Source organism: Rana temporaria, chromosome 9 (genome assembly GCF_905171775.1).
Source record: "Rana temporaria chromosome 9, aRanTem1.1, whole genome shotgun sequence".
NCBI classification, from domain to species: Eukaryota; Metazoa; Chordata; class Amphibia; order Anura; family Ranidae; genus Rana; species Rana temporaria.
In genome coordinates, this window is record NC_053497.1 from 39,255,783 (window position 1) to 39,316,730 (window position 60,948).

At 43.8% G+C, this 60,948-nt stretch overlaps 1 protein-coding gene across 2 annotated transcripts; it reads right to left on the bottom strand.

Moving 5' to 3' along the window:
• Nucleotides 1-10,372: 10,372 nt before the first annotated feature.
• Nucleotides 10,373-60,488, bottom strand: LOC120913360 (cytochrome P450 2C8-like). Of its 2 annotated transcripts, XM_040323239.1 has the most exons (9): nucleotides 60,219-60,488; nucleotides 59,747-59,909; nucleotides 52,508-52,657; nucleotides 51,084-51,244; nucleotides 46,922-47,098; nucleotides 41,923-42,064; nucleotides 25,724-25,911; nucleotides 13,004-13,145; nucleotides 10,373-10,752 (listed from the first exon to the last, which is right to left on the bottom strand). In XM_040323239.1, the coding sequence occupies exons 1-9, from the start codon at nucleotides 60,396-60,398 to the stop codon at nucleotides 10,571-10,573; spliced, it is 1,485 nt and encodes a 494-aa protein (XP_040179173.1). In that variant the 5' UTR covers nucleotides 60,399-60,488; the 3' UTR covers nucleotides 10,373-10,570. The 2 variants fall into 2 exon arrangements, with proteins under 2 accessions (XP_040179173.1, XP_040179174.1); XM_040323240.1 differs by lacking the exons at nucleotides 59,747-59,909; nucleotides 60,219-60,488 and adding an exon at nucleotides 56,466-56,537.
• Nucleotides 60,489-60,948: the final 460 nt, after the last annotated feature.

Consider the following 60,948-nt stretch of genomic DNA (forward strand, 5'->3'; position numbering starts at 1 on the left):
AACAGTAAGATGCTGGACTCTTGGGGGCTGGGGGTGGGTACTACAGGCACCGGTGTAATGGTGGTACTACTGTGAGTCGGGACCGACGACTCAGTGGCACTGCTGTGCCCCATGTAGTCCACCACTACTTCAGCCTGAGATGGCAATATCGGGCGGCTGCCCGATGGGAAGAACTCCCGGATCAGGCGTACTCCCCTTGCACCAGATCCTCTACCACTAGTAGGGGCACGAGAGGTACCCCGTGCTGGCAGCGATCCAGCACTGGGAGTAACTCCCCTACCCCTGCTGCCACGGCCACGGATGCCGCTCATTATTGCTGATATGTGTGTGGGGGGGTAAACTTTATTGGGGGGGGGGGGGAATGTGAACAAAATGTGTTTTTGTGTTTTTTTTACAAGACAGGCACGCAGACAAAGACGTACACAGACAGCTACTAAACTATAAGAAAAGTAGTACACCAAAGACAAGGACTACAAAATTAAAGAAAAAAAAAAGCACTAAACAAACACTAACTTTTTTTTTTTTTTTTTTTAAACACAAAACACAGACACTAAACACACACTAAGCTAAGCTAGATGAAATAAATGTACACTAACAGTGTGTACACTTACTACACAAAATTTAACTAAACTGAACACAAAACTTAGCTTTTAGAAAAGCTCTTTAGGGAAAACTAAACAAAATGTGCACTGTAAAGGCCTAGCAAATATCACTGAACAGCGAACCTGCAAGATCTAACAGTAACACAAGATGAACAAAACTTAGCTTTTAGAAAAGCTCTTTTAGAAAGCTCAGCAAAATGTGCACTGAAATCTCTAGCAAATATCACTGAACAGCGAAGATGCAGGATCAAACAGTAACACAAATGAACAAAACAGCACAAAACAGCACAAAACGTAGCTTTGAAAAAAGCTCTTGGGTCTATTGCTTTGAAAAAAGCAGTTGATATACTGGAAAAGATCCACTGGAATCACTAAATAGCAATGCTGGTGATGATATAAATCAATCAGGAACAAAGACACAGGAAAACAGGAACACAGAAACAGCCTCCACACTCTCTAGCCAGCTTCTGAATCTGCAATGAAATGGTGCTGGGAGTGAGCTTATATAATGTCCATGCAGGCAGGTTCCTATTGGTTGCTAACCTCTGACGAGTGTGGAAGGAGAACTCTGATTGGCTCTGATGCAAAAGGGCGGAGCAAATAATCGCGCAATATTCCTATTGCCGAATATTCGCATTGCGAATATTCGGCAATATAAAATGATCGCTTCAGCTACTCGGCCCAAGGTCTCTAATCATACCAGCAATGCTTTTAGACGTCTATGGAGATCACTAGGATGTGATCTGTTTTAAAAATGAAACTGTAAAAATCGCTCTGATGCGGAAGATAGGGGCGAAGAAAATAATCGCGCGATATTGCGTTTGCCGAATAATCGCATTGCGATCTTTCTGGAAAATTCAATGAACGCTTCAGCTACTCGGCCCAGGGTCTCTAATGATACCAGCAATGCTTTTAGACGTCGATGGAGATATCTAGGATGTGATCTGTTTTAAAAAAAAAAATGTAAAAAATCGAATATTCGGAATTGCGAATATTCACCGCGAATTTCGAAATATAGCGCGATTTCTCGAATATGCTATATTCGAGTCGAATATTCGCAATGCGAATATTCGTGAGCAACACTATTAAGGAGCGGGGCCGGGAAGTCAGCCCTGGAGTCCTTAATAACGGATGAGTCATCGGCTATCAGAGGACTTCCCCTTTGACAGCTGAATTTAAAAAAACATTGCCGAATTTGCCAGCAATGCAAAAAAAATTGAGTGAGGCCCTTTGGGTCTGGTATGGATTTTAGGGGAACCCCATGCCAAAATAAAAAAAAACTGTGTGGGGTCCCCCTCAAAATCCATACCAAACCCTTGTTGATGGGGATAAGGGCCTCTTCCTGATAACCCTAGGCAGTGGTTGTGGGGGTCTGCAGGCAGGTGGCTTATCAGAATCTGGAAGCACCCTTAAACAAGGGGTCTTTATTTTTTACTTTTTTGGTGAATGAGTAGGGGTACAATGTACTCCATACTCATTCACATAGGGAGCAGGGGGAAGGGATATGGAGGCCCCCTTGTTAAGGGGGCTTCCAGATTCTGATAAGCCCCCTGCCCACAGACCCCCACAACCACTGGCCAGTGATATAAGGAAGAGGGCCTTGTCCCCATCAACATGGGGACAAGGTGCTTTGGCCCAATGCATCTCCCCATGTTGAGGGCATATGGCCTGGTATGGTTCAGAAGGGGTGTTCGCTCATCCCCTTTTCCTAGCCCGAATGCTCGGATAAGAGCCTGGTATGGATTTTGGGACCCCACGCCAATTATATTTTTTAGATTTGGCGTGGGGTTCCCCTTCAGTCCATAACAGACCCAAAGGCCTGGTATGCATGGGGGGGAGAGGGGCTCCATGCCGGTTTTGCCATTTTTTTTATTGCAGACAATAACTTGAAACCGCAAGTAAATTTAAATGTCATTTAGTTTTCTTTATAAATGTTAGTTTTTCTGCAGCAGGTTCTATACATGATACAGATGCCCTACTTTACAGGCACTCTAAAGGGACCCCCAGGCACTATATTTCAAATCATTTTTCATTTTTATTGTTTCACTTTAAGCATCATCAAAATTTCTGCTGCTTTAAAATTGATTAAAAAAAAAATGTCATTAATACATGTCCTCCACGGCAGTACCTTGGCCCCCATACTCTTTTTATGGCCAATAACTTACATATAAGCCTTCAAAATGGGGACTTTTGATTTTCATGTTCGGATCCCATAGCCTTTAATAGAGTTTGCGGCTTGGGTTCTACCTTTTTCTCTGTTTGGGAATTGTGGTGCGAACTGAACCGGGGGGTGTTCGGCCTATCAGTATTTCACAATAAAACCTGGAAGCTGATTGGTTTCTATGCAAAAGTAAGCCTGGTTTTGCACTCTTCAGCTTTAGTAAATAAATCCCAGTGTGACACCATAATTGACATTGCATGATGAGTATTTCACCGAGGGACAGCAAACATCTTATATTTTCGAGCTCTTGAAGCATTGGTGTTGGGTTCTGGTGTTATCTCGAGGTCCTTCCTGTCCACTGTAGGTTTTAAAGTGAATCTTTGTAGTGTAGTAGTAAAAAACAAGAAGAATTCCATACGAGCCAGCCCTTCTCTTGCACAAATGCGTTTACCTAGAGAAGGGACCAAAAAAAAAAAATCGCCATTTCAATGCCTTACAACACAACCTGCAGTGCAAAATCATGTTTGTCAGCAACCTAGTGCCCAGGAACACTTGATTCTAGGCTTGTGATGCTGATGGCCAGTGCTTTACAACACTATTCATCAGAGTTTCTTTGCAAACAAAGTAGGTACATATTTTTGTTACATTCATTTTTTTTAACATTTTGTACAATTTTGTAACTTAAAACCCAACTTGAAGATAAATGTAAACCCATGATCTGACCCCTCTGCAGCCTTCTGGTTGTAGGGCACCCATGATCTGATCCCACTGCAGCCTTCTGGTTGTAGGGCACCCATGATCTGACCCCAATGCAGCCTTCTGATTTTAGGGCACCCATGATCTGGCCCCACTGCAGCCTTCTGGTCGTAGGGCACCCATGATCTGACCCCAATGCAACCTTCTGGTTGTAGGACACCCATGATCCAACCCCACTGCAGTCTTCTGGTTGTAGGGCAGCTACACAACAAAAATGATTGCCATGAGACTACAGAGAGTTTCTCATATCATGGCACAGTTGAACTGAAGAGGAAGATTTAAAAACAATCTAAGCAAATGAATAAGTGCGATAGTAAATGATGTCCCTGTGGGATTAATTTTGATACATATTTATATTTTTACTCTTTACATTCATATGTATATTACTGTACATTTTAACATCCATACCATACCATGATGGAGAGGACATGTTGTTGAGGCCCGGATTTAATTTTATTGATTAGAGCCACTGTGTAATAAGAAATCACACACACAGGTTAAATGGGATGGACATTTGTATTTTTTCAACGTTATAAATTATGGTATATAACTATGTATGAGTCCTAGATTGGTATTCATAAAATGGATTGCCGCTTTAATCATTACAAAGTTCTCTGGTACCTGCAGAAAATGGCATGAAGGCATCATTCTTCTTGAAGGCCCCATTCCCATCAAGAAAGTGCTCTGGGTCAAACTGAGTTGGGTTCTTAAACCATTTAGGGTCTTTCAAAACCGATGTTAGTACAGGAGACACCATAATGTTCTGAAATGAAAATAAGAACCAAATTAATGTCTTTGATTTTTCTTTAGAATTATTTTAAATTGGGTTTGTTTTTGAAATACCTCTAAAATTCTTTTTTTTGTTTTGATTAACTAATTGAGGTTATGCCCAAGCTATGCTATGTTCTTCATATAGTTAGATTACTGAAACTGCTTTAGTAGTCTGCAAATTTCTTGAATTGTTTCTATTTATTTTTTTATACTAGTAATGGCGGTGATCAGAAATTTGACACTAACTGACACTTTGTGGGAACTGCCAATGACCTCTCCAGTGACACTAATACAGTGATCAGCACAAATAATATACACTAATTCAGTAATAATGACACTGGCTGGGAAGGGGTTACCAACTAGGGCAACTGTGTGTACTGCACTTTGTGGTGCCCATTCTAATAGCTATAGCAGGTATTGAAGGGCAGTTATAAGGCTTTAAAAACACTGCCTAAATGCTGCTTAAATTGGTTGTAAACACTTTACAACCACTTTAACCTACAGGCTTACATGTAGGTGCTTGAAATATCTCCCAGACCTGCACGGTCTAGGAGATATTTGCAAATCGGCGTATGGCGATTTCTTCTGTGCATGCGCCGGAGTTAGAAAGGGCACGCTGTGCCCTTTCTAACTCGGGTAATGCCGTGACTGGAGGCTCCTGCGCATGCGTGGGAGTGACATCACGTGACTCCGGGCACTCACAGAGCCAGAGTTCACGGCCCTGGAAGGTAAAGGGGTGAAGAACGGATGCTTGCTACTCGCAAGAAAGATGGGGACATAGCGGGCTTCTCCTTCAGGTAAGTGTCACATAATGGGCTACTATTCGATGCATAGTAGCCCATTATGCTTTACCTTTGCAGGGAAACAAAGAGGAAGTAACACCCATCAGGGTTTACTTCCTCTTTAAACAAAGGGCTCTCGTGAGGTGTAAACAAGCTCAAAGGGGAACCCCACACCAAAATTGAAAAATAAAACGGCATGGGGTCCCCCCCAAAATCATACCAGACCCTTATCTGAGCATGCAGCCTAGAAGGTCAGGTAAGGGAGTTGACAAGTGAGCGCCCCCCTGAACCATACCAGGCCACATGCCCTCAACATGGGGGGGTGATTTGGGGCAGGGGGGACCCCAAGTTGTGTTTTTTTTACCGGCAACTATTTTATTTTTACTCAGCTGTAAGCGGGGAAGCCCATTGACCACTGATGACAGCTTCCCGGCCTTGTTCCTTAACAACCAGATTATTCTGCATGCTGATTGGGCAAAGCTTTGCACTTTTGAATTTGAACGTTCGAGTCCCATATACGTCAATCGGGTTCTAAATGTTCGCGCGAACGGTCGGTCCGTTCGGAGGTTCTGGTGCGAACCGAATGGGGGGGTGTTCGGCTCATCCCTAGATGACACCATATCATAAAAAAGGGTGGATAAGGTTGGGACTTTACATGAGGCATATGATAAAACTACCATAGGCCTCCATCCCTGTAAATGGATAGAAGGGGGGGGGGGGGTTTGGGACTTTAAATGAGATGCGTTTTTAGCAGTATGCAATTAAATATATATATGGAATATAGAAAATGTTTCCATAATAACCAGGCTCAAAGTTACCAACCAAAAAAGCAACAAACCAAATTAACCTGTCTAGCTGTATGCATTAAAAACAGAGGTTTAGTTGCATGTATTTGCAACTAAAAGGCAGCCTTCATCCACACGCTGGCTTGTATACATGGGCAATTTTTAGGCATTTTGCCAAGGCACCCCAGGTTTGAAAAAAGCTGTGCTACAAGACTTGAGCCATGTATACATTATATGCTCCATACCTATGGACTCATATATTTCAAAGTTATCTGTCAAAAAATAAAACAGCTGCAGGGGAAACTTCTAAACTGCCATAGATATTTTGTGGACTGGCGCAAGGGAGGCAGATGACAGAAACATGATGAGAGATCCATGGGAGAACCGAATGTAGCACTACCACCGGAGGAGATGCTGGTTATATTTTGGGTGGCACGTTACCTCTATATCCTCGCTGTCCAGGGTAAAAGGAGAGTCTGAAGAATTTCAATGTCCACACAATGCACTTCTTTTTCTTGGATTTATTTTGCAGAACTTCAGTAGAAAAGAAGGATGAGGGGTGGAGGGTAGGTAGGTTCAGGTGCACAATCACAAATAGGGAAACACTCCTGTTTCCAGCAAACAGTTCTCGTCGCCACTCTAGCCAGAGTGGGTATTGCTCAGCCGGATAGGTACCTCTCACTGGCCTAGCAGCTGGGATGGCGCACAAAGTAAAGTACAGTCTCTGCCACAGACCTTCCTTTATTGATGAGACACTTTGGTCCGGAATCCCCTGCCACATGATTCAACACCCAGATCTCTTTAGCTTTGCTTCTTTAGAACTTTAGATCCGACAGGCGACACTGTCAAGCCTCTCGGTGTACGGTCAGGCCTTCCACCCAAGGTACCAGCCTCTTGCATGGCCCTCCCCAGGATAGGTCCTCCCCTGGCTTCCTTCATCAAGTGGCCTCCTCCCGCAGAATGGACAGCACAGGATCACCTAGAATCCAGGACACGCACCTCAGGCCAGGTGGGCCACGAGGCGTGAACGGAAGGACCCCGCTCCAATGGCGTCTGTCCCTTAAGTACCCCTCCCCAGCATGCACAGCGGGAAACCACTCCCACTGATTTGCTGCCGAGGGGACACTCAATACACCTTGACCTTGCTGCTGCCACCCTTGGCCTGGGGTGGTAATGACACCCCCAGGCAAGCAATGGTGGGTACTATCAGCACAGCCATGGCTGGAACAGAGGCTAAATTGCCCTCAATCACTCTTGTCTGAGCCAAATAACAGCTCAGACCCCCACTAAATTTAAAGCAGCGCCTGTTCAACAGGAGCAGGGTTTAAAGTTTTAGTGGTTAGTCAGACAAGTAGGTGTTTAAAAACTAGAAAGTCAGCCAGAGACAAGACAAAGACTAAAAATAGATACATGAGTATGAGAATGGATGTGGTGCTTTTCATCAAATCTATTAATAGCCTTTAGCCTGCAGGGGTCACCTTTCCGAGCTCATTTTACCTATTAAACATGGAAACCCAGCCAAGCAAGGAAGCTAGGATCCACAAATGGAACACAGACTGTACTGGGCATATGAACAAGAGAAAAACATAAAGAAATGAGAGGTGATGGCTGGAATGTGCTGCTTGCTGCCAAAGTCTGTGTTGCTTTAGAGTGGGGATGTGCACTTGTTTAGAGGCTGCTGCTGTTTGAGAGACCCAGCAAGCTGGAGGAGAGGAGCATCACTAGCTTTATAGTAGATTGTCGCTACAGAGTGCCACGGGTTTCACAGGAAGCACACTTTGATCATTGAGGATTCCAAACAGCAGAGAACAGGATGAGCCTTGACAACAGACTCCAGAGTAGTAAGAGGCTGCTGGCCTCAACCTCATTATCTTTTTGAAAGGACAATGCCACCCTAACTTCGAACTTAGTTTGGCGACTTACCCCCCTTTACTGTGTGATTGGAAATCTTGAGCGGTGGGCCCCAACATTTAGTACCACACTGGCCAGTGGGATGAGTTTTAGGAGACTCTAGTACCCTTCAGCCGAGCATAACTCCCCCCAGATTTAGAATTCAGGTACCCCCAGAGGGCATCGGGTCCAGAAATACTCAGCTCTTGTATTGTCATTTTTTATATTGTACAATATTGTTTCACTTTGTGACTGTTTGTTTATTTCTGTTGTGTTGTTTTTTTGTTTTGTTTTTTGCCTCATTATGACGTTGGAGTTCATGCTTATATTACAATTTTAATGTTTATTTTTTTTTACTATTTTGGGACAGTTTTCCTTTGTTAATGAAAAAAAAAATCTATGAGATACCCAATACCATTTACCACCAAATGAAAGCCCAATTTGTCCTGAAAAAAAACAAGGTATAATCCACCTGGATGCACAACGTAGTTGTGATGATATGTACGGTTTTACTAACATGTCAAAGCTGCAAAATTGTGCTTAGACATTTAGATTTGTTTTATCCTTAGGCATGAAGGGGTTCAAATATGGAGCTTTAAACACAAAGTAAATGCAAGTTCCACCGAAAGAAGCAACACTATGAAGTTTTTCGGTTATAGATCCTTCACCTTTTCTATTTGATCCATTGCTTGATCTGTAAAGTCTCTGCAGGAATGCATGCACAGTATCTACTTTAGTTCTTGCAGATAAGAGATTCTGGGAATGTAATTTTTAAACTTGCTAATGAGGTTAACTCCTATGTGTACAGAACAAAGACACGTCACACCGGATGACTATATAACACACAGTAGACACGTGCAAAAAATGTGTTTAGTTTAGCTTCAATTTGTTATTTACATAAATTTGCTTAATTAAATTTGTTTAATTCGTTTTCGGAAATTGTTTTGTTTATTCAAATTGGAATCTATTCAAATTTGTCGAATTCCATTCAGATTTGAATCAAATTCCATTCGAATTGAATTCCATTCAAAATAAAATTGACTCTATTGAAAATTAGAATTTTGGAAGATTATAGGTTATATTCTTTCTATTCTATTATTTTTATTTTCTATTCTGTTCTTTTCTTTTCTATTATATTCTATTATTTTCTATTCTATTCAAATTTATTATTTTCAAAATTAGAATTTTGGAAAACAGTTATATTCTGTCTATTCTATTCTAATCTTTTCTATTGTTTATTCTATTCTATTATTTTCTATTATATTCCTTGCTATTATTTTCTTTTCTATTCTTTTATTTTCTATTCATAATTTTTATTTCAGAAGATGGTTACCGTATATACTTGAGTATAAGCTGACCCGAATATAAGCCGAGGCACCTAATTTTACCACAAAAAAATTGGGAAAACTTGTTGACTTGAGTATAAGCCTAGGGTGTCCATTAGGGATGAGCTTCGTATTCAAATCGAAATCGCCAAAACGTTAACGCCAAATTCGAGTTACGTTTCACAGACCATAATTCACTGCGGCATTGCTGGCTGATGATTGGCCAAGCATGCACTATGACCCGCATGCTTGGCCAATCACAGCTTGCAAAAAACGGAGAGCCATAATTGGCCAAAGCCAGGGTGGCTTTGGCCAATTATGGCTCAGGGGGTTTAGTACATGCCCCACACTATAAAAGGCCGCCTGCAGATCGGCCTTGTGTAGTGTGTTGCGGTGGTTAATAGAGGACAGAGAGAGTGTCATTTTTTGCAGGTAGATAGAGCAGGGAGGCAGGTAGGCAGGCAGGCTAGTCAGTTAATGTTACAGTGTGTAGAGGATATATATGCATCCCAGGTGTTGTACATATATTTATACACTGTATAGTTTAGCTAGATCAGTTCTTCCTAATTTACTGGCAGGCAGGTGATTGTGGTAGCTGCAGTATTCTAACGTGGTGTATTGCCTGTGTCCTCTGTAGTTTGCACCTAAAGCTACTTGGTGAGTACTGGCCGTGTACTCTGTAGTTTGCACCTAAAGCTACTTGGTGTGTACTGGCAGTGTGCTCTGTAGTTTGCACCTAAAGCTACTTGGTGTGTACTGGCCGTGTGCTCTGTAGTTTGCACCTAAAGATTTAGGAGCAGTGATTTTAATGATGCTTAAATAAAAAATAAAAATAAATGAAAAATTCCTTTAAATATTGTACCTTCTGGGTGTCTATAGTATGCCTGTGAAAACGTCTTTGAGAACCCGGGTCTTGCACGAGGGAACTTGTATCAATGGAAAAAAAGTTTTAAAAACTGTTGTTTTTTCAGGAGTCCTGAAAAAAACGACCGTTTTTAAAACTTTTTTTCCATTGATACATGTTCCCTGGGGCAGGACCCAGGTCCCCAAACACTTTTTAGGACTATAACTTGCATATTAGCCTTTAAAATTAGCACTTTAGATTTCAAATGTTCGAGTCCCATAGACTTTAATAGGGTTCTAAAGTTCACACAAACATTTGGTGTGTTCGCAAGTTCTGGTGCGAACCGAACAGGGGGGTGTTTGGCTCATCCCTACCAGACACACAAGTGTGAAACCAACATAAAAGTTTGATAGCTGACCATTCATTAAAATAAACTAAAAATGATATGCTGTATCCTTAGGGGTTGAGAAGCAGTGCTTTATGTATTTGCAGATTCTACATCCAGCTCAAAAATGATTTGATTGCACAATGACAGACTTATAATCAGTGTAACATGTTACAATTAAATATATACTACCAAAGAAAATATATAATTAAGGTTGGCAGTTGCTAGTTGCAGTATAATAACATCTTGGATGTTTTATGATAGGTGCTTCATCGAGGGACAGCAAACATCTTATATTCCCGAGATCTTGAAGAATTGCTGTTGGGCTCTGGGGTGATGTCTATGTCCTCCTTGTCCACTGTAGGCTTTAAAGTAAATCTTTGCAGTATAGTAGTGAAAAACAAGAAGAGCTCCATACGGGCCAGTCCTTCTCCTACACACATACGTTTTCCTAGATGGAATAAAGAGATGAAGAATCAGCTGTACACAAGACTTTCCAGAAGTGTCATCTCTGATTGATGTAACCTGGCATGTGTGCTGCAGGCAATAGCTTTACAAAACCATGTGTCATAGTTTCTCTACATACTCTATTAAATATTTCTGTCTCATTCCAACAATGCAAATCCTTAGGCCCCTTTCACATGAAAGGTCCGATCAAGTCCTCCTGTCAGTTTTTTACGCGGACCTGCAGTGGGCTGCAGCTGGGAGATGGGTGTAAGTATTCATCTGTGGGGGAGGGGGGGGGGGGCGTTTTATGGGAGGTAAGGATAAGAGCACTTTCGAAGTTTTCAAAGTAGGACTTTTTGTATAGTACAGTGTTATTTGTGTATTGGTTTTAATTGGTTGATCTCTAAATGATATAACCTGGATGGAGTGAAGCTGGCCATACCGTAAATGAATAAAAATTTGTCTGGTTCGGGAGGAACCATGTGGGGCCGCCCCCACTTAATTGAAGTCGATCTTTAGATAGACTTTTGTTGAACGAGAATGTTGGAAAACTTTTGTCAATCAGCAGCTGCAGCCACCGATCAGCATTTTGTGACAGCAGAGAGTGCCACTGTCAGAGTACATGAACATACCGGTAATTCAGAATTTTTAGGTAGGTGTCGGACGCGCCGCCACATCTGTGTTGTTAAACAAGTCAGTCAGCAGGTTTCGGCCAATGATTTTTGTCCAGGAGCTGCTGATTGGCTTAGCGACTGACAGTACAGAGCCTTGTGTTTACTACCAACACAGGGCTCTGTATACAGAGCAGTGACATGGCTGTTTTTTGTTCCCTGCAAAACAGGGAGAAAAAACAACCAAATTTTTAATTATTACAATTTTCAAAGCATACAAAAACACTTATACAGTTCTAAAGTGTTAACTACAAAGATAAGGCATAACAATATGTATAAATGCAATAGATGTAAGGTAATATAAGGAAACATAATGATTAAACATCATGGTAAAGGTGGTACGAATGTGAATATGAAATCAAGAGGGAATTGAACAGGAGGTATTTTATACAGACCAATGTGATGTGCACATAAGTTATAGTGTTAGGCCCCATACACACGACCGAACATGTCTGCTGAAATTGCTGACAATTGTCCGGCGGATCGGACAGTTTCCAGCGGACAAATGTTTCTTAGCATGCTAAGAAACATGTCCGCTGGAAGCCTGTCCGTCGGACATGTTCGGTCGTCTGTACAGACTCACCGGACATGTCCGACCGGCCGAGAGCCCTCGCATGCGTCAAAGTGATTCGACGCATGCGTGGAAGCATTGACCTTCCAGGGCTGCGCACGTCGCCGCATCATCGTCGCGGCGACGGCGCGGTCACGTCACCGCATATCGTGTCCGCGCGGGTTTCTGTCTGATGGTGTGTACAAGCATCAGACAGAAATCCGGCAGCGGACGCAGCGGACATGTCCGCTGAAAACGGTCCGGCGGACCGTTTTCAGCGGACAGATCCGCTGGTGTGTACGAGGCCTTATGGGACTGGAGGTTGCTTCTCAGTATTATATTCAGAAACATCCCATTTCCCCCAAATGTTGTCAAATCTTGTCAGGGAGTCATCTATCACAGCAGTCAGGCGCTCCATTCTGCGTATATTAGCTATGGTTGCATAAAAGTAGGAGGAGAAGTAGACAGCCATCATTGAGGTATGGCACATTTGGCCGCTAGTAAAATAAAATCCATCAATCTTCTAGTAGCTTTGGGTGTGAGGCCTAAAAGATGTGTGGGGTCAAGGGGATAGGTAAATCGAGGACCTAAGACTCCGTTCCCGAGGTTTGCCGAGGTCAGCCGAGCTGTCCTCGGGCCTTTCCAAGCATTTCCAAACAGCGCCGTTTGGCTCCGCCGCCCCCCACCTCAGGCTAAATTCCGTACTGCACACTGCTTTGGCCTGAATCCTGCTCGTTTAGCAAGACAACACTCGCAAACCGAGTTATGATTTTTATTCCGACAGCAAATGTCCGATGGAGCCTACACACGGTCGGATTTTCCGACAACAAGCTCACATGGAACATTTGTTGTTGGAACACGGCACACGGCATTATACATTTTGAAAGTGTACCATACCTTTAAATAAATCAGAAGGCTATAAATGGGAACCAGAAACATAAAATAGGTGTGAATGATGGTGTTATTATTTACTGCACATATAAATAAAGAAATTCCAATGGATTCTGTTTAGTTATTACACGGTTATCTGATACCTGCAGAAAATGGCATGAAGGCGTCACTCTTCTTAAAAGCCCCATTCTCATCAAGAAAATGCCCGGGGTCAAAGTCATTTGGGTTCTTGAAAAAATTAGGGTCTTTTAAAACAGATGTTATTGCGGGAGCCACCAAGGTGCCCTGGAAAAAAAAGAATCTAAAATGAAATTATTATCTTACAACTCTCTTTATGTGTTTGAGTTTAAAAAACTACATGCATTAATAAACCCAAAAGCCCAAATTGAATACTGTATATTGCAGCTTACCAATTCTTAACAATTTCTTTGTTTTTTTTATTTGTTTTCTATTTTAGGCTTTCTGTCTTTTATTTGCGGTAATCTGGCCTGTAAGGCCTTGTACTCACGACCGGATATGTGCGCTGAAAACTGTCTGCCGGACAGTTTCCGGCGTACAAGGCTGATTTTTGTTTGGTTCCGCTGGCTTGTACACACCAGCGGACCAAATTACCGTCGTACCGGAACGCGTGCACGTAAACTACGTACGACGTCACTATAAAGGGGAAGACCAAACTTAATGGCGCCGCCCTCTGTTCCTCTTTTGCTAGTTACGGGTTTGCTCGTGTTAGTGAAGGTTTGGTTAGAGCTGATTCGCGCTTCTCGGTCTCCAGGCTTTGACAGCGTGTATTCACGGGTTCAGTGCGTGTGCTTGCGGTAACGTAGTTGTCATTCGGCTATAGGCTAGCAGGTTGTTTCTGCTTTTGCAGTTGCATCCTGTGCGCTCGTATCTGTTTGTCACGCGTTCGTCACAGGTAGTGCTGGATTTGCGAGTGCTTTCTGTTTGAGTGTGTTCTTGACTGACCAGCCGGCCGGTTTGAAGCCATGATGGAGCAGCAGCGTCAATTTTCGCGAGTTGGTGCTGTTTATGGGATGGCTGCTGGATATGTTCATTATTCCAGTACTTTGGCCAGAAACAGGGGGCGGAGGCGTTTCTGGACCAAGAATTGGTTGCGCCAGCGTGACCAGTTCTCACATATGCCTCTGCTTAGGGAAATCCAGGAGAATAATCCTAATGACTTTAGGAATTTTCTCCGCATGACGGACCCCGTATTCAACAGTCTGCTGGATCTTCTGTCCCCCTATATCACGAGGCAGGACACTGTGATGCGCCAAGCCATCACGGCCGAACAGAGGCTTATTGCCACGTTGCGGTACCTGGCGACTGGGAGGAGCCTGCAGGACCTCAAGTTCTCGACAGGCATCTCTCCGCAGGCGCTTGGGGTCATCATACCGGACACGTGTGCTGCCATCATCAAAGTTCTGCATGAGGAGTATATTAAGGTAAGTTTCCTGGCTGTAATAATGTGGCCAACTAACTTTATTTTTAATTTCCCAGATATGCTGTGTGTTTAACTAACGTTCCCTTTTCTCCCTATGCATGTTGATATAAGCTTTACATGTTTTATTCTTGACCTACCTGCATATTTGTCCCTTACCCAATATTAACCTGTCCAGCATGCTATCCTAGGGACAAACCCACCTTGCCATTTTTTAAAACACGACTTTTTGGTTTTTGTGTCCCCCCCCCCCCCCTCCAAATTTTTTAAGTCCCCATCAGAGGGCTGTGGAGTCTCTTAATTAAGTGGCCCTATATATATTTCATTTCCCAAATTCTCCATGCACATTTTTCAAATGCAATTTTAATACTGTGAAGTTTCACAAGGATGCTTGTAGGATGTTTATGTGCCAAAGTACTAAATCTCTTTTTTTGTTTGTCCCCACAGCTACCCTCCACACCACAGGAATGGCAGTCTGTGGCTTCCCAATTTGCCCAGCGGTGGGATTTTCCAAACTGCGGTGGAGCAATAGATGGGAAACACGTCCGCATTGTGCCCCCACCCCACTCGGGGTCCTACTATTATAATTACAAGGGTTATCATAGTATTGTGTTGATGGCGGTGGTGTCGGCACAGTATGAGTTTCTATATGTGGACGTGGGGAAGAACGGCCGGATGTCTGATGGGGGAGTGTTCGCACGGACTGATTTCTATGATCGTCTCCAAGCTGGTGGTCTGGCATTGCCACCAGATGAAGAGAATGTGGAAGGACTTCCGTTTGTGTTTCGGGCTTGGTCCTCACCTCATGCGGCCTTTTCCCCAGAGGACCCTCACCTCAGAGAGGAGTGTGTTTAATTTTCGGTTGGCCAGGGCTCGGAGGGTAGTCGAGAATGCCTTTGGGATACTCACCAACCGGTTCCGCCTGTTCAGGACATCGATACATCTGGCGGAATATAAATTGGACACCGTTGTATTTGCCTGCTGCATTTTGCACAACTTTTTACGCAGGCACTCCCAGACGTACCTACCCGACATCGGTTCTGAGGCAAGACTACCCTCAGATCCCCTTCCCGGGCTGGACACTGGTCGCGCTGGCTTGGCCCCCCAATCAGCTCGTGAGGTACGCGACAAATATGTTGAGTACTTCATGGGTCGGGGGGCCATTGCTATGCCAGATCATATTTCTTTCTAATTCGGCCCCCAAAGAAAGGAATATTCTCACAAATAATAAATAATTAGACCATTGGACTTTATACAGTTGTTTGTCATTAATGCTTTTTCTCTTTTTATCTGTCTTCCTGGTTCTCTAACTAACTTCTGCAATTTTAGTGCATAATTGATTTCTCCACTTTTAGTAAATAACCACATTTTGCACAGTATTCACTCATCTACAAACAGGGTATTGAGTCTAGAAATAAGAAGCAACTCCATTAGAAAATTTTGAGGTCAAGTGTTTTAATTTTTGCTTGTTCATGACCACAAAAATGATTTTATATTTTTTTCATTACTCTCTGCTTTTGTACTTAGGAGTCTACAATATTTTTTGGACTTTGTGTATTTTTTTTTCAGGTAATTAAACAAAAAATATTATCAAGATTATACATTTTTTAACAAGTTCACAGTTTTGTTTATCAAATATAGTTCGATTTATTGTTTACATATATATATATATATATATATATATATATATATATAGAATATTTTTGGTGGGGTGTTTACCGCCTTTGTATTTTTTCTTCTCGGCATATTTTTTCGGCCCAAAAAAAATATATATTTTTTTTTTAATTTTTTTTTTTTCCATTTTTTTGTGTGTTTTTAAATACGAATATTTGTTGGGGAGATTTAGGAGTCAAATCTCGACTTCACTAAATTCAGTGATTAGAGAGATTTATAATTCTATATATATATATATATTTAATTTTTTTGGGTGTTTATTCTTTATGGTCTAAACTTTATAGTATCCAAAAATGTACAACATGGACAAAAAAAAGAACTTAAAACTTATAAAAATATAAAAATTCACAACAGCAGTCAGTCATGGTGTGCTTTCACACTGGAACACGCCAAAATTTGAAGATACACACATTCAGTGCAAACTCGCCAAATGTCATTGGTTCAACAGACAAATGGCCACATGTGCTATCTGACATCATGGGTGATCAATGTCTGTGTTTTGTGGGAGCAAACCCTTCCTCTCAACTACTTGAGGATGGAGGAGGGGGTTGGACCCACAAAGCACAAACACTAGATATTCTGTGATGGCAGATAGCACATGTTGGCACACTGTGTGTGTATCTTCAAATTTTGGCGTATTCATTATTAAAACAGTAAAAATGTTTGTGGGGGCGGGGGATGGGCGGGGGGTGTTTCAGTCTTTGACACGGCCCATCATGTCAATAATATTTTTAAAATTACATTCGATGACCATCATTCTTTGCCGCATATTGTCCATTTCCGTGCTGCATTCCAAAAGGACATTTGTTACATTCTGTTCCATGACAACCATCCTTTCACGCATATTGTGCATTTCAGTGCTGCACTCCATTACCTGTTGAATAATTATAGCAGCACTTGCACGTGAAAATATTGACACACCATCCTCCTCCCCTAAAAAAGAAAAAAATGGGCATTCAAAAATTTTTTATTTGATGAGGCCTATCTACATATGTTTTTTTAAATCAAGCTAGGGTGACACTGACCTGATGGGCTTCTCCTTTCCACCTCTTCGACATCTTCTATCACTCCTCCTTCTTCCACCACCTCCCCATCATCTTCTATCACTCCTCCTTCTTCCACCACTTCCCCATCATCTTCGACTCCTCCTTCATCCATCAATCCACCTTCTTTTAATTCGCCAAATTGTTCTTCCGCCACTTGCCCTTCATCTGCTATAAATTCTAAGTCCAAAATTACTTCTTCCTCCTCTCTTCCTTCCTCCTTTCTTCCTTCCTCCTCTCCTTCCACATCCTCTTCTCCTTCAACATCCTCTTCTCCTTCCACATCCTCTTCTCCTTCCACATCCTCTTCTCCTTCCACATCCTCCTCCTCCTCCACATGTCGAGATTGAAGATTTTGGCCTTGTCTGGCCCTCTCTTCCTCCTCCAAATGCTGGCGACTTCTTTCCCCTTAAATAACAACAAAAAAAATGTATACTCATCAGCACACAGATATTGGAGAGCATAAATCGCACACATTGCTTAGAAGAGGCTTTCATTTATTTACTTTTATCTTTCACCAAACCTACATTTTTGAATTACTTCTATGGCAAGCTCTGATCCTGCCCCTTTTTAGCAAAGTGACACACATGGATGTCCCCCCTAAACTGTATTTCTGGGAGACCCTACCAAAACCCATTTTTGATTTGGGGAGACACATTGCAGATGTGGAAATGGAAATAAGATCTCGCGCCAATAAAAATTAAATTAAATAAAGTGAAAAATTGTATAAATAAATAAAAATATAACCAAGCTGCGCTCTGTGAAATTACATGAATGCAATTTTAAACAGTGGAGTGAAATATAGAGGCGCTAGGTAGTAGTGTGAGAACACTAAGAAATATTATGCATAAATACCTAAATATAAATGAGTGAGTATGAAATAAGAATTATATAAATAAATAATAGTGACCACGTATAACAAAAATTAACCACAATAATTGTTAAAAACAATCAATAAGAAGATTTGCACAGTATAAAGTGAAAAATGTGATAAAAAATATATAGAAATAAAATAGAGTCCATATATGTATAAATGATGAATCTTCAATAATATAGACAGAAGATCTTCCACCTTCACCAAGATATAGAAAGACCACCAAAAGTGCTCATGGATGGCACCTTACCGCAAATAATGGACCACTTTAACTAAAAAGAGGTCAATTAGGCAGATTGGAGAAAATTTCCCAGGCTTAGATCCCTCAGTCTCACAGTCTTGATAGCGCAACACTCCACGCCACATGAGGTATTGAAACAAGAGAAGGAAAAATCGCCATAGAATAATATTGTTTTTATTGTATAAAACAGAAGAGCAAACGCCAAATGGCCTCTTACTTGATGGGGTGCCTAGCCCCGGCACTGAGGTTGAAGGCGTGAGTATTATGGGGAGATGAGATGGAGTCCTGTCACCGGCATAAACATGCAGAGCCGCAATCGCGTGGTTGGCGTGCGTTCCACCCTCCAAGATTGGAGAACCAGCAGGACCAGGAAGTGGGTGGGTCGAGCGTGACCTGTAAGCCTCGACGTACGTTTCGTGATGATGTCACGTCGTCAGGAAGCATGCTTCCTTTCTATATCTTGGTGAAGGTGGAAGATCTTCTGTCTATATTATTGAAGATTCATCATTTATACATATATGGACTCTATTTTATTTCTATATATTTTTTATCACATTTTTCACTTTATACTGTGCAAATCTTCTTATTGATTGTTTTTAACAATTATTGTGGTTAATTTTTGTTATACGTGGTCACTATTATTTATTTATATAATTCTTATTTCATACTCACTCATTTATATTTAGGTATTTATGCATAATATTTCTTAGTGTTCTCACACTACTACCTAGCGCCTCATCCAGTAAGAGGCCATTTGGCGTTTGCTCTTCTGTTTTATACAATAAAAACAATATTATTCTATGGCGATTTTTCCTTCTCTTGTTTTAATACCTCATGTGGCGTGGAGTGTTGCGCTATCAAGACTGTGAGACTGAGGGATCTAAGCCTGGGAAATTTTCTCCAATCTGCCTAATTGACCTCTTTTTAGTTAAAGTGGTCCATTATTTGCGGTAAGGTGCCATCCATGAGCACTTTTGGTGGTCTTTCTATATCTTGGTGAAGGTGGAAGATCTTCTGTCTATATTATTGAAGATTCATCATTTATACATATATGGACTCTATTTTATTTCTATATATTTTTTATCACATTTTTCACTTTATACTGTGCAAATCTTCTTATTGATTGTTTTTAACAATTATTGCAGATGTGAAAACATCTGCTTTATTAACACTGTTTTTAGAATGTATCCTGTTTGCCTTTCCCATTCTCCAAATTCTATTTGTTATAACTAGCTTTTACACAATGTTTACAAACAAAGTGTTTGGCCAGTGAGCCATGTCCAGGTGTGTTGTTCCTGGAAAAACCGAGCCTTTCTGAGAAACTATGTGATGTTACGTGGTTTACTAAGAACACTATTTGTAAATATGTAGTTATTTATGTCATAAAAAATAAATGACAACATGTCTTTAAAATTACAAGCAGGCCAAGGAGGCAGATGGTGAAATATACATGGCAACACATTATTTCAGACTATCAACCCCCCCCCAACCCCAAAATATATTTACTTACTTTTACGCAGAATTTTAAGTATCTTCTTCATCTGATGTGGCTCCCTCAATTTTAAGTCTGACCAGCGTTTCCTCAGCTGTTCCTTGGACCTGGTGATCCCAAACATCCTCTGCATTCTCCTCGCCACCTTGTCCATAATATGTGCCTTTCGGCGGTTAGGGGTCTTGTATGGCCCTAATTCACCATCATAGTCCTTCCTCCGCATGATAGAAACTAACTCCACCATTTCCTGGAACCGCATATTAGTGGCTTTGTATCTTCTTTGCCTTGATCGGGACGTCCCTGCCTCTGTCCCTTCACTTGTGGCATGAGAGCATCGTGCCCGCTCGTGTGACATCGCCATCTTTCCTTTCCCACAGAGATTATGGGCGGGGAAAAGATGAATTGTTACGCCATGGGCAGAGAAGAGGGTGGCGTTTAATACATACGCGGAGTGTAGAGAATGCAAACAACGTGTTTACGTAGGTTACGCGGAGAATCTTCGAGCGCATCCAGAACACACACAGTTAACGCCATATTTCCTAAACACATTGATTAGGGGCCTAGCAAAGGTGACGAGGGCGGGGTTTAATAAATACGCGGAGTGTTTAAAAGGTGCACGCCGTGATTACGCATCTTACGCGGTAATTAGGCGAGCGTGAGAAACGAGGAGCGAGAGACAGGAAGGTAAGGAAATTAAAAATGGGATCAGCAGAGGCCTAGAAAATGTAGACACATGGGATGGGGGTTTGGGCTGTTGGTTGCACCCTTTTTAAGCTATTCTGTCTATGGGGTACCACAATGTTATTTTGGTGTCCAAATGCTTTTGGACACCTCACAAAATAGAGATGTGAACAATGCTGTACCTCATTGACAAGTTTTTGAATGGTGTATTCAGATCAGGCAAAGTATTGTTCAAGTGTTGGTTGTACAGAGGTCATTAGGAAGTGTCTTTTATGTCATCCATTGTCAGGGGCATGAGATTTACACATGAAAGAGTGCGTAGATGAATACTGTCATTTGTAATCATTGTTTATTTTTCTATATTAAAAATAGTTACTGCAATGTTAAGAATGGCTCTGCATCTAGCAAATCAATGTTTGGTACAACCAATGCGGCCGAGCTGCCAATCATTGTTTAAACAAGAGAGACTGTGTTTGTAATTAGATATAGGTAATAAATTTGAAGACACATATTATATCAAGGTCAACGCTGATCCTTTTGAATATCTATTTTTCTTTGGTTTATGTTTTGCGAATCTAGACTCAAAAAGAAATAAAATATTTCACAACGGGAAATGGACCAACTACAAACAAAGGAAGCTATAGAGGCCTTACTACAAAAATATCAGGACACGCCCATCCTGTGGAATTCCAAACACTCTTTATATTGTAATAAAGATGTACGAGCGGCAGCACTAGAGGAGCTAGCAAACTATATGCAAACATGGGTGCCAGGATGCACTGCCAACATGGTGAAGGATAAACTTGCCAACCTGAGAAGCACATACAGAAGAGCATACAAAGCTAATAAAAGCAAAAGATCGGGAGCAGCAGCAACACAAGCAAAGGAACCCAAACTGTGGTATTACAAACAGATGGCTTTTTTGCGGGACGAAATGGAAGGCAGGAAAACGATGTCTAGTCTTGCTTCCAACCTTTCCTCCATGCTACCTTCCAGCGGACATTCCCCAGATGACCACAGCCCTGCAGAGTCGGAGGAAGAGGGCCTGGCTGACAGAGATGCAGATCTGCCACCCTTCGATGAGGAGGTATAGTAGTTTCCTCTATATTTCTGGCGTAAATAATTATTGGTGGATTAATGATTTGATATTGTAAAAGAAAAGCCAAGCTGGGAAAAAGCACAAAAAAAGGTGTACAGACAAATAGGTGTCAGGGATGACAACTGCAGGGGTAAGAAGTAGAGTCTATTCAAGTAATAATGAACAGAAAATACTAAACGAAAAACATGAAAATGAGTGTGGTTTTATTTAGCGAAATTGTAAAAAATGTCCTTTTTTTTGCACACAGGAAGAAGAGATCAGCCAGGAGGTGGCAGATCCTCACGTGTCTGTCAGCCAGGAGGAGGCCGGGGTCAGTGGCAGCCAGGAGGAGGCCGGGGTCAGTGGCAGCCAGGAGGAGGCTGGGCCCAGTGGCCTGCAGCAGGTCCCCCCGGCCAGGAGAACCACCACCAGCCAGTCTTCTCCCCCCCAGGTGAGGCCATCAGGCCGAAGGAGGCAGTTGAGGCCTGTGGAGGAGGCAAGCCTCCGCATGATACAGGAGGCAAGCGCCATCATGAGGGCCCCCCTCAACCCCACAGAGGCCTTCAGTGCCTCCTTGGCACACGATTTGAATGAAGGGGAGGAGGACCAGAGAAGACTGGCAAAGACCCTGATGAACCAGGTCCTTTGGTGGATGCAGAAGGGCCTGCTGACCCCAGACACTGGGCTATGTGACCCGGCCCGGCTTGCGGAACACCATCCTCCTGCTGCCACATCGACCCCACCTGCAAGAGCCCGTGTAAGATCCGCTGGAAGGCTGCCTGGAGGGAAGGCTGGAAAGAGGAGGAAACGTTGATTCTCTGCCTTCCATTTCCTTCCACATAAAGGACATATTGTTTGGACTACCACAGTTTGGGTTCCTTTGTTTCTGTGCTGCTGCTTCATATTTTTGTGTTTGGCTCCTGAGGCTTGGAAGTTTATCCTTCACCATGTTGGAAATGCAAGTTTGCATATAGTTTGCTATCTGTTCTAGTGCTGCCGTTCTTTTTTTGTTTGGATGACATTTGCATAAATAAATGTATTTTTGCTATCATTTGAAAACATGTCTATTGTTTGTTATACTGTGGGGATTATTAGGCAGCAAACCTTTAATAAATATACAATGGGTCATTTACAAAGGACACACTCCTTGGGGGGGGGGGGGGACATTTGGTGTGCCAACATGGTTCAATATTCTCAAATGAAACACAAAAAAAAAAAAAAAAAAAAAAAAAAAACATGTAAAAAAAAATTAAAGAAAATGGTGACATAACTAGAAACAACAAAAAAAAATAAAAAGATGCACATTCCTTTACAAAAATGACTAAAATAAATTATGGAGGACCACCAACCAAAACACACGTCTGGCATAGAAAACCTTATTAAAGGATTACATCACAAGCAAGAAATGTGACATTTCAGTATGGGACAACTCTATTGAAATTGCATCAGCAAGAGAACGGGGTTATTCTAGCAAGAGAAGAATTAATAAAACGAGGCAAGAAACTGTGGTTTAGTGCGCCTTTTTAAGACATTGTTCTCTTGCTAGAATAAAAGGTTTCTAATGACGAATGTGCCATATCCCAAACAAACGCGAGTTTTACCTGAACGAGCGCTCCCGTCTCCTCATTTGGACTGAGCATGCGCAGGGTTTTTGTATGCTGCTTTTGTGTACAGACGACCGAACATGTCTGACGGACACGATTCCAGCAGACTGTTTTAAAGCAAGACCAGGAAACAGTTGTTCGTTGGAAAACGGTCTGGCCGGCGAATGTTTGCTGGAATCCTGTCCGTTACTGCCTACACACGACCGAACATGTCCGCTGAAACTGGTCCGCGGACCAGTTTCAGCAGACATGTTTGGTCGTGAGTACGGGGCCTAAGTCTGTTGTTTTTCAACAGAACAAGCTTTCCTGCAAATATATCAGAGTGTTAAGACAAACCATTTACCACTGGCAAGGGTGCTTACAATGATTTTTTTTTCAACCTTTATTCCAAAAGAAAAAAAAACTGTTGCTGTAACTACTTGTGTAACTGCAGTGCAAGCTAAATCTGCTAGTTCATCTAAGGCCCAGTACACACGACCGAGTTTCTCGGCAGAATTCAGCCAGAAACTCGATGGGAGCCGTATTCTGCCGAGGAACCTGGTCGTGTGTACACTTTTGGCCGAGGAAAACGACGAGGAATTCGTCGCGCCAAATAGAGAACATGTTCTCTATTTCCTCGTTAGTCAATGGGGAAACTTGGCTCGCCGAGATCCTCGGCGGCTTCACAAGGAACTCGACGAGCAAAACGATGTGTTTTGCCCGTCGAGTTTCTCGGACGTGTGTACAGGGCCTAACACTTCCCCTCCCACAGACTAACAATGCTGCTATGCAAAGGTGTCCCCTGTGCTCCTTCAGCTAGAGTAGGGGCACTTTAATACAGGAGGTGTGTTACTGGCCAGATTACCAGGTCAAAACAGAAGGAAAAAGGCCTTAGAAAAAAGGAAACAAATGCATAATACATATTTGGTTTTAATGGTATACCATTTTAAGCCCAATAGTGGAAAAATAAAAAAATGCTGTTCTTTTTTTACAGACCTACTGTGGCAAGATCCACCAGCAGCCCTATTTCAGGTATTCCACCCTGCACACTTCCTATGAGCCCCTGCCTTCATGGACATCCCCCCTGGGGTTGCATTACCACCCTGACCTGAAGTCAAAGTATTAATGGACAGAACAGAGAAACCACATTTCATATGGCAACCATTGCTACAGGACCCAGGACCCATAGGATCATTGGACCAGCCAGAAGAGCCCCCCCAAAAAATTATGAATTTGATAAAGCTCAGTGCCCAGTGAAAAAGCTTGTGCTCTAGTGGGTGTTAATTCATTAATATATTCCCCTCTTTTGGCTTATGTAAGAAAGACATGAAACAATGCTGTAAAGTAGAGCTGCACAATTTATTGTAAAAAAAATCGTGATCTCGATTCAACCCCCCTGACGATCTCCGGTGCAGAGTTTGCCGATTCTTTCATATAACAAGTGGAGAGACTTTATCTGCTCACTCAGCTGTCAAAAGAAAATATCCAGGCAGTCTGCCAAGTTCTTAACAGGAAACATTGTAAATAATGCTTCCTTCTTAGATCAAAGGGATAAACTTCTGTGTGTGTGGGCAGTCTGCCAAATTTGTAACAACATGAAACATTGTAACTAACTTCGTTCTTAGAGCAAACTTCTGTGTGTAAATGCAGGAAGTCACTTAAAGTCTAAAAAAAATTCTCACACTTGTTTCTTAAGTTAAAATCAATATTTTTTGCTAGACAATAACTTGGAACCCCCAAACATTATATACATATTAGCAGAGACCCTAGGGAATAAAATGGCAATTGCTGCAATATTTTATATCACACTGTATTTGCCCAGTGGTCTTTCAAATGCAATTTTTTGGGGAAAAAATACACCTCAATTAATAAAAGAAAAAATGAAACCATAAAGTTAGCCCAATTTTTTTGTTTTAATGTGAAAGATGATGTTATGCCTCGAGAATCTTGAGAGAATCGTGATCTATCTTCTAAGCAAAAAAATTAAGATTCTCATTTTAGCCAGAATCGTGCAGCTCTACTGTATAAGTTAAAAGTTTTCTATCTTTTCTATTAACTCTTGCTATCCTAAGTCTGTGATCTCTCACCACATACCGGGCCTACTGACAAGAACCAGTTTTTGTAGTACCTAATTAAATAAGGCAAGTAAATACTTTAGCCATTGCCTAAAAGCAATATGCAAAACATAGTACCCTACACCAACCAATCAGCTAGCTCTTCTTTACATGGTTCTGCTGAAATTGCTAGCCATAGGTAGCTAGCTGCACATGATTGCACTATGCCTAATGTTCCTTTATTATTGTAAAGTGGTTGTATACCCCCCCTCCCCAAAAAAAAAAAAACCTGCAAGACAAACTAGCATACTAGCTCATTATCGATTACTTACCTTAGATCGAAAAACCCGCACCGACCCTTGTTCCTCTCCTCCGCCGCCGCCATGATACCCGGAGTGACTTCTGGGTATCGCCGCTCCGCATGCGCACGAAACAGCACGATCCCCACGCATGCGCACATTACCGGCACTTTTCGGCAGGCTCCCATTCAAGACTCGGCGCACTCAGTGCGCCTGCGCCGTTGTCTACGGCAAGCATGCGCTGTAGACATTGGTGATCGATTTTCTGCAAATATCTCCTTAACCATGTAGGTTAAGGAGATATTGCAAGCACCTACAGGTAAGCCTTAATGTAGGCTTACCTGTAGGTGCAAGTTGTATATAAGGGGAATACAACCGTTTAAGTCCCAAACATGTCTCCCTTTACCTTGGGAATGGTGTATCCCCGGAAGGTGATGTCTTTGCTGGCGGCATGTAATAATCCTACGGGCAAAATATCAGCAAATCTCTGGATCTCGTGTATAACCGCATCTGTATATGGCATCTTGATCCTGTCCTGCACGGAGGGAATGCGTTCTTGTCCAATCACATTGTCAATTTCTTTCTGGACCTTTTCTGTAGTATGGAAAAAAAATTATGAAATAAATGACAAAAAATATTTGTCCAACACATCTGATGATTTGTAGTTAAAAAATGACTTTGATGCAAGAAATATGGAGACGTCAAATTACAACGCAGTTTCGTTTGCAGAGCACATGCTACTAGACTGGAGCCATGCACCTATTACATATTTCATACCTACTGTAGTGGTAGCCCCGAAAGGGCCGCTGGATGATGATGACATACAGCACAGTCTCCTCACACTTCCTGATAGCAGCAGCCTAGATATTGATAATAACCGGAGTTCTCCCTCACTAATGCAGGAGCTGCCAGCACACACAGAGCACAGTTCAGGAACACTAACACAATGAGCAATCTAAGGGATGTTTTTGTGATTTATTGATGAACAAACTTGGAGAGGGTTCAGGGTGATACTCCAGAACCACTAACAATAACAGGAGGACACACTTCTCTATGTTACAATCTTCGGAAACAAATCTTCTACTAAACTTCAAAGTATGGCTCTCCCACATGATACTAGGGGAGGCCAGAGGTAGGGGCCCCACCAATAGAGGGAATACTTGGCTCGCTAATATGTGTTCCCCAGGATCCTGTAGCAAAGTCAATGGGGTAGATTCTGGTAGGGGCGCGCACTGATACGCCGGCGCAGCGTAACGTCTTTACGCTACACCGCCGTAAATTACAGGAGCAAGCGATGTATTCACGAAGCACTTGCTCCGTAATTTGCGGCGGCGTAGCGTAAAAGGGGTCGGCGTAAGCGTGTGTAATTCAAATGATCCAGTAGGGGGCGTGGATCATTTAAATTAGGCGCATTCCGGCGCCGAACGTACTGCGCATGCGCCGTCCCTAAAATTTACCGACGTGCATTGCGGCAAATGACATCGCAAGGACGTCATTGGTTTCGACGTGAACGTAAATGGCGCAAACGACGTAAAATTTTCAAATCGTGACGCGGGAACGACGTCCATACTTAACATTGGCTGCACCTCCTAATAGCAGGAGCAGCCTTACACCGAAAACGAGTTACGCAAACGACGTAAAAAACTACCGCCGGGCGCACGTACGTTTGTGAATTGGCGTAAGTATGTAATTTGCATACTCTACGCTGACAACTACGGAAGCGCCACCTAGCAGCCAGCGTGAGAATGCACCCTAAGATACGACGGCGCAAGAGACTTATGCCAGTCGTATCTTAGGCTAATGTCGGCGTATCTAGCTTTCTGAATACAGAAAATAGATACGCCGGCGTAGCTTTGAATTTACGCCAGCGTAAATCGTTCCTGAATCTACCCCAATATTCATAAAGCCAGGGGAGCAGCTGTGCTCATTCAGCTTCCTCCGGGTGCCATCTAGTGAGACTATGCGTACTGGATCGTTTAGATGAATTCTCGGTGTGTTAGAGACACGTTCATATATATTGAAAAAGACAACGATTTCCACCGTAACTTGTTGAACAATAGCTTAAATCAGTAAAATAGCTTGGAGAGTTAGCCACCCCCAATTGGACAGTGGAATCCCTTAAGCAGGAAGACTCTGCTGCTCTAAAGCTCAGACCATTTATGTGCTCCTCAGCCACCTTCTGGGCCCCCTCTCCCAGGATTGGCTGCAGCACCAAAAATATTCATGTTTCCCATTTGCCTTCCTCCACTCTCTATGTTACAGTACTCTCTAAAAAGCGGGGGGGGGGGGGGGGGGGATCAATAAAACCTGCAGTCTGTGAAATACAGAACAGCAAAAGGAAATCAACAACTGTTCCACTGATTACAGAGGAGCCAAAAATATTTAAATTTGCCTAATAACCTAGAAATCTAACTAGGCGGGTGCTACATCACTGTGCCAATTTTTCATGAACAAGTTTCAGAAAAAGAAAATGGCTGCAGGAGTAGACTTGGATGTGCAATGACCAGGAGATTTAGAAATGTTAGGGGCTGGAGCAAGGGATGGAGCCTGCAGAAATATTATCTGAGATTCATTGTTTCAATCAGTAAAGCTGTCTATACACTAGGAGATATTTAAATGTCATTCACATGAACATTTGCATGAAAATTCTCAGTACATTCAATGACGTATATTGTTTGAAAGTACATTTGTTTGCTTATAACTATCAGAACATTTGGGATTAAAAGAATATATATATATATATATATATATATATATATATATATATATATATATATATATATATATATATATATAAAGATATATATTGTATATTTTTCATATTTATAAATATTGAACACGAGAGAGGAGCCATTTTCTCTCTAAAGTTGAAATTAAGTTCATAGCTTACATGTTAGAAGAAATTTCACAAGGTGTCTGGTTGTACCATCTCCCAGGTTATAATTCAAAGAGTTAGATAACTTAGTAAAATAAACAAGATAAGGGCATATTCTACAGACAAAACATGAGCTAGTGTTATTTGTATGAACAAAACCGGAGGGCATTTTAACAAATAAGCCATCATATTATGTATTTTAACCACTTCAGCCCCGGACCATATTGCTGCTCAATGACCGGGCCACTTTTTGTGATTCGGCACTGCGTCGCTTTAACTGACAATTGTGCAGTCGTGCGACGTGGCTCCCAAACAAAATTGGCGTCCTTTTTTCCCCACAAATAGAGCTTTCTTTTGGTGGTATTTGATCACCTCTGCCGTTTTTATTTTTTGCGCTATAAACAAAAATAGAGCGACAATTTTAATTTGAATTTTTATTGAATAAATGAATATTTTTTACTTTTTGCTGTAATAAATATCCCCAAAAATATATAAAAAAACTATTTGTTTTCCTCAGTTTAGGTCGATACGTATTCTTCTACATATTTTATGTAAAAAAAATAGCAGAAAGGGGAGAGTTCTCAGGAAGGAGGAAGAGACGAAAATTATTATCTAACAAAATTACGAATTTCGAATCAACGAAAATAAATTAGACACAATTACGAATCATTGAGTATAAACGAAAATAAAACTGTTACGAAAATACGAACGGGTCCGAATAGGAAAACTTGCGTCTTACGAAATTACGAATCTTTACGAACCTACGGAACGAGACGAAACTAAACAAAAAAAATAAAAAATTTTGTTGCGCACATGTCTACTTTCCATCCCAACTCTCCCGCCCCACAATCCCTATTTCACCCCACCCTCAACCACCGCGACCTCCCAAACCACACCTTTTCCTAGGCCATAGGTATCGGAAATTGGTATCGGCGAGTACATGATGTCAAGTATCGGTACTCGTTTTTAAAAAAGTGGCATTGGTGCATCCCTAATTTTTAGCATATCATTTGTGTCACTTGTCTTTAAAATAGCACGGAAAAATTAACTTGAATTTCTTGTTTGTATTGTTGGAAAAAATTTTAATCTCCCAAAACAAGATTTGTATAATTTCATAAATACAATACTGTTTTATTATTTCAGTATAAACATTCTGACATAACATTTAACGTGGAAATGAATGAACTTTTCCAAATATTCACTGTTAGAAATTTGTCTGTTTGAGAAACAAGTTCCATCGGTCTCCTTTTCATGCTGATTTGACTCCAAATGTAATTCTACTCCATATGGCCAGCTTTATTGAAGAAGAAAGGGGGTCTACAGCTATGGTAGGTTATCAGACTCTTCGGGTCTGGTTTAGAGTTTAGGGGGGACCTTGCAACTTTGCTTTCATCTTTTGCATGGGATCTCCCTTATGATGTATACCAGATCTGAAGAGTCAGGTATGAATTAGGGAATTCCCAGCCATGTAAGTGAATGGAACTTGAGATCTCACTGGTGGTTAAGGACTTAGTGGTGCCTGTATCCACTGCATCCTTAACAACCATTGATAGCGGCAATCCGTCAATGTATAACAGCAGAATTACTGCCACTATTACACATGACGTTTGCCTGAAAAGCCAGAGTTTGGTCCAATCTTGTGTTTGGATCAAACCTTTAGCTTATTCCTAATCAGAGATCAAAAGCTAGAAGGTCATCCAGAGACCAAACAAAAACAGAAAGGAGATACTACAGAAAAGGGACAGACCTGGCACATAGACATAGATCTGAGCAAGCTCATTTGCTTGTAAAGGTCGCATTTTCAGGCTCATTTTACTTATAAAACATCCAAACCCAGCCAAGCAACAAAGCCATGATTCAGGAAAGAAATACAGACCGTACTGGGCATGTGAACAAAAGAAAAGGATAATGGCTTTAATTTCTGTTGCATTATAAAGAACACAGACTTCTCCTCATCTCTTCTACCCTTTCATCACAAAACACAAGAAGCTCACAGGATTTTTAGAAAAATCAACATGTATTTTTTGCATTTATCAAACAGATATAACAAAAAAAAATGTTAATGATATATTTAGCTGACCAAAATGAAGTTTATAAGAGACATTAAATCAGGACATACGCTTCTCTTTAAAAAAATATTTGTAGGCAGGCTTTTCCCACAGAAGTGACACGCACTGAGTAAATACACTATGTTACCGAAAGTATTGGGACTTTGCACTTACATGAACTTGGCATCCCAGTCTTAGGCCTCGTACACACGACGGAGGAACTCGTCGTAAATGAAACATAGTTTTCCTCGACGAGTTCCTTGTTAGGCTTGTCGAGAAACTTGACAAGCTTTCTTTTGCGTACACACTGTCAAGACAAAATCTCGTCGTTCTCAAACACGGTGACGTAAAACACGTACTGATTCCACTGGCGCCACACTTCTGAGCATGTGCGGGTTTCTAAGCATACACACGAACGTGTTTCTCGTCGAAAACCAGCCCGACGAGGAACACGACAAGGAAATTGAGACTCCTGACGAGGAAAAAGAGAACTTGTTCTCTTTTTTTCTCATCGAGTTCCAGTACAGTTTTCTCGATGAAAAACTAAGGCCTCGTACACACGACCGTTTTCCTCGACAGAATGCATCAAGAAACTTGGTGGCAGAGATTTTTTGCCGAGGAAAACGGTCGTGTGTATGTTTTTCATCGAGAAAACTGTTGTGGAACTCGATGAGAAAAAAAGAGAACAAGTCAGGAGTCTCAATTTACTCGTCGTGTTCCTTGTCGGGCTGGTTTTCGACGAGAAACACCTTCGTGTGTATGCTTAGAAACCCACACATGCTCAGAAGTGTGGCACCAGTGGAATCAAACTTCCCCTTTATAGTGCCGTTGTACGTGTTTTACGTCACCGCGTTTGAGAACGACGAGATTTTGTCTTGACAGTGTGTACGCAAAGAAAGCTTGTCAAGTTTCTCGACAAGCCTAACAAGGAACTCGTCGAGGAAAATGATGTTTCATTTACGACGAGTTCCTCTGTCGTGTGTACGAGGCCTAAGAGGCCATACACATGACCGTTTTCCTTGGCAAAAAAGCTCTGCCACCAAGTTTCTTGATAGATTCTGTCGAGGAAAACGGTTGTGTGTACGAGGCCTTAGTCCGTAGAGTTCAATATTGATTTGGTGCACCCTTTGCATCTATAACAGCTTCAACTCTTCTGGGAAGGCTGTCCACAAGATTTAGTAGTGTGTCTATGGGAATGTTTAACCATTCTTCCAGAAGCCCATTTGTGAGGTCAGGCACTGATGTGGACAAGAAGGCCTGGCTCACAGTCTCCACTCTGATTTATCCCAAAAGTGTTCTATTGGGTTAAGGCTGGGACTCAAGTTCCTCCACCCACAAACACGCTCATCCATGTCTTTATGGACCTTGTTTGTGCACTATTGTGCAGTCATGTTGGAACAGGAAGGGGCCATCCCCAAACTGTTCCCACAAAGTTGTCCAAAACGGCCAAAATGTCTTAGTATGTTGACGCCTTAAGAGTTCCCTTCACTGGAACTAAGGGGCCAAGCCCAACCCCTGAAAAACAACCACACACCATGATTTAGACCAGTGCACAAAGCAAGGTCCATAAAGACATGGTGTGAGTTTGGGGTGGAGGAACTTGTTTGGCCTGCACAGAGTCCTAAACTCACCACGATAGAACACCTTTTGGATATATTAGATCAGATACTGCAAACCAGGCCTTCTCATTCACATCAGTGCCTATGGGCAGCTGGATTTAAATGGGTCTGTGTCCTTTTACACCAGGCTACCACTAATCATTTAGGTCTGCAAAAATGTAAAAGTATGCAGTCCTTTTCCATTTTTTTTCTGGACCTAAATGAACTTTCAGGTAGGTGAATGTATATGAACAATGGAACATGGAACTTCCAATCAGGGCTACCTGAAAAATGAACAGGCCGACCTGACTTGAAAGTCTGAGTGAAAGGGGCCTAAGCCATTCATGTTCTCACTTCACAAGGTGATCAATATGGCTTATGTCTATACGCAAAGGAACACAGGGGGAGATTTACTAAAACTGGAGCATTCAGAATCTGTTTCAGCTGTGCATGGTAGCCAATCAGCTTCTAACTTTGGCTTGTTCAATTAAGCTTTGACAAATGTAGCACTTACCCCCGAAGGAGCTGCTGGTAATTGATTGGGCCTGTACTCTGCTTTTCTACCCCAAATAATTTGTCTCAACCCGCTTGACACAGCTGTGTAACAGTGTGGATGTGAAACCTTCACTAAACGGAACAACCCCACATAACAGTGTGTATATAGTGTACCTTTATCGCTATCTGGGCATCCGTTGTTCCACCTGTTAGAATAATGAACAAGCCTCACACCAATTGTGATCAACCAAAATGTAAGTTTACTGGAACTAGTATAAAGACAGTAGTTATAATAACTGCATCAACATGCAACTTACTATAATAGTGCAACGAGTGTACACAAATTATTAACACTTAAAGGTCCCTTGAGCCTCTACTGCGACGCGTCTCCAAGTGGGACTAGTGCTCAGAGTGACAATGCCTTGACACTGGTCACCTTCCCACTTCCAGTACGGCCGCACCAAACATACCAATGCAAGGATATCAACACAGCACAATACAGTTTCTCAAGAGCTTCCCCTGAGGTATAAGGCAGCCTTTTGTCTTACTGTATCCACAGCACAAACCCTCCCAATGAGAAGTGTAGTCTCTGGTCTTCTTTATCTTCGGCTAGCGATTATACTGCAGTGTTTGTAATCCAATGGTTTAACAAGTAATGAAGTAACATAACTGAAGAGTGATAACAATTCCTGTTATACAGCACACTTGTAGATGCCTTTGGTGTAGGTATAACTTAATCATCAGTCAGCCCTCAATGAAGCATAGGCTTTTAAACCTGATTGAACTCAGTCTATTTGAATGAGACCTCCCCGTAGGACTACAGGTCCCAGCAACACTGTGAAATGAGTCTAAGTGTGTTACGGGTGTTAAATAACTTCTGGGTGACAGCCCTCTCACCACTCCAGGTCTGAAAAGTTGTGAACCTCCGCTCCGGCTGTCTCAGTCCTGCTGCCAGTCAGCACTGTCACACTGCTCCGCTCCGCAAGCAAACCGGACATCCACTTTGCTCCTTCAAGGGTCCTGGGTCCTCAGACCCGATCACACTACCTCTCCAGCACACTGTGGTAAGGCAGAGTCAATGGATGTTGTTCTGCTCTGCACGATGTAGGCCCTCTTCTGAACACTCCTTCACAGATCCTTGCAGGCAGACCATGCATCCAGAAGAGACAGAAAATGGCTGCACTCTGCCTTTTATTACCCACCCAGCATGCAGTTTAGCCATTTAGTGTTCATGGGTAAGTGAGTGAGCATTATGGGTAAGTGAGTATCTTCACAGTCAATAAACATTTTCAGCTCTGCCTGTGTAATTTAATATATCTCTCTCACATTGGCATTTGGCTCCCTCTAGTGGTATGCAATCTTTAGCATTACATGACAAAAATACCAGTGCTACATACTCCCCCTGCTTTAAGTCTTTGGTCCCCAAAGATATTCAAACGCTTAGCTCTATTACACATTTTTGCCTCTAGGCGATTGCACAATACTGACAGAGGAGCCTCCCACCAGTTCTCATGTGATGGGAGACTGTTCTGTGCACTCACAGCTGACACTGTAGTGTCTGGTACAGATGTGTCAAGGGGTGGGTTGGGGTTCTCTCTTTCTGAATTGACAGTAGAGAGACCAGGCATTTCAGAATTTCTTTTGGCAGTAAACCGAGTCTGGTTGGAGCATTCACCCAGCACATCATAAGTTAATCTTTTGGGTGCATGAATCTCTCTTTTAACTCTTTGTCTCTTGGGTGTAGGCACTATCTTCGAGCAGGTACTATCCTCTCCCACTTCAGACTCTTGTACTTCAATGTCATTAAAGGACGAGTGATCCTCAGAATGTCCATTTTGTGGCACAAATTCTGGGGCTTCTGGTCTAAGAATTCCATTGTCCTTTCTTCTTCTGTGGGGTGAACAGTTTGCATCAACTCCTGGCATTTCAGGTGACCACAACCAGCTTATCTCCATCTCCTCCTCCTCACTACCTTCTGTGGCAAGGGATCCAGATTGAGACCTAGTTACAGGTCGAGGTACAGCAGTAGACGTGGACGGTAGTTCCTGTCGTGAAGTTATTCGGACTGCTTCTGTTAGAGGTAGGAGGTGATTCCGGTGCCACATTTTTAATGGTCCTGTACTCCCTTCCGGTTTGATCTGATATACCGGCAGTCCTGGGAGTCGTTTGCATACAATGTACGGCTGTGACTTCCAGCGATCAGCCAGCTTGTGTTTCCCTGGTATGCCCAGGTTTCTCAACAAGACTCGGTCACCAGGTTGTAGATCTTGAATCCGTACCTTGAGGTCAAAGTTCCTCTTGTTTCTACTTCCTCTTGTGTCCGATGTGGCTTGGGCTTTTTCATATGCGGCCTTCAAACTTCTCCGCAATCTGTCTACATACCCTCGGTGAGAAGTCTCTGAGGTGTGGTCCAGAGAAGTGCCAAAAGCCAAATCCACCGGTAGTCTGGCTTCTCGTCCAAACATCAGACGATAAGGCGAATACCCTGTAGCATCACTTACGGTGCTATTGTAGGCATGTACCATGGCTGTGATGTGTTTACTCCACTGTTGTTTTTGTTCAGAGGCCAGAGTCCCCAACATGTTGAGAAGGGTTCGGTTAAACCTCTCTGGTTGAGGGTCCCCTTGTGGATGGTAGGGAGTAGTCCTGGATTTTTTTATGCCTAGTAGATCCAACAGTCGTCTAATAAGGGTACTCTCGAAGTCTCTTCCCTGATCTGAGTGGATCCGTTGAGGCAAGCCATAGTGAATGAAGAATTTTTCCACTAAGGTCTTCGCCACTGTAGATGCCTGCTGATCCCTGGTGGGAAATGCCTGAGCGTATCGGGTGAAGTGATCAGTGACTACCAGGATGTTTCCTTGCCCACTCAGGTCAGATTCCAAACATAGGAAATCTATGCATACTAGATCCATTGGCCCTTGACTCTCTAAATGGCCCATTGGGGCGGCTCTCTGGGGTAAGGTCTTCCTTTGTATGCACCTGAGACAGGAATGACAGTAGCTCTCCACTTCAGTCCTCAAGTATGGCCAATAGAACCTGTCCCTCACCAGTTGGAGAGTCCTTTCTGATCCCAGGTGGCCATGGTGATCATGCAGGGCAATTAATACTTTCTCTCTATGCTTCTCTGGCAAAAACAACTGCCACTTCTCTTCAGAATCTTCAGAGGGGCCCCTTCTGTAGACCACCCCTTGCTGCAGCTGCAACCGATCCCACTCTTTGCGAAGCAGGCGAGCTTCCTTCTGAGCGCTCTGGAGAAGTAGATCAGGGTGTTGGCTCTCCAAAGCCTTCAATACCAGGCCACAAAGGGGATCTTCCTGTTGGTCTCTCCGGAGGTCCTTCCTAGATAGCTTAGGTAGACCCTCCTCCACAATTTGAGTGACATTACAATAGCACTTAGGCACCCCCGCAGCGGACACTCCGACTTCTTCAGCCCTGGCTCCACCTTTCACTTGTTGTTCCGCCCCCTCACAAAGGGCTCTCACACTCTCAGGGGTAAGCTGGGTCCATCCTCCTGAGTGGTCCTGGGAACAGTGGGGCCTTCTGGACAGTGCATCAGCGTCTCGATTCCCAACTCCTGGTCGATATTTCAGGCTGAAAGTAAATGCAGAGAGGGCAGCCAACCATCTATGGCCTGTGGCATCCAATTTTGCTGTAGTGAGCAAGTATGTGAGAGGATTGTTGTCCGTCTTAATCACGAACTCGGCGCCATATAGATAGTCTTTTAATTTGTCTACTACTGCCCACTTCAAGGCCAGAAACTCAAGCTTGTGAGTTGGGTAATTCCTCTCAGCAGGTGTCAGACTCCGGCTCACATAAGCAATAGGTCGTAAATGTCTGTCATACTCCTGATAAAGCACTCCACCTAGTCCATCTCGGCTGGCATCCACGTGCAGTTCGTAGGGTCTGGTAGGGTCTGCATAGGCCAAGACCGGGGCAGTGGTAAGGCTCCACTTCAGCTGTCTAAAGGTCTCTTCGCATTGCGGAGTCCACTGGTCTTCGATGGACTCTTTCTTCTTCCTAGGTCCCTCTTTTGGTTTTCCAGGTTTGTCCGAGTCAAAACCAGCTTCCTCTTGGTTCTTCAACAGCTCAGTGAGTGGATGAGCTATCTTGGCAAACCCTTCTACGAACCTACGGTAGTATGAACAGAACCCTAAAAATGACCTAAGCTCGGTCACATTCGTGGGTCTGGGCCAAGAGGTGACAGCTTCCAGCTTCTGAGGGTCTGTGGCCACTCCTTCGGCGGACACAATGTGGCCCAGGTAACTCACTGAAGGTTGATAGAATTGGCACTTCTCCATGGAGAGCTTCAGGCCTTCATCATGGAGTCTCCTCAAGACTTTCTCCAGGCGCTCTTCGTGCTCCTCCAATGTTCTGCCAAACACTATGACGTCATCCAAATATACCAGCACTTCAATCAGGTTCATGTCACCTACAGTCTTCTCCATCAACCTCTGGAAAGTGGCTGGGGCTCCAGACAGACCTTGTGGCATGCGATTGAATTCAAAGAATCCTACAGGAGTAATGAAAGCGGTCTTCTCCCTATCTTCGGGGTGCATGGGGATCTGGTAGTACCCACTTTTTAAATCCAGCACACTGAACCACTTTGCCCCCGACAGGCTCTGTAAAGCATCTTCTATTCGGGGTGTGGTGTATTGGTCGGGAATGGTCCTTCGGTTCAGTGTCCTATAGTCAATGCACAGACGTAAAGACCCATTCTTCTTCCTCACTACCACTATTGGGGAAGCATACGGACTCCGAGACTCTCGGATGATTCCTGTCTTCTTCAACTCAGCCAGCTGTTCCCGCAGATCTTCCAAGTCTCCCAATGGAATCCGCCTGACCCTCTCTCTGAAGGGTTTATCTTCCTCCAATCTAATCTTGTGTTCAGCACTTTTTGCAAGACCCACATCAAACTCACTTTTTGAAAACGCAGTTCTCCATCTCAGGAGCTGAGTTTTTGCTCTCTCCATCCAATCAGGTGTTAGGGGGGTGTTTTTCGGGTAGAACTCTTCCATAGGAATCTCTCCCTCTTGTCCACCCACGATACCATACGATAAGACTGGGGTTGCTTGATTCACCTGCCCCAGCAACACTCTAGCTGGCATCTTCACAGGTGAGGTTGTGGTGTTCAGGACACTGACTGAGACCTTCCCTCCGCTCCGCTTCAGCGCCTTGGTCGATAACAATTCTGGGATTATTTCCAACTCTTTATCTTCCTTCTCTCTGTCCGTCTCAAGGACGATGAAAGGGCCAGGTTGTCTCCAAGTCAGTTTGATAGAAGCTTTCAAACAGACTACTTCACCTGGTTGCACAATCTTCTCACTTCTGTCTAGGCGCCAGATTTTTCCCACTCCTTCCGCCGGGGCTTTCTGCTCATGCAATAGATTCTGGTACACTTGTGCTAGCATTGGGTGTACCTTCGTGGCTGGAGTGCTCTGTACTTGGACAAGCGGTGTCAAAAGTCTTCGGACCAGGTCGGTATTTGTCCCAATGATGAGAGAACTTCTATCAGCCCCTGGGGGGCGGGGACACACCACTGCCAGGGTATCGAAGGTTTCGGCCTTTCCTGCCACACTCGGGTCGAAGGTGAGCTTAATGGGTAGGTAGCCGTCATAAGGGAAATTCTGGGTCCCTAGGCCCCATATTTCCAATTCCTCCAGCTTCTGCAGTGGCAAGTGTCTGAGATGTTTTTCATAAAAGTCACTGTAAAGTAAAGTCACTTGGGCTCCAGTATCCAACAGGGCTTTAGTATAAATCCCTTCCACTTGGATGGGGACAATTGGAGAAGGTCCCACTAGCTCAGGAGGGAATCCATGGGGAGTGGCAGGTTTAGCCTGTTTGGTAGTTTGCACTTTTACGCCTCGCTTCTGTGGGCTCTTGACCGGATTCGGCCTAAGTGTGTCCCCAGGGACCTGGTATGTATGAGGTTGTTTGGAGCTGGCGGTTGTAACAGGGCGCCCAGCTGGCTCCTTCACAGAGGGCCCTCTGAAGTTTTCCGCCGGCTTTTGACGTTTTGTTTCAGGATTTGCTGGGCTTGGGCATACTTGACGGTAGTGTCCAACTCCCCCGCAGTTGAAACAGGTCTTTGGCTTCGCCGGTTTCTCGGTCTGAGCGGCTGTAGGATCCATCGGGGTCTTAGGTGCCGGGACTTCCTCCCTCTGTGGTCCAACCAGCTTAGCAGTCAATAGGGCCATCATTTCCAACATCTCTTTCTGCATTTGAAACAGTTTTCCTAATTCAGACTGGGGCAGATGTTGTACAGGTAAGGACCAGGGCATTTGATCAGTGTTCACCGTCAGGACACTGGGTTCCTGGGAGCCCTGTAGAATTTCAGATTGATGCCCTTTGGTTCTTACTGTGGTGCTGGACTGAATTTTCCTTTGTTTCTTCTCCCTTTCCATCTCCATATTGGCTGCTTCATTAGTCTCTTCAATGAGCACCTCATCTGTAGTGAAAGGATCGTCCAAGTACTGCCTTAACTGGAACTTGATATAGTCACTTCTCAGTCCTGTAGCCACAGACCTCAGGAATTTCTTTTGGATCAGTTCAGCCCCAAAGTGTTCATCTGAATCTTCTCCTTTCGAGACAGACAACAGGCGGTCTTTCAATTCAATGGCCCTGAATAAGAAATTCTGGGGAGTCTCCTGACTGCTCTGTGCCATATTTATCAGTTGATGATATAGCTCAGCAGCATCTTCCTCTTTGTAGTAGCTCTTTAGTATTCTCCTGAGTTGTACTAAAGTCAGTCCATTTTTCATTTCCAGCATGCCTCTGATACTCAGACCTGGGCTAATGGCGTTGACTACAGCCTCTACAATTTCGGATTCAAGATATCCTCTTTGGAGTCCCAGTTCAATCTGATGCAGAAGATTTGTATAGGACAGGTTGCCTTTCTGTTCCTTCTCTCCTATCTGACCTTCAATCTTGAAATCTTTCCGGATCGTCACCTCTGGCAAGTGGCTATGAGTGCGTCTCTGGATGACTGAAGCAGGTCTTTGCCTTTGCTTACCACCGCTCGAGTCCTTGCACGGGACACTTAACTCTTCAATGTGTCCTGCGATCATGCCGGAGGTCTCCTTGAACCTTTCTTGTATATTGCGGTACTGCCGTTTTAGGTCAGCTAGTTGTCGTTCCGACTGGGAACCTCTCCTGTGCGTGTCAACCACGGCCTCTTCCTTTTCCAAAGGGGGCCTTGTACTGATTTTGGTTGGAGTTGACCCAAAACTAACTCCCAGCATTGTTGGCTTAACATGTCTAGAGTTGGCAGAGCTCCCTCCGAGCCCCTCTGGGTGCATCAGGTAAAACTTGGTTTTGCCAGCTAGCTGCACACTCGAGCCTCTAAAGTTCTCCGGAATTCCCTTTCTCCATTCCAACAGGGCATAAGTGTGAGAGGTCCCACAATCTGGTCTGATGGCAATCACCCAGGCCTTTCTATCTGGGGACAATGCCTTTACAATCTGGCTGACCTGTTCTTCCTCCCAAGCTTCTCCTGGGAGTGCGATTGCCACGCTCGCTTCTGAGCGAGCGCCTTCTGCTTCACACCACCGCTCCACTGTGACGGGGTCCATACTGGTGCCAAGAGGGTGGGCTTAATTTCAGAGTAACAGGATCCCGGACGAGCCCCCACTTGTAGCACTTACCCCCGAAGGAGCTGCTGGTAATTGATTGGGCCTGTACTCTGCTTTTCTACCCCAAATAATTTGTCTCAACCCGCTTGACACAGCTGTGTAACAGTGTGGATGTGAAACCTTCACTAAACGGAACAACCCCACATAACAGTGTGTATATAGTGTACCTTTATCGCTATCTGGGCATCCGTTGTTCCACCTGTTAGAATAATGAACAAGCCTCACACCAATTGTGATCAACCAAAATGTAAGTTTACTGGAACTAGTATAAAGACAGTAGTTATAATAACTGCATCAACATGCAACTTACTATAATAGTGCAACGAGTGTACACAAATTATTAACACTTAAAGGTCCCTTGAGCCTCTACTGCGACGCGTCTCCAAGTGGGACTAGTGCTCAGAGTGACAATGCCTTGACACTGGTCACCTTCCCACTTCCAGTACGGCCGCACCAAACATACCAATGCAAGGATATCAACACAGCACAATACAGTTTCTCAAGAGCTTCCCCTGAGGTATAAGGCAGCCTTTTGTCTTACTGTATCCACAGCACAAACCCTCCCAATGAGAAGTGTAGTCTCTGGTCTTCTTTATCTTCGGCTAGCGATTATACTGCAGTGTTTGTAATCCAATGGTTTAACAAGTAATGAAGTAACATAACTGAAGAGTGATAACAATTCCTGTTATACAGCACACTTGTAGATGCCTTTGGTGTAGGTATAACTTAATCATCAGTCAGCCCTCAATGAAGCATAGGCTTTTAAACCTGATTGAACTCAGTCTATTTGAATGAGACCTCCCCGTAGGACTACAGGTCCCAGCAACACTGTGAAATGAGTCTAAGTGTGTTACGGGTGTTAAATAACTTCTGGGTGACAGCCCTCTCACCACTCCAGGTCTGAAAAGTTGTGAACCTCCGCTCCGGCTGTCTCAGTCCTGCTGCCAGTCAGCACTGTCACACTGCTCCGCTCCGCAAGCAAACCGGACATCCACTTTGCTCCTTCAAGGGTCCTGGGTCCTCAGACCCGATCACACTACCTCTCCAGCACACTGTGGTAAGGCAGAGTCAATGGATGTTGTTCTGCTCTGCACGATGTAGGCCCTCTTCTGAACACTCCTTCACAGATCCTTGCAGGCAGACCATGCATCCAGAAGAGACAGAAAATGGCTGCACTCTGCCTTTTATTACCCACCCAGCATGCAGTTTAGCCATTTAGTGTTCATGGGTAAGTGAGTGAGCATTATGGGTAAGTGAGTATCTTCACAGTCAATAAACATTTTCAGCTCTGCCTGTGTAATTTAATATATCTCTCTCACATTGGCATTTGGCTCCCTCTAGTGGTATGCAATCTTTAGCATTACATGACAAAAATACCAGTGCTACACAAAAAAAAAACAAAAAAAAACAGGAAGCTGATTTGTTTCAATGTACAGTTGCATCAGATTTTGGATTCTTCAGTTTTAGTAACCCCAACAGTGTGTTACCGTATCTTTTGTTTACAAATAAAAAACACATGGTTAGCAACTCAGATAGGGGCCTGGTGACCACCTGACTTTTGATCAGCCATGAACCTTACCTTCCCCTTGGATTCTAATGCATTTTTCCCATTATGATGACATTTTATGGGAATGTTGAACATATCTCAGTTTTAATCAACCCTATTCATAAAGCAAGTTTTTCTTAAAGCGGGGGTTCACCCTAAAAAAAATTTCTAACATTGCATGGAGCCGACCTATGAGACCGACAGTATGCTGTTGTTTTTTTTTTTTTTTTTGCGTACATACCATTTTAGGGCTATTTTCACCCCCGGCTTTCCCGCATACTGTCGGTCTCATAGGTCGGCTCCATGCAATGTTAGAATTTTTTTTTAGGGTGAACCCCCGCTTTAACAAGGCTTTTATGTAATCAGTACTCCCAAAAATGGGCAACAAATATTGAATAGGAAGCAAAACTAATACCTTGTATCTCTGGGTATTTCAGCATAATTATGAATGCATATCTCAGGGTATTGCTTGTAGTCTCTGTACCAGCAAAAAACAAGTCTTGTACTGATCCCACCAAGTTTTTCTCATGAAATTCTGTGTTTGGGTTCTGTTTTTCCTGAAAGAAAAAACCCTACTAGTTGAGGTACAGTCATGTGAAAAATTAAGTACACCTGATGGACTAGGTCAGTTCATAACTCTCTAATTCTTCTTCATGAGCCATTCAATGGTGGATTTGTTAATGTGAATTGTGCCACCATAACTTTTCCACCACAATGCTTTACGGTTGTTAGAAGGTTCTTGTACTGAAATATTGTCCTCGGTTTGCAGCAAACTTGAATAGACTAAATAACTCTATTCATGCACAACTTACTTTTTCAGGGCCCTAAGGTGGCCATAGATGGATCAAATCTTGGCCAGTTCAGCAAGGTGATTTGACTCATCTATGGGCAGGCTGGTTGTACTGCAGTTGATCCATCGAGTGGCGGTAAATTTACGCTTTTCTGCATGAAATTCTGCAAACTGATATACAGTAGGTGTCGCTGATTTTGTGTTTCCAGCGCAATGTTATCACGCTGGAAACCGGCGATACGAGGCTGTGCTTCTCGCGCTCGCCGCCCCCACGAGATGCCGCGCATCTATAGTAATCCATTGGGGGCGGCGAGCGGGAGGAGCGACATAGCTCGGCGCTCGCTCCCGGCGACGGGGATCGCTAGTGTCAATCTCGCCGCTAGCAGAGGCGAGATTAACACAATATCGGCAGCAGGTACTGTATACAATGTGGTATATCATTTACCTAAAACCTTCTTTCTTGGCTTTTTGTGGGTCACTAAGGTTTGTGTCACAGATTTCTCTAAAGCAGTGGTCTCCAAACTGTAGCCCAGGGGCTGGATGTGTTTATCTCTATCCAGCCCTTGGGGTCTTATTACATCCACAACTGACATCAATAATGGGGCACCATTCCTTTGGCTGACACCAGTGATGCGGCACTATTTTTACCACAAACACCAAGGAGTTGAATTACTAAGACTGGAAAATGCTAAATCTGGCACAGCTGGGAATGGTAGACAATCAGCTTCTAACTTCAGCTTGTCCAATTAAGATGGAAGTTGATTGGTTTCTATGCACAGCTGCACCAGATTTTGCACTCTGCAGTTTTAGCAAGTCAACTCCCAATGATGGGGTGCTATTCCTCCCACTGATATCAACAATGGGGCACCATTATTCCCACTAATACCAACAATCGGGCACTATTACTCCCACTAAAAAAATAACGGGGCATGGTTTACTCCCACTGATGCTGGGGCATTTTCTACTCCTACTGGCCACAGTCCAGCCCCCTTAAAGTCTGAAGGACAGTAATCTGGCCCTTTGTTTAGACCAGGGGTGGCCAACCAATGGCTCGGGGGGCCACATGTGGCACGAGGAGCCCTCTAATGTGGCCCGCAACCTCCTGCTCTGAAATGGAGGGTTGGCAAGCCCAGATCGCAGGTTGCCGACCAGCCAAACCACAGCATTAGTGTTGTAAATGAAGCTGGTGGTAGAGGAAGCCGATGCTTCCTGTACAGCACCAGCTTTTGCCACAGGTGGAGTCTATGGCAAAGTTCAGCTAACCCGCAAGAAAGACACAGGTGCACTACGCTGAACCTGCTGTGTGCGTAAACCGCAGCACATCGTGTGATAAGGGCTTAGGACTGTTTTCACACTGATCATCCCGACCCAATCAGACCCTCAATTCACCTCTATAGAGCACTTTTGTCCGCTTAAGCCCACCTAACTCCAATCCGATCCGCTAAAAAAACAAAATTAAGGGAATTTGTCCCCTTCCATCTGGGTGGATCGAATCAGAGGGCCTATAGAATAGCCGTGACCTGTCATCCTCCTGCTCCCCTCATTGTGGCCTATGACTGGTTACCAAGTTGCTTAAGTGGTCCTCGCTCTTCAAAAGGTTGGGCACCCCTGATTTAGACCGTTTGGAGACCCCTGTTCTGAAGCTTCGTACACACGACCAGATTTTCCGCAGACCAAGCAATGGAATTTTGTCCGAAGGGCGTTGGCGGTGAACTTGTTCTGCATGCAAACGACAAAAATTTGGCAGCTAACAAACAGAAACTACGTGTTTTTTCTGCTCTTTAGCACCACCCTTTGGGCAACTTGTGCTAATGTTGGCTTATGGTTAGCATTGCTTCTAATGCCGCGTACAGACGGTCGTTTTTTGTGATGAAAAAAAACGTTGTTTTAAAAAACTTTAATTTAAAATGACCGTGTGTGGGGAAAACGTCGTTTTATGTCTTCTGAAAAACGACAAAAAAAAAATTCGAACATGCTTGAATTTTTTGTGTCGTTTTTCAAAACGTCGTTTTTTGTTTCACAAAAAATGACCGTGTGTGGGCAAAACGATGTTTAAAACGACGTTTTTAAACCCGCGCATGCTCAGAAGCTAGTTATGAAGCAAGCTTCAATGGAAAAGAGTGGTGAACGTAACCTCGCTTTGCTAGAGCATTTTGGAAAAACGATGGTGTGTAGGCAACGTCAGTTTTTGAAAATGAAGTTTCAAAAACGTCGTTTTATTTCATGATTTTAAACGTCGTTTTTTTTTCATCACAAAAAAACGTCCGTCTGTATGCGGCATAAGCATGCGTGTTTGTACTTTGGAATTTTCCTGAGGGATATGTGTACACACGATCGGAAAGTCCAACAAGACAGATTTGTCGCCAGGAAATTTTAAAGCATGCTATCCCACATTTGTTGTCGGAAATTCCGACAACAATTGTCCGTTGGAGAGTACAAATGGTCGGATTCTCCGACAACATCCTGCCATCACACAATTCCCGTCTGAAAATCCGATCGCGTGTACAGGCCCTAAAGCACACTACAATCTTGCAATTCAATCCCCTTTAGATCTACCAACAACTGTGTAGTGCAAGGGCCTGCATGATTGCATACCGATTGATTGAATGCCTAAAAAAAGTTCTCATATTACACAGTTTTGGTAAACATAAAGTTGATTGTACAGTCGCCCGCTCCGTCACCCACTCCCTGGATTGCCCCCCCCCCCTTTTTCTTTGTGTGATAGCTATCCCCTCTATTCTCTGTTAGTCTTTTTCATTTTCCTATCTTTCATCTAGTTGTTGTGAGATTTCTTGAGAAAAAGTGAAAAGAGAGGGGAGGGGTCCCGTGTCTTTGGATGTGCACTCTATGACGGAGACTCTGAGTTATGGGATTAAACACTTATCGAAATACCTTTAATTTGTTCCACTTACAATGTGGTGTGTAGACCTGGCTATTGGAATGTATCGCATGGAGTGTCTGTAACCTGTATAATGTTGTCATGTTGAATGTAGTGTCGGGACTCCTTCCCTTGGTATGGTTCAATAAAAATTATATTTGAAAAAAAAAAGTTGATTGTACAAAGATTAACTGACAGAATTGTAACCTGTATGGTGAGCTTTAAAAAGCTTATGCAACATCGTGAGTTCACACTGAAAGCATTTTTATGTTTTTTACACATTTTATCAAGCTTGTGTAAAATATTTTTATTATTGTTGTTATTATTATTATTATGGGGGGGGGGGCAACTGTTGATGGTCAGCCATAGAAGTGTAAAGATGTTTAATCTGGTCATAGGCTTCTCTGCGGTGTCCACTTGACAGGAAGCTCCACGCTAACGAGTCTGGAATGCGGAAGCGGCAGTGACGTCAACACGGCAGGGCGGGCTTTCAAGCATATTCACGGCAACTCACATTCATACATACATCCGCATCCCAGACTGGTCAGCGTGAAGCTTCCGGTCAATTGGACACCGCAGAGAAGCCTGTGACCAGATTAAACATCTTCACACATCTACGGCCGAGGGAAACGTTACCAGAGCCTGTAGAGCAGCATCAACATATCCCAGGATACCTCCATCCCTGACGGACATCCTCAGCCAGTGAACCTGTAAGTGTAAACACTACACTGACTTTTTAAATAACAGTAGGACTATCTCAGTTGGCGCCCCCCTTCTTATACCTCTAACTGACAGGCCTCGTACACACGGACGGACTGTCCGATGAAAACGGTCCGCTGGACCGTTTCCATCGGACATGTCCGCAGACGGATTTTGGGTCTGATGGTTGTACACACCATCAAACCAAAATCCCCGCGTACAGGATACGCGGTGACGTGGCTGCGCCGTTGCCGCGACGATGACGCGGCGACGTGCGCGACCCTGGAAGGTCAATGCTTCCACGCATGCGTCAAATCACTTTGACGCATGCGAGGGCTTTCGGCCGAGCGGACATGTCCGGTAAGTCATACAGACGACCGAACATGTCTGACGGACAGGCTTCCAGCGGACATGTTTCTTAGCATGCTAAGAAACATTTGCCCGCTGGAAACCTGTCCGATCCGCCGGAAAATTGTCCGGTCGGACGTACAGACGACCGAACATGTCCGCTGAAACTGGTTTGCGGAACCAGTTTCAGCAGACATGTTCGGTCGTGTGTACGAGGCCACAGAGATAATGGACACCCTCTGAGGATGGCTGCCTCCTTTTACTTACAATATACTGACTAATTTAGATGTGCTATCAGAGCCACTATTACATTGTTTACAGGGGCACCACATCACTTGGAGCGCCAGAATCCCCTCCTTTTTATGTAAAATATGTTTGATGTTTGATTTCATATACTAAGATTTGGGTGCTCCCTCTAGCGGCTGTCTGTGTATTAGGGAGGAAGTCAGCAGTCTTGCTGGATAGCTTCTGATCCATAATCAGTTACTAGATAAACCACATTGAAAAAAAGTTGTTTGTGTGAAACTGACCAGCTTAATGTAAAAACTTTATTTTGGTGTAAAGTTTTTCTGACCTATTATGAAAACTATTTATTGATGCTTAAGATATTGCTAACTCCAGTTCTTCTGTAAAAAGCACAAAATAAAAGAAACACGTATTTGTCCAACATTACCAGTTTTAGTCCATTTCTGAACTCACCTCTTCCATCTTTATGAGAAAACAGTCTATGAAGTCCTGTGGACAGTTCTCATCCAGAACTTCTTGGTGGGATTTCACCATCTCCCTTATAAATGCCCTCAGTTTGTCAAAATTGTGAAAAATTTTCTGATGGGGTCCAGGTAACTTGCTCAGCAAATTTGGGAACATGCTCAGAATCTAAAAAAAAAATTGTGTAAGTTGACAACACTTAAACCTTACTTACGATAGGTGTGTATTTATAAGAAATCTGTATAGCCCAGTAAAAGTGTTCTGTGGGAATGGGATAAAAATGTAATGTTTATATTTATTTATTGATTACAGGTACTTATATAGTGCTGTCAATTTATGCACATCTTTACATCTTTAGGGGCAGATCCACAGCGCGAGTACGCCGGCGTATCTACTGATACGCCGGCGTACTTTCAAATTTCCCGCGTCGTATCTTTGTTTTGAATCCTCAAAACAAGATACGACGGCATCTGGGTTAGATCCGACAGGCATACGGCTTCGTACGCCTTCGGATCTAAGATGCAATTCTTTGGCGTCCGCTGGGTGGCGTTCCTGTCGTTTTCCGCGTCGAGTATGCAAATTAGCTATTTCCGACGATCCACGAACGTACGAGCGGCCGTCGCATTCTTTTACGTCGTCTCTAGTCGGCTTTTTCCGGCGTATAGTTAAAGCTGCTGTTTCGTGGCGTATAGTTAGACTTGCTATGTTAAGTATGGCCGTCGTTCCCGCGTTTAATTTGAATTTTGTTTGCGTAAGTCGTCCGTGAATCGCGGGATGGACGTAATTTACGTCCAAGTCTAAACAATGACGTCCTTGCGACGTCATTTTGCGCAATGCATGGCGGGAAATTTAGGGACGGCGCATGCGCAGTTCGTTCGACGCGGGGACGCGCTTCATTTAAATGAAACACGCCCCCTACCCGCCCAACTTGAATTCCACGCCGTTACGCCGCTTGAGATACACTACGCTGCCGTAACTTATGGAGCAAAATCTTTATGGATTCGAACCAAAGCCAGGTAAGGTACGGCGGCGTAGCATATCTCAGATACGATGCGCCGGGGCAGATCTTTGTGGATCTGCCCCATATTGTACATTCATATCAGTCCCTGACCTCAAGGAGCTTACAATCCATGGTTCCTAACTCACATTCATACCTACACATACTAGGGGCCAATTTAGACAGGTGGCAATTAACCTACCAGCATGTCTTTAACATGTAAAGCCTCGTACACGCGATCAGTCCATCCAATGAGAACAGTCTAACTGACCGTTGTCATAGGTTAACCGATGAAGTTGACTGATGGTCCGTCGCGCCTACACACCATCGGTTAAAAAAACGATCGTGTCAGAACGCGGTGATGTAAAACACAACGACGTGCTAAAAAAAACGAAGTTCAATGCTTCCAAGCATGCATCGACTTGATTCTGAGCATGCGTGGATTTTTAACCAATGGTTGTGCCTACTAACGATTTTTTTTTCCCATCGGTTACCAATCCATAGATTACATTTAAAGCAAGTTGGCTTTTTTTTAACCTATGGTTAAATAACCGATGGCGCCCACACACGATCGGTTTGGACCGATGAAAACGGTCCATCAGACCGTTGTCCTCTGGTTAACCTATCGTGTGTACGAGGCCTTAGTGGAAACCAGGGTACTAAGAGAAAACCCGCACAGGCAAAGGAGACCACAACGCAAAAGTCCTTCCACGTAGATAAAGTCGGCAACCAGGTGAGAATTAATAACATTTCTATTTATTTTGTCCAAGGAGTAGACATGTTCCAAACAGAGTCAACACACTACTGTTAATATACGTTCCTGCAACACCTAGTCTCCATATGAGTTCTCTCCCCTGGCGGCCCTGAATGTTATACTTATTTGTTAAAAGGAAGCTGAATGATGAGAGTTACTTGATGATAAAATGGTTATTATATTGTTTTATTTAGGTGAGTCCTAAATAATACTGCTCTCTGCTCACATGTATATTGATGCTGGGACCTTGGAGTTCTGTTCAAAAGGAGATTGCATCTCTCTTTCACCCTCTGAAGCTTTGGCGCACTTTGTGGACGTTTGCCTTCTGCCGCATACACACGATCGTATTTTCCGTCGGAAAAACCTTGGATGCTTTTTCCAACGGAATTCCGCTCAAGCTTGGCTTGCATACACACAGTCACACAAAAGTTCTCTGAGCTTTCGACCGTCAAGAACGCAGTGATGTACAAAATTAAGTTCAATGCTTCCGAGCATGCGTCGAATTGTTTCCGAGCATGCGTCAGAATTTTGCACGCTGGAATTGCTACAGACGATCGGATTTTCCAATAGGAATTTTTTACGTCGTAAAATTTGAGAACCAGCTCTCAATCTTTTATTGGTGGAAATTCCGACAGCAAAAGTCTGATGAGCATACACATGGTCATAACAAATACCTCTGCTAGAGGATTAAGCACTGCTAAGCTGTGTCAAAGAGCCCCACCACCAGCAAACTGCAATTTATTTTTCACTGGCATCTGTCTAGATAGGGCCTAGGTATAGTAGATAGTAGATCTATTAGAAAATTGGATTAACAATATAGCTTATAGCAGGGATCCTCAAACTACGGCCCTCCAGCTGTTGCAGAACTATAGATCCCATGAGGCATTGTAAAACTCTGACATTCACAGACATGACTAGGCATGATGGGAATTGTCGTTCCTGAACAACTGGAGGGCCGTAGTTTGAAAACCCATGGCTTATAGTATCTACTGAAAGTGCACTTGGAAGTGCAGTCGCTTTAAATCTGAGGGGTAGATATGAAATGAGGGGAAGTTCTGCTGATTTTATTATCCAATCATGTGCAAGCTAAAATGCTTTTTTTTTATTTTCCTTGCATGTTCCCCATATACAGCGACTGCACTTCCAAGTGTACTTTCAGTGCAATTTCAAGTGCACTTTGCACTTGATGTGCAAAGTGTATTTGTCTTTAGTAAATTACCCCCATGTGACATGTTACACTAATCACTTCTTACAGCATGCAGGGGTTCTTCTCCCCTGCAGCTGTGGCCAGATTTTAAATTGTTGCAGCTGTGCAAGGCTTCAATTGCACAGATCCATCACTCATAAAGATCTGTGCATGAATAAACTACAAGACCCATTTCCACCACAGGAGACCAATTTGAAGTTTCTCAATGGACATGTTTCTCAATGGAAAAGAGCTGTAATCACTGCACTTGTTGTCCATGTACACTTCCTTCTGCTCTCCAACTACAAGCCCGTACCTCAATATTGAAAGGGATCTGGAGAAAAAGTCTGCAGGACACAGGCATTGTACCAATGATGCACTGATTGCCATTGCAGTGCACTTGTTAAACTATGTGTATATATATATATATATATATATATATATATATATATATATATATATATTATATAAAGAGGTGGACTTAGCCTTTAAGTCCTGGAAATGAAGTCCTGCTGTAAATAAAACTGTGAGCAGGCAGGCTTTGATTGCAGAAGAGACATGCACTGTCTCTTCTGCAGTAAAATCCCCCTACCTGCCCGCTCAATGTCTCTTTCAGCATTATAAACTGAGCTGCACATGCACATCTCAGCTTACACTACTGGGCCAGTCTCAGAGTACTGGGACAATGACCTCCTGCACATGCGCCGGGGGGGGGGGATCATCCTCCCCCGCTGGCCAATGAGGAGGCCCGAAGACCGGCATTTAAAAGAAGATGCTTTAGTTCCGCTATAAGTTGGTGTATCCATTAGTTTGAGCTCAGATGGGGGAACAAGGTCCAATCACATACAGAACTTTTTTCTTTATAAAAACATGCATATAAACACATACATATATATATATATATATATATATATATATATATATATATATATATATATATATATATATATATATATATATATATATATATATATATATATATATATATATATCAATGTACTGTAGGTGAAAGTACAGATGCTCCAATGCTACCATTAGACGCAAAGATTGTTTCTTATTCTGGTCAAAATAAAATGGATCAAGTGAAATTGTTTTCATTTCTATAGTTAAATATCTATTTAAATAATGAACATTTTTACACTTCAGAGGTAAACACAGTAGCTTTTTAAGTATGTACAGGACTACAGGTATGTCTGTTTTGCAGGTATGCATTCACCTGGCCAGATGCAGAATTCATTCCACTTATGATCTCTTTGATGTATTGCAGGAGGGTCATAAACTTCTTGTCCTCATAGTCAAATCTCTTCCCAAACACAACAGAACAGATGACATTGGAGACAACCAGTCCCAGCATATATGTTGGGTCAAATGGGGTGTCTGTAGTCAAAGACAAAAAAGCAAGTCAGCCTTTAAAGCATTGTGTAGAGGGTGATGAAATCAAGTGCAAAATACATGACTAAATGCCTGGGCATTCAGCTCTACCAAACCGTAAGATGACAGGTCTATTAAAGTCAATGTAAACCCGATTCACAAAATGTGTGCAGTGTTTTCTTATCTCTCTTCTAAACCCTGAGTCCCATGGCTTTCTCCTGCTCATTTTTTCTGTTTTCAGCATGATAACATCTGACAAGTTTTTTTTCACACAGGTATTTGCAAATACATGCAACTAAACCTCTGTTTTTAATGCATACAGCTAGACAGATTAATTTGGTTTAGTGCTTTTTTGGTTGGTAACCTTGAGCCTGGCTATTATGGAAAAAAAATGTTATTCCATATATTTATATTTAATCGCATACTGCTAAAAAAGAATCTAATTTAAAGTCCCAAAACCTCCCCCCCTTCTATCCATTTACAGGGATGGAGGCCTGTGGTAGTTCTATCATATGCCTCATGTAAAGTCCCAACCATATCCCCATATCCCCCCTTTTTTTTTCTCCTGCTCAATTTTTCTGTTTTCAGCATGATAACATCTGACAAGTTTTTCATCAACTGAGATAAAACCAGCCTGAAATTTGTGTCGGGGAGGTTGCTATAAATAGATTAGCAGACAGCTAAACTAGTCACAGAACAGCTCTGAAGCCTCGTACACACGACCGAGAAACTCAACGTGCGAAACACATAGTTTTCCTCGTCGAGTTCCTTGTTAGGCTGTCGACGAACTCGACAAGCCAATTTTCTCCATTCCCGTCAAGGAAATAGAGAACTTGCTCTCTTTTTGGCTCGTCGAGTTTCTCGACAGTTTCCTCAACGAAAATGTACACACGACCGGTTTCCTCGGCAAAAAAATATCTGCCAGCAAGTTTCTTGCTGGTTTTTGCCGAGAAACTCGGTCGTGTGTACGAGGCCTGAGATTCTCTGCCTATGTGGAGTGGGGGATGTGTGCCTTTCCTCCAATCAGCTGTCTTGGCTTTATGGCTTTAAGCCAAGACACTGAAATTTGAATTGATGGAGTTCAATGTTTGCTAATACTCCTGATTTAATTGTTATGTGGTGAAAATCTCAAAAAGGTTGTCTCAAACTAACAACATTCACAAAATGTACAGCAAACGTTAAAAAGTAAATCAATCTCCTATTTTTAAATTTTCTACTAGGAAAAACAACCCAGAAGCATGACAGACTGGTCTCATAGCTGTCACCTACCTTTATCTTTCATGAAGCGCTCTGTCAGGTTTTGGGCTTCTTCCTGAATCCTCTCCTCGATACTTCTTTTCCCCATTCCAAAATTTCTCAGTGTTGTTAGACCGAATCGTCTCAATGTCTTCCACCTTTCTCCATTACTCATGACTATCCCTAGAGCATTAAAGGAGAGTGTTTCTTTAGAGGTGGTACTGACAGCACCCTAATAAAAATGAACGCAACATACAATATGGCTAATGCTAATTGAATTAGACAAGTGACCTAACTACAGAAGTATGTGAGATGGAATCTAACAGTGTTGAGCTCAGGAACAAAACACACTGGCCCAGATTCAAGAAGCACTTGCGCCCGCGCAACCATAGATTGCGCGGCGCAAGTGCTTACTTGCTCCGGTGTAACGAGTGCTCCTGATTCAGGAACCTCGTTACACCGAATGCAGCCTAGGATGTGACAAACATAAGCCTCCTTATGCCTTCACATCCCAGGCTGCATTCTTGCGTTGGCCGCTAGGGGGCGCGGCCTTTGTGATCGGCGTGTAGTATGCAAATTGCATACTACCACCGATTCACAAAAGTTGCGTGGGCCCTTCTCACGCAAGGTACGGAGTTTCCGTACGGCGCCTTTAGCATAAGGTTGCTCCTGCTATAGCAGGCGCAGCCAATGCTAAAGTATAGCTGCGCCTCCCGCTCGCGACGTTCAAATTTAACGTCGTTTACGTAAGTGAACCGTGAATGGCGCTGGACGCCATTCACGTTCACTTACAAGCAAATGACGTCCTTGCGACGTCATTTGCCGCAATGCACGTCGGGAAAGTTTCCCGACGGAGCATGCGCTGTTCGCTCGGCGCGGGAGCGCGCCTAATTTAAATGATTCCCGCCCCGGCGGGATCATTTACATTAGGCAGCCTTGCGCCCGGCTGCTTAGCATATTGCCCGCGCAATTTACGGAGCAACTGCTCCGTGAATCGCGGGCAAAGCGCAATATTTGCGTGGGCGCAGAGAAAAAAATTTGCTCTTTGCCCACGCAAATATTGCGCGATTCTACTTGAATCTGGGCCACTAACTTTCTAATTTTTTTTTTTTTTTTTTAGGAAATGCATTTGGTTATTGATGTCAAAATATATACCTTCTATTAAAGCCAACATGCCAGACATATTTATTTTGTTTCAGTTCAATTTTGTTCATTTTTCAAGGTATGGCATAACATGAGTATCATTTGTGCGGGGACAGTCTAACAGCACACAATATATAAGAAAACAGTAATATGAATAAAATATTAGGTGATGGTCCGCACTCACCAGATATTGTTGATCCTCCTTGCCTTATGACAAGAAGGATCAGTAAAGGCTTTAGTGGTCTCCGTGCCATAAGTGTATCCTCCAGCCAGTTTCCAAAGCATCCTCCTTGTGATGGTCAAATATAATTACAATGTGGGATCCTCCAGCTTCTGAAGACATCACAGCGATGCCGAAAAGCGCCAAGCTGGGACACACTTTGCACTACGTTGTACACAGGTGGAACGCCTGCTGATACCAAGCAGGTCCGGCTTCCACTGCTCCCATTGCACAGTGAAAATGTTCACACTGGAGGGATTTTTAACCATTTTTGTATGTACAGCCTACTACGGAGGCTTTTAATAAAACTATCCAAAACTTTTTTACGCTATGAGGAGTTTGTTCTACGTTTTTTCTCTTTCCTTCTGCCATTGACATCCCGCACTGGAATTTTTTGACCACCACGAGGAGGGCGCTTAGGAAACTGGCCATGGAGACCACCAAAGCCTTTACTGATCCTTCTTGCCATAAGGCAAGGAGGGTCAACAACAACATCTAGGTTGACCGTTTATTTTTATTTTATTTTATTTTTGAGTACATATATATATTTCCTTAGTAGCAAGCGCTGTTTTTTTGCATTGAGCACATCACTCAGCAGCTGCAAACACTGAAAATTAAGTAACACATGTTCATATGGTTTTCACTATTAGCGTGAGTGGACTTATATTGCCACTGATGTGGCATAGGGCAGGCTGAGGTAGCATAGGGCAAGTTTCGGTGGCATAGGGCAAGTTTCGGTGGAATATGGCAGGTTGGGGTGGTAGAGGTCAGGCTGAGGTGGTAGAGGGAAGTTTGTGGTGCTATAGGACAGGCTTGGGTGGTATAGGGCAAGTTGCGGTGGCATAGGGCAGATTGGGGTGGTATAGGGCAGGCTGGGGTGGTTGAGGGCAGGCTGAGGTGGTAGATGCCAGGCTGAGGTGGTAGAGGGAAGTTTGTGGTGCTATAGGACAGGCTGGGGTGGTATAGGGCAGGTTGTGGTGGCATAGGGCAGGCTGGGGTGGTATATGGCAGTTTGTGGGGGTATAGGGCAGGTTGGGGTAGTATAGGGCAGGTTGTGGTGGCATAGGGCAGGCTGGGGTGGCATAGGGCAGGGTGAGGTGGTATAGGGAAGTTTGTGGTGGTATAGGGCAGGTTAGGGTAGTATAGGGCAGATTGTGGTGGAATAGTAATAAGAAAAAATATACTGCGCTTGTTTGAAAATTCTAGAGTGAAAAAGCTGCAACCAAAAAGATGTTATACTACATCAAACAATTATATACAGAAAAAAGGTTGCGCTAATATAACCTAATAGGTGCTGTGTGCTGAAAACAGCTAATATGGAAATAAAATAAACAAAATAATAATGACTATACGTGAATAAACTAGTCAGTATTTTAGGTCATGTGATACATTGAATGCAAAAGTGTACATATACATAATCAGTGAACAGTCACGAAATAGACAGTGATCCAATGTAAAATCCACCATGAAAGAAAGTTCATAATGTATGGTCTCCCAAGTGAAAGGATCAACGAAACATCCCAGGAAAAAAGGTGATGAGAAAGGCACTTCCACCAAGATCACTGCTTCTTACCGAATTTAAATCTCTAAATTGTAGAAGATCAAATACAGCATACATGGAACAATCCTTGAAAGGTGTATCCAGCTCAGGATGATCAGAGTGGTGGATGGTCTCAATCGGTATGCCAACACAGGATGTATATAGAAGTTTAATTCGTAGTAAAAGGAATTGCACTTACATCAACTCAGCAGATATAAAGCATCCAGTAAAATAAGCCGGCCGGCTCTCAAAACAAACAGCCCATATCTTCAAAGTCAGATCACAAAACGCGGTGACGTCAGAACGTGGCATAGGGCAGACTGGGGTGGTATAGGGAAGGGTGAGGTGGTATAGGGCAGTTTGTGGTGGTATAGGGCAGGCTCGGTTGGTATAGGGCAGGTTGCAGTGGCATAGGGCAGGTTGCAGTGGCATAGGGCAGGTTGGGGTGATATAGGGCAGACTGATGTGGAATAGGGCAGGCTGAGGTGGCATAGGGCAGGCTGAGGTGGCATAGGGCAAGTTGCAGTGGCATAGGGCAGGTTGGGGTGGTATAGAGCAGGTTGCGGTGGCATAGGGCAGGCTGGGGTGGTATAGGGCAGGTTGCAGTGGCATAGGGCATGCTGGGTTGGTATAGGGCAGATTGTGGTGGCATAGGGCAGGCTGGGATGGTATAGGGCAGGTTGCGGTGGCATAGGCCAGGTTTCGGTGGTATAGAGCAGGCTGGGGTGGTATAGGGCAGTTTGTGGTGGTATAGGGCAGGCTAGGGTGGTATAGGGCAGGCTGGGTGGTTGAGGGCAGGCTGAGGTGGTTGAGGGCAGGCTGAGGTGGTTGAGAGCAGGCTGAGGTGGTAGAGGGTAGGCTGAGGTGGTAGAGGGCAGGCTGAGGTGGTAGAGGGCAGTTTGTGGTGCTATAGGGCAGGCTGGGGTGCTATAGGGCAGGCTGGGGTGCTATAGGGCATGCTGGGGTGGAATAGGGCAAGTTGCAGTGTCATAGGGCAGGCTGAGGTGGCATAGGGCAGGCTGGGGTGGTATGGTGCCAGGTCAGGACTCTATGTAGGGACATGTGCAGCAGTGCAGTAGCTAACTTACAGCATGCCTGGAGATGCTGCTGTGTCCTTGTTTCTTTCTCCTTCAGCTGTGGGATCAGCCAGAGTGAAGGAGTCTGTGGGAGGAGTGGAGGAAGCAGCCACACCCCCAGCTACGCCCACCAACTCAGGCTGCCTCCGGAGACATTGGAGATTCCTGAGGGACAGCATTAGATGGGGGAGTGTTACATAGTTACATCCAGTTCTCCAGTTCAACCACAAAAAAAATAAACAAACAAAATAAAAATCACAGTACAATCCTATACACCCAACTCCATACCCACAGTTGATCCAGAGGAAGGCAAAAAAAAAAACAGCAGAGCATGAGATCCAATTTGCTACAGCAGGGGAAAAAAATTCCTTCCTGATCCCCCGAGAGGCAATCGGATTTACCCTGGATCAACTTTACCTACAAATCTTAGTACTCAGTTATATTCTGTACATTTAGGAAAGAATCCAGGCCTTTCTTAAAGCAATCCACCAACGCAGGCAGCCCCCCCCCGCACGGCTTGCAGGGGGGGGACCAGGACGGACCTGGGAAACAGCGCGGCGGCTGTGAGCTGCGAGAGAGACACCAACAAGGGGGAGGAGGAGGGTGGGGAGCACTCTGGCGCTTGAGCTCCCCCACCTCTGTGGTGCCTGGGTGAACTGCACCCCATCTAGGATCGGCCCTGATGTGACTCACATTCTGTGAGCTGTGTGTGCCGCACGGCTCCCCCTGTTGCCCAGGGCACCCTGGCCGGCCCTGCTCCTGTGTTCTCTGATTGGAGTGACGCCTGGGGCTCAGTACTGAAATCTCACATAAATCCTTGCTATATGCAGTTGTGGTTCACTCCCGTTCGGGGTGGCGCCAGAGTGGTCCGGGCGGAGCCGCTTCTCCCCAGCAGCCAATTAGAGGAGTTTTCCCTTGCGGAGCATGCTGGGGAGGGGTATTTCTGTGGCGGAGGCCATTGCTCGGGGTTCTTCGCGGATTCCTAATTCCAAGTGCGGCACCCACCTTTAGGGTGTGCGCACATCACGGGCCCCGGCGATATGGCCTACCAGGCTGGGGCGCACGTGCTACGCGGAGTTCCTGGCTCTGGGACCTCATGGCCCGGAGCAACTGATGCTGCAAAGGGACTCCAGTGACTTATTGGGTTCCCCATCCCTCATCAAGGAGATCCCAAGCGAGTTGTGCTGTTCGATGGGGAGTCGGTCTGAGGAGAACCCGGAGGCAGGTGATCAAACAGGGCTTGGACAAACCATTGGGGATCTGAGTGGCCGAACACTGACAGGTTGTATGCTGCAAACTGTCAGTCGGTGACTCAAGGACAAGAAGTCTACCTGAGGGAGATACAGGCCAATTATCAACGGGGAGGATTCGCTCTGCTGTTCATGTTCTTGATGTACTAGGCCTGTGGCAGAGGTCTCTTGCAAATCCTAAATTCCAAATAGAGCCAGGTCTGTGGCAGAGACCTGTTCCTCCCCAAAAGTTCTAAGTGACGCTCTGGCTGCCAGGCCTGTGAGAGGGGTCTGTCCACGGGCACTTTACCCACTCTGGCTGGAGTGGCGACGAGACAAGTGTGATCATTGGAGGCTAGACTGCTTCTCTATCCACAGTCTGAATCTGCAAAGTTTATTCTCCTTTTACCAACCTATACTATCTACCTCGAGTTGACTGTTGGTCGTGTTGGACCAGAAATAAAAGCATTGAAAACGTCAACCATCTGTCTGGACATTCCGTCACTGCTCTCATCACCATCACCACCCCTAGACACATCACCGAGGTAACTTAACTATGCCGTCCCAAATCTGACCAGCAGCTCCTTCGAGGGTAGCGCTACATTTGTATTCCCCTGTTAATGACCTCGGATCAGATATCAACTATTCTCTGAACTCTGCCTGCCTTTTGACTACGGGTTGACCCATAATATTCTGAACATTGCCTGCCTTGTACCTGGATTGTCATTGAACCACTCTGCCTGTCTTTTAACTGCAAGTACCTGTTGGCTTTACTCAGTTTGCACCTGCCCCAGTGTGGTGACCAGGCATTGTGTATAAGACCTGGCAGGCCTGCTTGCCTTATGGGAAAGGGGGCTGCTATAGGTGAAGAACACAGTAGGCAGCTCTAGTGTCTAACCACCTGAGTTAGGAGGTAAATGTGACATTTTGCCCTCAAAGGGCCAGCTGTATCTATACGACTAGATGTCCAGAGCACCTCATCCCCCTTATATAAGATGTTAAGCCCCCCCCCCCCCACAACATTAGAGTCCCTCACTCTCCCTTACATCACAGTGCACTCCTCCCCTTACTTTGAGCTGCTGCCTGGAATAAGCTGGGGACAGATCTCAAAAGCAAAAAATACAGGGTTTTGAAGAGGACCAGAGGAGGGCTGGGGTCAGCTGCTGGAGTCTGCTGAATGCTAAGACCAGGGGAGATGGAGATGAGGGAGTACTACAGCTGCACAGAGAGGCACAGGATCTGTAGGAAGAGTATTGTCCTTCTCTCTGCTGCCTAATGCTGATGGGGAGGAGGAAAAGTGGAGCGGCTGCATGAAAAAGTGTAGAATCTGGCTGAGCAGTTCTGTTGTCATCTGTGACGCTGACTGCTGAGATAAGGTGGTGGAGGTGTGTCGCAGCTGCAGGAGAGGGCCACATGATATGGCTTAGGCCCCGTACACACGGTCGGACAAAACCGATGAGAATGGAACGAGGTTCAGTTTCATCGGTCCAAACCGACCGTGTGTATAGCCCATCGGTCTGTTTTCCTTTGGTCCAAAATTTTAAAACATGCTTCAAAACCAAAGCCATGGACCGCTGCTCGATCGTTCCAAACCGATGGTTAGTACAGAAAAGCATCGGTTCAAAACCCGCGCAAGCTCAGAACCAAGTCGACGCATGCTTGGAAGCATTGAACTTCGTTTTATTCAGAACGTCGTGCGTTTGACGTCACCGCGTTCTGACCCAATCGGTTTTTGGAACGATGGTGTGTACGCACATCAGACCATCAGGCCACTTCAGCGGTGAACCGATGAAAACGGTCCGTCTGACCAGCCTCATCGGTTTTGTCCGACCGTGTGTACGGGGCCTTAGAGGGCCAGATTCAGACCTTGTAACACTTGTGCCATATACTGATCTTGGGGCAAATATTACTAAGAATTCTGGTATTTATGCTTACAACATGCATTTCCAACCAGGGGTGTATGAAACTGTGTAGCATACTTGCTGCGATCAAAGCCTACACTTGTTTGCCTTCATGTTGCACAACAGGCGTGCATTGTGATATGTAGTGTATTTTCCTCCTTACCGTAGGTTCCGAATAACACTTTGACCACTTTCAAATTTCCTCTGTTGCTGAACACCTCACTGTGATCAACCAATGCCTCCTTCACCACGTCATATCCAATCAGCACAACCACCGGGATGTTGGCAGAGTAGCAGGTGTACACAGGTCCATAGGTCTCACTTATCTGTATGCCATGATAGGATAGATTAGTGCAGAGAATGAATAAGACTATTAAAACAAGGCTAAAACATAGCAATTACGTTGTATTTTCCTACTTTACTATGCTCATAACAAGAGACTGCTGACACATTTCAAGAGACTACTAAATACCAATGACATGTTATGGAGATGACTAGACCTCCAGCATGATGTAAGGGATGACAAGCAAACAATACTAGGCTACAAGGGTCTCTCAGGTAATCTGTATGTGCATATCAACGTTCTAAAGAAACAAATATATTGAATTATACTGAATTATAAATGTAACTTTTACCTTCAGTAAAGATTTGGGCACTTCTGTGATACTCATCTGCAACACAGTCCCCAGGAGAGGCAGAGGTGTGGGCCCTGGGGGGAGATTACTGTGCTTTATCCTTCTCCACCATGACACAAGGTAAATTAGAAGAGTGACTCCAGTAGCCAGCAGAAGTGTTGTCCCCACTCCCAGCGCCATCCTGACGGTAACTGGTTCCCAGAGATATCTGAGTGTGAGAGACAATACTTTCCTGTTTGTATCTGAGCTTTGCCTTCTGGCTGCGTTTCAAGTTCCAACCAAACATGGCCATAATGAAGGAAGCAGAGGCACTGAAAGGGACTGGTGCTTTGTTTCCTACAAAGAAAGCTGTGCACAGTGTTATATGATAGAACACGAGAGGAAAATGTATCGGTCTAAAAAGAAACATTCCACAGTACTGATACCGAGAGACACTTTGCTGAGTTTTACTAAAACTGGAACACTCAGAATCTGGTGCAACTGTGCATAGTAGCCAATCGGCTTCTATTTTATTTTTATTTTTTCAATTAAGCTTTGGCAATAAAACCTGGAGGCTGTTTGGTTTCTATGCAGAGCTGCACTTGATTTTACACTTTCCAGTTTTAGTATATAACCCTATTTGTGTGTCTCTTCTGCCTCCACCCCCTCAAAAATATCTCCTTTAACCACTTCCCGGTGGTTGCGTTATCCTGACTGGGCATCATATGACGTCCAGCAGGATAATAGTCGC

Excerpts from the sequence above, each read along its gene's own strand:
- LOC120913360 (XM_040323239.1), bottom strand. The coding sequence starts at position 60,398 with ATGGCGCTGGGAGTGGGGACAACACTTCTGCTGGCTACTGGAGTCACT. Across the intron at positions 59,910-60,218 it reads TGCCCAAATCTTTACTGAAG|ATAAGTGAGACCTATGGACC; the intron begins GTAAAAGTTACA and ends CATGGCATACAG. Across the intron at positions 47,099-51,083 it reads TGAATTCTGCATCTGGCCAG|ATTCTGAGCATGTTCCCAAA; the intron begins GTGAATGCATAC and ends TTTTTTTTTTAG.